Below are 59,575 nucleotides of genomic sequence, written 5' to 3' on the forward strand. Positions count from 1 at the left end.
AAAATACTTAATTTCCTTTAAAAGCATTTTTTTTTTTTAAAATAAGAAAAATGTTTTTTAAATGAAATTTTTTAAATTTTTTAGCAATTTAACCCCACCAAAAAGGTTTTAAAAAGGCCCAAAACATAATGGGAAAAAATAACCCCAAAAAAAATTAAAAACCTCATGACATAAATTTTTAAGCAAAACCCGATTAAAAAAAATCAGCTCCCAAAAAACGATACGCAACAAGTAAACCAAAATTGAAAAATTTATCATTTTAAATTTAAAAATACATTGTAGTCCCAATTTAAAATTTAAATGCTTGCTGCGGTTTTATTAAAAAAACATTACGAAAAAGTAACCACAATTAAAAAAATAATCAATTTGACATCAAGTATTCTTTTAAACACAGTTTAAAAAGTTAGGTTTAGGTTTTCGGGAAAAAATTGTTTTGGGGGTCCCCGGGCAAAGGTTTTAGTGCTATATTTTCCCTTGAATACTTAAGTTGTTCAGATGTGTGTTGAGGAACATCAGTCATTGATAAAATAAGAGAAAAAAGAACCCCTAAAGAACGTCCAAAACCGGCAAAAAATTGAAAATGTTGCAAGTTCCGTTTGATAAAGCCCAAATTAACAACTGGTTCCTGGTAATGGCCACGGTATCGCTACTGTGTCTTAAAGCTGGTGGCCCGAGGTGTTCCGGGGGTGTTTTTCTGAGAAATCAAATTGCGTTTACACATCCCCGACAGAGCCCAGGTGTATTCCCGGTTCAGAACCCGATATAGCACCGGGATATATAACGATAAGCGTCGATGCTAAATCGTGTATTCCGCTTGATTCCGGTGGAAACCCGACTAGACACGGTTTTCATCACGGTCCATCCGACCATCGCCGTTTTTTTGCCAGCGGTAATGCTATTGGTGATCCGGTACTGTGCCGGGGGACGCCCGGTAAGCACCGATGTTCCTGTTCAAGTTTATGAGAATTAAATTGACTGCCCCGTTGACAAACAGTCATTTGGAAAAAAAACGCAAGATGCCATCCGAGGGGAAAGGGGGGAGAAGTTTTGAAAAAAAAAATGCGCTACAACACCTTTAGAGGTTGAAAAGGGACCTGAAACCCGAAAAAAGGGACCAGCTGTAAATTTTTCCTTCTCTCATTTAACAAAATTGGGCCAACTTTTTGGGTTTTTCCTTTAAACAAAAGCCCAAAAACAAATTTTTTACACTTTCTCCCTTTTTGATATAAAATCTATAACTTTTTCAAAAAAATTGGGAAAAAAAATTTTCTTGACAGATTTAGGGAAAAAACCCCAAAAGTCATAAACCGCTTAAAAATTTTTTAACTTTAGAAACCCAGAGTTTTATTTGCACTTTTTCAGCAAAATAAACAATGGAAAAAAATTTCAAAAATTTTTAGCCAAAAAAATTATACTTTTTTTTTAATGAATTTTTAAAAAATATTTTTTCAATTTTTTTGCCGTAAATTTTAAAAACGAAAAAAGACCAGTTTTTTCCCCTAAAAAACAAACATTACATTATCTTTTACCCTTTTAAAAACCCAAATTTTTAAAAAATTTTATTTAACCTTTCTATTTTTTCAGAAAATTTTTAAACCCCCTACTTTACAAAATAAATAGGACAACAAACCTTTAAAAAAATTAAAAAAATTTTTTCCCGGGATTTCCAAGGGTTTTTTTGGGAAAAAAAAAAAACCAGGGTTTTTCTTTTCCGATAAGCCCCTTTTTACATTTTAAATAGCCACCGCAGAAAAATATACAAGTCCAAAAAAGTTAAAATAATTTTCAATTTTAATAGTTTTCTCCATCATACTTAAAACAATAATTAGTGTGTCTGTTGTTTCCACCTTTCTTGAAAATCATAATTTTTGTTTTAGCAATATTAACTTTAAGTTTCCATTTATCACAATAAGTCTTAAAATTATCCAAAGATTTTTGTAAGCCCTCTTCAGTTTCTGAAAAAATCACTGCATCATCTGCAAAAAGTAATAAATAAATTGATAGTTGATCTAGAGAAATACAGGCATTTGGATCTTGTTGTAAATGTAGTTCTACATCGTTTATAAAAAGAGAAAAGAGCAGAGGAGACATTATCTCCCCTTGCAATAATCCTATATCACAATCGTACACATCGGATAACTGATTCAAATGTTTAACACACAATTTAACATCATTATAAAGTGACCGTACAACATTAAATAATCTACCACTAATCCCCATTTTAATAAGTTTAACCCAAAGGCCATTCCTGTATATTGAATCAAAACACTTTTGAAGATCAATAAAACAACAGTACAGTTTAGATCTATTTTTCAATTGTTTTTCGATAAAGGAATTCAATAAAAATATTGCATCTACAGTACTATAATTAGCTTTAAAACCAAACTGTGCATCAGTAACAATATCATTCGCAATATACCATTTCTTTAATCTTTCATTTATAACAATAGTGAATAATTTAGCAAAACAACTAATAAGCGCAATACCTCTATAATTATTTACATTAGCATTATCTCCTTTTTTGAATACAGGTATAATGACACCTTTAGACCATGACTTTGGGAAACATTGTTTATCAAGAATATAATTAAATAAGATCTCTAACGGTTTATCTAAAACATCAATACCTTCTAAAAAATACTCATATGAAATATTATCTAAAGAACATGCTTTATCCCTGCCTAACAATTTAATAGCACTCCTTATTTCATCTAATGTAAACGCTTCATTTAATTCTTCAAACGATGAGTCAGCAGAAACATGAGAATCAAAATCTTTTAAAAAATCTATACAATCTTCATCCTCATCAATTTTTAATTCTGAGGTCAATTCTTTAAAATGTTCATAAAAATCATTTGTGTCAATAGATTCGCTACAGTCAGAATTATTTTTTGATTTAAACATTTTCCAGAATTCTTTTGGTTTTTTATTTTTCATTTCCTCCATTTTTAATGATATACTTTTTAAGTATTTTTGTTTGGTCACTTTACAGCAGTATTTATAATCTTTTTTCTTACTAAACAAAAATTGTTTATTTTCATAACTTCTCTCTTGATTAAATTGTGATAGTGCTTCTTTATAGCTTTCTTTTTTGCTCCTACATATATCATTAAACCATTTATTTTGATTAAGCAAAGAATTACATTCATTAAAATGTGTTTTATTAGGCATTTTACGATGTATTTCAAAATACTTATTTCCTCTGCCAGTTATAAATTCAGATACAAGATTGACCAAAGAATCCGTACTTTGGCCGCTGTCTTTATACGCGTTTAAGTTAAAACATAATTCATCTACATCGCGTGAAATTTCACTCAAAAAGTCATTTTTAAACTCAGGGTTCCATTTGTGAAAAACACGCTCGTTATTTTTCTTATCATGTGATGCGCTATTCGCACGTAGTGAAAATAATACAGGCGCGTGATTGGAATACATCGTAAAATCCTGTACATTGAAATAGGAAATATTACAAAAATTACATTTATCAGTTATCAGTAAATCAACAAGACTTTCACCATTATGTGTATAGCAAGTGCATTGACCCATATTAGCATCTTTACTAATACGGCCATTTACCACACGAAAGTCTAATGCTTTACATAAATCTAACAAAAGATCGCCAAAGCGATTTGATCCTTGATCAGTCGTTGCACGTGGTAAATGCTCGTCCACTGAAAAATCCGTAATATCTCGTAACTGTGAATCATTTTCTATAAAGTCCATTTTTTTACCAATTCGTGAGTTTAGATCGCCAAATACATACACCTGACCTTTATCCTTGAAATAACGAATATCAGCCTCAATTTTTGAGAATATATCAAAATCATAAATAGTGTGTATAGGCGAATTTTCAGGGGCTATATAAGTAGAACAGAGATACATATTGCTATCAATGTTAAAAAATGATGCATCTAATTTGAACCACTGTATACAATCAACGTCATTTTTCACTAATTTAACTCCTTTAATGATTGAGTTTTTAACATATGTCAAAATTCCTCCACTATTTCTTTTCGCTCTTTTATTTTGGAATTTTCTGTATGAGTGAAACAATTTATATCCATTTAAGTTAATTTTAGAATTTTTACTTGTCCATGTTTCGTTTAAAAATATCAAATCATACTTATCAATGAATTTTATAAAATCGGGGCATGCTATTTTCTGTTGGGTTAGTCCCTCGATATTCCAAAATAAACACTTTATATCACTCCCACTATTTTCCTAAATACGAGTAGCTCCACTTTTGTTTTCCCTGTATAATTCAACGTTGATGTAAAGCTTGTCAATACGGATGAACGCTTCATTGCCTTGAGAGCGCGCCTCAAGCATAATCGGGACGAGGTGCCTCCTGGTCTCTACAACTTCTTTCGGATATTGTTGGCTTTAACGTTAACATTGCGACAATTAACGGCAAATGATTTTGCGACATTTAGCGGCAGTTGCGACATTTAGCGGTGTTGGTGCGACATTTAGCGGTAAGTGCGACATTTAGCGGCGTTGCGACATATAACGGCGCCACAATGAGGTCAATGTGATAGATCCAGATGTATGGTTCTAGGAAATAATAATGAGTAAATATTTTTTAACTACTTTTTCTTAAAAATGTCCATGGATCCATGTTATATTAGTGCAAAATATCGTTATCATGAACTATGAGTATTTTACATAGGGATATATATATGTACATCACTTCTGGTTTGAGGTCGCACCGGCATAACAGGTAGTAACTCTTGACACATGTATGGTTCTGGACTTTGTAAGGGTTATACATTGGTAATTACCGATACTTTAAATTTACGCGTACATAATGAAAAATAATCTTACTTAACTTTGTACTACGTACATGATCAAATATTAAAATTGGCAAGACCGTGATTATGTTGGCCACTGACCTTTACCAAGGTTTCTCTTGGTAATATGATATACCTGACAATCTCTTTCACGAAATTCCAACAGTCAATTCTTCTCCCACTTCTGTAAGCCACTAGGGTCTTGCTGCAGGACTCTTGCGCCTTTGTCTGTCTTGATACTACGGTAGAGGGCACACTTGTTTTCAAACATACTGGTGGTGGATTCTGTCAAGACTTATTTATACAGGTCGTTGGCAAAGAGGCGAAACTAGAGAGGATCAGTTTTTTAATCACTTGACGATACTTGTCGTCAATTATAATCAAAATTCACGTGTTGTTTTTATTTTTAAAACATAAATGCACATTAATCAGACATTAATATATATTCTTACTGTTAAATCCAACCAGTTGCAGTTCAAATATTTCGAAATGTTCAATGCATGTATATTGTTATTTCAGAGTTTGTTCTTATCTTTACATTCATTTATCATTAAAACGCAATACATTGCGAAGTTTACTGGAAATGAGAATATTGTACGTATGTTCGGTCAGTTAATATTTGATATTTCACGTCTATGAGGACGGATTAGAAGAAAGCAAGAAACAGATGTGTAAGTTATTCCTGTTTAGTTCGAAATTATATCAAAGATATTTTTTTCTACATGCAAACCAATGAAATTGTACCGCCAGTACTTTAGTATTGTTTTAAAGGCCCATTATGCCCCAGCAAGACTTTTATTAGCGTTTTGTTACAGTTTCCAAAAGATAATTCATTGGCAAATCAGTCGAATCATATTTTGCGTCTGTTGGTTTCTTGCAATTAGTTCAGTTATAGTAATTTATTATTTTGTATGGAAGTCAAAATAGCACTTTGTTTACATTTTGATACTTATATGACAAATAATTTCACATTCATGGCTACTTTCTTTAGGTAAGATGCATCTAATATGCTATATAGCCATTATTCAATCATGTTTTTTTTTCTCTTCTCAAAACTTGTTGTATTTGGTGTACTTTTATAGTTTCCAAAAAAGTTATTCACTGGCCAATTACCTGAATCATTTTTCTTCATCTATTGCCCAGTTCTGATGGTTTCATTCCTTCTCAAAGAGGAAATGGCGAGGCTTATGTCGAATGATTCATTACTTTAGCCGCGTCATGACAAAACCAACATAATGGGTTTGCGACCAGCATGGATCCAGACCAGCCTGCGCATCTGCGCAGTCTGATCAGGATCCATGCTGTTCGCTTACAAACTCTATAACAAGTAGAGAAACTGATAGCGAACAGCATGGATCCTGATCAGACTGCGCGGATGCGCAGGCTGGTCTGGATTCTTGCTGGTCGCAAGCCCATTATGTTGGTTTTGTCGTGACGCGGCTCACTTTGACTTTTTTTAGCATACTTTAAATGTGCGATGTGACAAAAGTGCTAATTGTGTGGAAAATGAACCAGTAAATCATGCTAGTTTTAGGGATCAAATAATCTACATCTGGGAACAGAAACTTTTATATACCAAAATGTTCGCAACGTTTCGCAGAATATGAAACGAAATTTCGTTTTGTATTTTGCGAACCCTTGTGAACATTTTGGTATATAATAGTAACTGTTAAACTAGACATAGGCCGGTAGGGTCCTTCTAACCAGTCTTAGTGTCATACACTATAAATATAAATACAAGGTAAATATTTGTGGCGTTTTTACTCATTTATTTTCTGATATTAATATACAACGTCAAAGCGAAGAAGGTTAATCTCTGATTACACGTCTCATTCTTGTGAAGTGGTTATAAACATTGACAGCAATAAGATCTAGTACTTCAAAAAATGTGAGAACACTTGCCCCAGCAAATAATCCTAGATATCCCCCAAACGACGCTGAAAGATGTACATCAAAGAAATTTATTATTAAAAAGAATATCTAAATAAAACTTTCACAGGTTTAGCTAAATTCGTCCTTTGATGACATTCATACATACATACAGCATGTATGACAAACGTTGTTTACTTAATGCAAGGACACTTGTAACGATATTGGTTTACACGTGTACATGAAACTAAATGATTGCATTTCTGAAAACGTTGAATGAAAATATGATAGAAAAGCCTTTTTTCCATAAGTGAATAATGACTAGTGCCTAGGGAATATCCGTATTAACTAAATATACTCTATCTTATCCAACTAATTAAAAACAAAGATCAATGTGCTCAATATAAAGTCATCCTAAAGTATAAATATTGCCCATATTTCACTGCTGTTATGATTATAATGTATCCAAACGCAATCACGAATGTGTACTCTCAATAGATATATCTTAGAGAATATATTGAAGTGATACATGTTATTTTCTTCATGTCAAACGTACAGAAACACGTGGTTTCATTGACCTGCAGGTCACCTGATTTGGTACTTAATTAATGATTCTAAACCTTATTACCCGGAATCTGAATTTCATATATCACATAAAGATTCACTTACCCCAAATATCTTGAAAAGTAAATTCTAGAATCTGATCAGTAGACGTAACTTCCAAAGTCTCGTAGAATATTTTCAGAATGATTATATTTTCCCTGAAAAAAAAGTATAACTGGTCACTTTTCAAACTCATTGTTCACTTACGCGGACACCTTGTATATCAATGGAAAAGTACAGTAGTGTCTTCCAGGCAAGATTTTTGTACTTTTACACGTACAACTTCTATTTTATATACACGTACAAAATCTCTTTTATTAAAATCAGCTCATATTGAAAGAGTGCCTTTAATATAAGAAAAGATCTCGCCCGTTACACGTGACTTTTTTGTGAACTGCGTGACTAAAGACGGGTTCCCACATTATTTAATAATATTTCATTAATTTTAAGGGATATAGTTTAGAAGCCGTTCTTTCGAGTGAGTAACTTATACATGCACTCTTTCTTAAGGAAAAAATGTGTAAAATGAAACTACGTTGGAAAATTTCTGACTGTTTAAGCACGAAGTTTCAGTATACGAAATAGTTTTAAAAATCCTTATAACTTAGGTAACATTAGTGACTCAATAATACAGGTCGCATCTATAAAATATGTTATTTACAAGATTTCATAAATTCAACAAAAAACGAAAAAAGTGCAATATATGATTGATAAATTTTAGCTATATTCATGAAAATTATAAATTATGATATCAATTATAATTATATAATTATGATTATTTGAATATCTGGTGTCATTTACGTAATTGTAACTTAATTATTAATAATAGCTTACTTTATTGTATCTACAGTTCCGGTCTGTAACTCTTTGTGTAAAGCTGTGTATGCCTTTTGTGGTAAGGGCATGGATGATACTTTTGTCTGGTATTTAGTGATATGGCAAGGTGTAGAGCAGTGACAATTCTCCATCTGAGTCGTGAACAACACTGAAACATATACAGGTTCAGTAGTGTGCTTTTCAAACAAACATGGTTGATTTCATAGAGTTTCATTAAAGTGACATTATGCTCTTTTTTTCTTTGTCAAGTTGTGCTGAATAGACTTTTTATTTCAACAGATTGATTATTATACAACAGTTGATAGTGTAAAATGTTTAGTATACAATATAAATCTGTCTTAAATATAAAAATACTGCCCCACTCCTTTTTTATAGATTGAACAGTACAGGTAAATTCGAAATTAAGATATTTACATGAATTTTATTGGGCCACATGAGTTATTTATCGTTCATGTGACGTAAATTATAAAATTAAAAGGAATTTTGGCAAACTATAGACTTATATTGACATCCAACAGTTCGATCCCTTGTATGGACATAATGTTACTTAAATGCTTTCATTTTTATTTCTCAAAACATTTAACATTCTCTAAACCCATGTTTTAAATGTTATAAAAATCATTTTTGGCCTTCCTAAAGAAAGGAAAAAAAAATCTTTTCTGAGGCATAATTTTTGTGCCTTTTAAGATTACAGATTTTATAAATATTTCCTCCGAATCATCTGTGGGGAACTGTCAATTACTTTACTTAACAGTCTGTTAAGAGATATTAAATTTCAACTTTAATGGTCAATTATATGTTATCAATACAATATGCTTTTTGACAATACATATGAGCCGTGTCACGACAAAACCAACATAGTGGGTTTGCGACCAGCATGGATCCAGACCAGCCTGCGCATCCGCGCAGTCTGATCAGGATCCATGCTGTTCGCTTACCAAACTTTATTACAAGTGAAGAAACTGACAGCGAACAGCATGGATCCTGATCAGACTGCGCAGATGCGCAGGCTGGTCTGGATCCATGCTGGTCGCAAACGCACTATGTTGGTTTTGTCGTGACGCGACTCATATGTCGTTGGTGACATCATCGTTTTTTTTTCTCAATATTATAGTAAATATCAAAATTATTTAGATATCACAACTATCTTAATTACGAATCTAGTTTTATTTAATATTAAGTAATGCGTAAGCTTAGGAACTGTAAAATAACAACAACAACAATAACAAAAACAATAATAATAATAATAAAAACAACAGTAAAAATTACTTACTTAAGGTAGGATGATAACAATCAACAATTTCGTAGGCGTTACAGTCACGGTGATTATCTGAAATATATGAAAACATAAAATAAAACTACACTAACTTGAACTAGAAGTGTGCCAATCAATAAAGACACATTTCTTCGGATTATGTTTCCGGAATTCTTAAAAACTTTCAGTGGCGGTAGAATTAAGATTAACTTATATTTTCCTTACCATTTTATTGAATTATGATTTTATTCTTGTAAAATATTCATGGCATAGGACCATTACAAAATATAAAAATAACATGAAATACAGCTTTTCCTTTTGTATAATACATGTATGTCTTTTCATTCATTTTTAACACCGCCAACGTGAATACTCATTAACAAAGTAGACTGAAGTATTTTAAAACAAAGATCAGACATATCAAACATTTTTTAAAAAAGTAGGGGGAAAAATTAAATTTAAGAATATCAATTTTTTAAAAACACGAAGGGCCAAACTAAAAAAATTAAAACTGCACGTTTTATTATCGAAATAACTAGCAAAAGCCACAACTTTCCCAACTTTAAATTTCCTGCCTACAGTGTCTTACACCCGGGACCCCGGAAAAGGTTTTTCAATCCTCCTTCTTTTTATCTTTACAATCTGTGTCCCAAAACCGCAACGGGTTTTTAGGTAACTTACTAAAAAAAAATTTTAAAAAGTAAAAAAAAAATAAAATACCCGTTTGGGAAAAAAAACATCGATTTTGATTAAAATTTGTTGGTCATAACCCCCCCAAAACCCCAACTAAATTAACATTTAATAATTTAATTTCTACTTTGCACCCCTGTAGAATCAAAATTACTAAAAAGTTTTTTTAAAAGATTTATAACTTTTTTGGGACATTTTTCCAAAACACCGTCTTCATGATAAAGTAGGGCGCCAATAAGATGACATCAAGCCCCCCCCCCCATTATGCGACAATTTCGCATGAAAACGTTCAATTTTAGCATAATAAAAAAAAATCAACGGATCCAAAAAAGCGCACCAAAGATAAGCTTATTGTGCTAATTGAAATGGAATTTTGACAAAAAGGAGTCTACCGAAGTGCTTGACCAATATGCTGGGTACACAAATACCAGGTCCTAATAAATTGGAAGAATCCATTGCCAGTTCAATCTTCATTTTTTACATGCACTGAAAAACCTTTAAAAACATTAAAATATATAATCAGGAAAAGTTAGTTACCAATTTCTATATCAATAAAATCATATTTTGAAAGACAGTTAACAGTTTTTCGTAAGTGATATCTTATTTTTGTATGCATAGAATTAGGAGAATAAAACTTAAAATTTACGATGTTCAACTCTTTTTTGCATGCATGTTTAAGGAAACTTCTCCGAGACTATATTTCCGCGAGCATTTGAAATTACGTTTTTAACATATCTAAAACACAAGGACATTTTTTAGTTTATGATTGTTTTTTTCTTTCTTAAAAATTATCGTACATATAAAACTTTGCAAAGCAATCTTCATTTATGAATATAATAGTATATAATGGTATATAATGGTATATAATGGTAAATCAGTGATCGTTATCACACTAAATTTTAAGTTATAAATCAAACCTTTATCGCATAATTGTCATAACCGGCCCCGAATGAGTTATCCTGGCCGTACCATAGCTTGATCTGTAAACCGAACTTTTCACCTGTCACCGATGTCTGCAACGAGCCTTTCTTTAAACTGAAACATAAGCCACTTTCGAGCAAACTATTTTCAAAATATTCACTGCAATTTAAAAGCATTGCACCCCACAAACACTCTAGGATAAAATCATCCAGCTTGATAACGCGCCCACGAATCAAATTACTAATATTTGTACTTCTCAAAGTATCTTCTCCATAATTTGTTAGTAAGAAAGTTTTGTTTGGTGTCGTCTGCATAAAGGCTTCCAAAATTTTACGTTCTGTATCGTTGATTACAGAATCATTCCGAATAAAGTCACTTTTACAAATGGTCACAGATGGGAAAGGTAGTTTTGCGTGAATCTTAGATGTTTGGAGTGTCAATGCGCTATATTTCAGATATCGATTTCATCTGTGCCTGTCCATATCCAAGCCAAGTTATGACAGAAAAATCTCAGCATTATCACAAACCAGACTGATCTGAAATAAAATTTTTCAAAAGATGAATGAGAGATCCTTAAAGGTGTTTTATGAAAAATCAATGATTTACTCCGATCGGTCTGTAAGTGAAAGAGTGAAAAAAAAAAAAATAAACAACCTAGTGAAAGAAACGTAAAAACACCCCAAAAAAAATGCCTTCATGTGACAACCCTCAGGCGTAAGTTAAATCAATCTAAAAACATTGTTTAATGATTTACAAAAAAAAATAAATCCGAAAATAGTTACAGCTATGGTGTTTAGAGTTGTTTTTCCGCTTAGTTAAATGAAAACATATACATTATGTATAATGTTCAAATCCATTCATTACGTGTGTTTACTTGCAGGTTTTATGTGCTCTATTTTTTATGAATTTACAATTTCAACTTTATAAAATACTAGTATGCAATTGCATTAGAATTTCAGACATAAAATGCAGAGAAGTTAACAGTCTTGACACCGAAATTACAGAACAAAGCTAGCCAAGTTGTTTGGTTTGTTTTTACTAACACTTTAACGGTATACATGAGCCTGAAGTTTAGTCATAGGCTTATATCTCACATAATGCAGAATTTGCAGATATGACCATCGACCTTCTATAAGGCAAACATACAACTGGCATCAACTGATTCAGTGTAAGTAGCATTATCCGTGACCGTAGAGGAAAAAAAGAATCAAATTTGGCAAAAGAAAAATAACACACGCACGCACGCACGTACACACACAAAATAAATGATAAATAATTCACCTTCGAAACACAGTGCTATTACGGTCAAAAACGAATCTGATACCGTGAAAGGTTGTGATATCAGCCCACTCGTGCAATGTGTCCCAGAATTGTTCTAGAGTTTCGTGCTTCTTCGGGATGTTAAAATCTTCCACCTGTTCCTTCGTCGTCTCTGTACGGATATTTTCATTTAAATCTCTGGGATTATCGAGTTCCTTCATCTTATACGTCCCGCTACATTCAATCGGTTGTTCTTTACTTCCAGACGACATTTGTACTTATCTATAAAAAAACAGGTAGGAATAAATGATAAAGTGATACAGAAATTGACAACTGATGGTGGTGTTTGTAGTTTATTCTCCAGAGCATAGTTCAACCTGAGCACCGTTTCATAGCAAGCTGTAAAGCAGTTTACCCTCACCTTCGCAAGAACTGCTAATGCCAGGAAGAGGTACAGTGTATGGAATTCGTAATCAATCAACGAATGTGACCTGCATCCTTACATGTCGCATTAATGTCGCCACAGTAAATATAAGTTCACAGATGTTTAAAATCTGTTACAATAATATATTGAAAATCTTTTATGTATCGTATTTGGTAAAAAGTCACCAAAACAAACAAAAAAGGTCATAAATGTACTTGCCAATAAATAAACTCCAGAATTAAGAATATGAGTGTGTGTTTTTTCCAAAGCTTATCCTCAAACAAATGTTCGAAAATAAGCGCAACGGGTTGACTAATCTATTGTGATGGGTAGTGCACCGTGAATCTATAACGGTAAAAGTTTGTTTGTACTTTCGGATTGGAATCTCACATTTGCCGAGTTCCGGATAACATGATTAACATCTATTCACAGAAGTGAACCACAAAATCAATTTGTCTAGCGACTTACTAACCATAAACACGATCAAACAGGTTTTGACGCCATTTTTATCTCGAGTAATGATACAATTTAAATTTATATACCTACCGACAGGTGACCATACAGTTGTAACAATCCATGCCCTCGAACGGTTAGAAAATATAAAATTTGTGGATGAACTATATTCGAAGTATAGTGAACTACAGCATGTGTTTTACTCGATCTTCTGGCGTCGGCATTGGCGATAGATCGATCAGTAAGGCATATACTTAATGAAAGTATATGGATCCACTGTCATCCTTTTAGCCACTTACAAAAAGTATAACACTAGCATTGCTTTTTACCGAATTAAGAATATATACACTGTTCCAAATGGCTTAAATTTTGCTTTGAGATTGGTATATAAGTTTTTAGCTTTCTAAACAGTGGTTGTCGGCTGTCGAGTGATCAAGAGAACAGAAGGACATTGCCTCTCATTTGTTTTTACTTTTTTGACTGCTGTAAAGATGGGTTCGATTTACTTGTACAGACATCATATCCCTTCTTCTGGATTACAGGATACACGTTTATAAATACGATATGAAGTCACAACACATAAAAAAATGTTCGTGTTACTGTTAGGCATGTACGGCGTTCCATATTTTACGTAGAGCTCTAACATTACAAGATTTTTTTCTATGGCTGTTTTACGGAATTCCATAAACGACAGCCTACTGCTCACTGCCTACTGCTAACTGGACAGCCTGCTGCTCTCCGCCTACTGCTTACTGCTTATTGACAGTCTAAGTCTATGTATGGATCATTTACGAAGTATATTCCGAATGTGTACAAACAAGTACGCCCGCCATTTTGATGGAAAAATCTGCTGTAGAATCAATTGTAAGTATATTAAAAAATGATTAATTTATAATAAAGCCTATTAATTTGTAATTTCGAATTCATTGCAATGAGTTGTTATACGTCCTATCGTCCCACCCTTAAACACACTGCTTTGGTTATGTTATGAAAATGGTTCCACGTGCCTCATTGCGCTGCGTGATTAATTAATTGTCAAATAGAGGACTCATTTTTAGGGTAATCAACTTATTTTTTAATTATTCACAAAAAATCGTGTCCAACATTGACGGGCTTTAGCCCGCTATGCCTTGGTTGGTAGTGACGGCCGACATCTGGACCATTATGTCCCAAGACTCCCTTGATTTTTGTTTTTAAAATTGCATAGTATGTTTAAACTTTCAAACAATAAATACATTTCTAGAAGAGTATCTTAATATACCTGGTGAAATACATTGGTTGAATTTTTTAGGCTAAACAAATTATTTGTTTGTCATAATCACAAGAGTTCTTTTGGGTTTCAGTTTTTCAATGGGCTGTTTTGGTTGTTAGCGTATAAATTCCTTATTAGATGTTATACATTTGCTTAAACTTTGATTGTACACTTAATATTTTTTTTTGCAAAAAGATATGTGCCCTATAGAAAACGTTTTTTATTCCAGTGACAGAGGATGAGGCATGGAGGATGGACGAAGTCTGACAGAATAATAAATCTGTCATATTTTCGGTTCGGTATCGGAATATCCGTCCCGAGGTGACCCCCCATTGGGCGTTTAACGAGGCTTGGCCACGGTTTACCGCCCATGGGCGGGTGACCGAGGGAAACGGATATTCCGATCCGAACTGCAAACATATGTCAGATATTTTTTTTCTTGCATATTCTACCATATTCCATTATATTTTAAATTCTTTATCTTTATTTTCAATGAAAATGTATATCATTACAACCGTAACTACTTTCATTCAACCAGCGTAAGAATTACAAAATCATTCATAACGTTTAAAAATGACGTCATCTTTATCGTGCCATTGTACAGCTAACGCGACTCATCTGGAACCCCCCATGCCAGATGAAATTTCCGCATGCGGTAAAACTAAAACGGAAACGCCAGTCTGATATGCAAGAAACATTTTTATGGAGGAACAGCGTATACAACTCCAATTTGACTTCACAGAGCCCAAGTAACAGAACCCAACACACCTGTGTTTAGAAATAATTGAAATTACAATCATGGAAAATTGAATGAGAGGACTACATAAATGTATTGCGTTCTTTTAGGCGAGTTTAACTCGGCTTCTGAAAGCATAACGAAGATAAACCTGGCTGTATTCAAATTGTTTTCAAAAAGGACAATATTTGATAAAACATAGAGTGCAATATATAAAGTGACAAATTCTAGTTTGAATCAGCTTATTTTACCTTTATGAAAAGCCATCGTTACCATCTTGTTTAAATTCAATTGCACTATTGAAAAACTCTGGGAAGTTATAGAATTTTAATTATATAAATTTACTGAAAAATTTACATTTGTGATAGACAAAATGGTCAGGTTATGTTATATTATAACTCTTTGACGTGTTTGTTTAATTTCTTTATATAATTTTCATGATTATCTTGTCTGCTTTAAAAGTGAACTTTTAGGGTGATTATTTTTTCTATTTCTTTTTACAATTACCGCAAATGAAACCAATGAGAAAAATCTGCTTTCGTATTTGCCAGAATGATCCAGTGAAAGTTATTAATATTTTGTCAGGGTTTGACAACTAAAGTATATAGTTCTAAGACATCGTGATAGTGTAGAGTTTCTATGATGTGATATAAAGCATTTTTGAGTTACCTTTCTTATTTCGTGTATAGCACTTTAATTGCAGAATATATTTACATTGATATGATATTCATAACAATTTATATTATTCATAACAGAACTTTTAATTATAATTCCCCGAAACTTTGCAAATATTTTTAAAGATACGGATTTTGTACAGGCGTCTCCTAATTTTCATTTAAAATAACAGTGTTTACATGAAAAATATCAGCTTTTTACAGGTCTGAGGTCTCATTATTGGAACAAAACATTTTTTTTACTTTCTATGTGGTGTTATAATTTGTTTTTCGTTATTGTAAAATAAAAAAAAAAAGTTTTTTGAAAATTAAATATCATAATTTTCTTGTAATGTTGTTTATGTTTAGCTCCCCGGAAAACATGATATGTCTAAATTTACTGTTAAATGCAACTTAAACACACATGATGCCTATATATATTGTTAACCATTAAAGCAGAGTTTGTTTGCTGAATGTTTGCTGTAACCTGGCCATGTTGGGTAACAATATTCAACATTGTTCACATTTAAAAAAGTGTCTTAGTTAATCAATTTTAATTTCATGTGATCGCGGAAAAGTATGTAATAGGAAGATGAAGATCATATAATAATATTAGTTCCATAAGAAATCTTTGAAAATACATTCTGAAGCCGAAATATCTGGCAAGTTAACCGAATTTATTTCTTCAAAACAACTTTACAAGTCAACCTGAACATTCTTCTCTTAAGACAATGCAAAATAAAACGACGACGACGTTCAGCAATATATTCTCGTTTAATGCCTTCTTCACCAGTTATAAATCACACGCGTTGCATATCCAAGTAACGCAGGAATGTTTAGCCCAAGTAAACGTTTTTAAAAAGTAACACCGAATCTGTGCAACGCTTTTACCAAAAACGGATAACACAGTAAGAAAACGGAACCAAAATATTTATTCTAAATAAAAATTTAAAAAACGAATTAGCGCATACGGCTTCTACGACAGTTTACTTTAACCAGTATTACATTTTTTTCAAGTAATATGTTTACTTCTTTAGATTCATTCGTGAGAAAGACAACCTGATTACCATTTTGAAGGTGACTTTTGAGTTTCGTTTCAAATTTAAATATGTATTACTGTAACACATAAAACATAATTTTTCACATCTGCTATACCTAAGACATTTCACAAAACTACAAAGTGTCGTATAACCAATAGAAGGAAGCTTGTTAAAATAAGAATGAAATAACCGACGTTGCTTCAGTGCATAATTCACGAACTTCGGCATTACCTTTCTTAAAAACAGTCTCAATTACTTTTTATCTGCTCTTAAATTAAATGTAGTATGACACGAGTAGATTGGAAAATGTCTCGGTTCACCAAATAAAAAATCCTAAGTAATATGTACGTTTATTGTAACGAATCTTTTAAAAAATCGACGACGTCAGTACGCTGTCATGTTCGTCATTTTCACGAAAAAAATAACAACATTTTCATGGAAATATTTTTGATGAGATTTAAAGTATAATGTCTAAGCAACCGTATGCGCTGATTCATTTCGGTGTATAATAAAAAAAAAATACTGGTCCATTTACATATCGCGTTTGCCTCGTTTTTATCCACTAAATTGCACATTTCTGCGTTATTTGCACAATCATGCGTTACTGGATATACACGGTTGAATCAGAATGTAACATATGCAATACTGCAAAAGCTAAGACATATATGCGGAAGCATTACATATAATATCCGGTACGATGATATTAACATTACTTTGTATTAATAATGCCCCGTAACTCGACGATTCAAGTGTTTTTCTATGCATCCACTTCCCAAATATAACGCAATAATTGACATGTTAGTCACCATGCTTGCCTGTCAAAGAAGTCTTTTTAACATCTACTATATTAACATTTTCCTGTAAGGCTTTGTAGAAATAAGGTATTAATGTACGGTTTTACCATCACAAGAACAAGTATTAACTTTTTTTAGATATCTAACTAAACGGTTCCATGTATGTTTTCCAATGGTGTATTCTTCTCCCAGTTCGTTTTATTATGTTAATATAAGACGTCATTGGTATATATTATTTTGTCTGAACATCAACGAATATTTAATGCATGAATATCCATTTTTAAAGTCCTAGATATTAAGTTATATGTCTATGTTTTGAACACCATTTTCTTAGATTTATTTTTTTTAACAAAAATTTAAGCATTATTTTCAAAAATGCTAACAAAAAATTGACCGTTGTAATTTGAATGTACAAACAACGACGTTCATGTCATAACAAGGCCCCCGGTCAAAGATACCAGTAAGCTCTATAGTTATAGGTTAGAATCATTATCATTTAAGGAACAAATATTATAATATACATGTTACATGGTAGATATATCTTAAATGACTGTCTTTTTACAAGCGTGTTACTCGTTAACAGAGATTTTTGCCTGTAGGTTCTTAATTAAGAAAGTTTCCCAAAGCCTGCAAAGATATATATACATATCTTTTTGCTTTAGTAACACGCAAGAATTATACATGTATAAATGTAACGAATTCCGAGGTTTTATCAGTCAAAAACTTCATCTATGATACAGAGTAATTCCTTGACCAATACTGTTTCAAAAAGGTCCCCCATGTAACATATAAACAATTGAAGAAGGACATAATAAAAGCCGACATTTACTTTCCCTCATTTAATCGGGTATTTCGGCCGTGTGGCAGTTGGCATTTATCTATTAACAGTAAGCATTAAACAGTCGCTGTAAGCATTAAGCAGTTGACAGTTAAGCAGTTGGCAGAAGGCAGTTAACAGTAAGCAGTTGACAGTAAGCAGTTGACAGTCAACAGACGGCTGTCGTTTATGGAATTCCGTACTGTTTGGATAACGGTCAATTCACGAATTCGAAAACCTAGCTAAACGCCGTTTTCCGGTACTTTCTGTACATAGCTCTGGGGAATTCACCTAATGGAGTGTAATAGCGAACTCGTTGTTTTCGGCCTTTTTTCAATTTAAATTGAAATAAAACAGTTATTTCTTTATAAGAAAATAATTAAATATCATTGTATGAATAATTCCATACAAAAAATAAAGTAAATACATAGAGGATATTCAAGTTTTTTCTATAAATACATGATTTATTTTCATCGAGTGGTATGAAAATAAATATTTCATGAGTGGCAGTAGCCACGAGTGAAATATGGTAATTTTCATGCCACAAGATGAAAATAAATCATGTATTTATAGAAAAAACTTGAATTTTCTGTTTATAATATTAAATACAATTTTTTCTCTTTTTAGATGTCAAAATTTGAAAGACTGTCACTTAAATTTAGTGTATTGGCTGAATTTAGAAGAAAGTAGTCCAGCTAGACACCAGTGAAAATAAGGAAAATATGTTTTACTGCAGTGAAAAATAAATTTTTATACTCAGTGGAAATACGGAAAAGGAGAAAAGGCATTGTATTTCATCAATATTTCTCAATATTTCATTTATAAGTATATAATAAACAAGTTTATGCAGAAAATAACCTTATTTATTATGGAAGATTCCACTACGTCTGTTTGAATTTTATTGATTTTCATTATAAATAATTTATTTTTTTGAATACTTTGCAATAGATATGAAAGGAATATTGATAATTTTCAAAGCCATCAATTTTTTTCACCTTAAACGGTTAAATAATGATAGAAAAATAGAAATATCACGTAACTGTGTTATGTACTTCATTTGGTGTAATTCCCCAGAGCTAAAACGGTATCGTACCGGAAAACGGTGTTTAGCTATGTTTTCGAAAAGGTCAATTCAATTAAAGGCCTCGGAACAAGTATAAAAGGCAGACAAGCAGAAAAATGGCCACTGTTGAAATATGTATGCTGTCTGCTAGCATAATCAGAGAGAGATAGAAAAATGAAATTTCAAAATTTAGAGAGAATTACCTCATATTATTTGCTATAAATTGGCACATCACTTCTTTATCATGTAAGCAACATTCCTTTAAAGTTACAGATCTCTGTGATACTTAGAAGTCCTACTTTAAAAAAATCTTTTTTTTGAAAACAGTTAAAAATTCAAATTTCCCTGTGCATTTGATTGACAGTTGTACAGAGGTTATGACCTTTCTCTCAGCCAACTACATCTCTCTAGGTATAAACGTTCTCACAGTAGAGTTTGACAGATGGCGGGAAATAAATACTAGGGCAATAAATACTACCAGAGAAATACTAACTTGAATTTTATTTATTGATTGTGTTATATTCCATCCCTACAATCATGAATTTATTAACATGAAATTACATTGGTATTGGTCAGTTCTAACACAAAATTGAAATAGTCTATCTAGTGTAATAGGTAAAGTATGTAATCTAAAGAAAAAGTGAAATAAATGCATTATTATTTAGTATATAATTCGACTCTGTTCATGTACACAGTCTAAATTACAATTGAAACACATCTAAGGTATAATACCTTGAATTTTGACAATGCCATAATTTGATTAAAATTAATATATTGCCATCTTCCTCACCCTAGATACAGAAGGACTCCCCGAACTAATTAATTACCTAAGATATATACCAAACATTTTTTCTATATACAAGGCATTTCTAAACAATTAGTATTTACTGTTTGTATATACTGACTATCAACGATTTCATAAATTATACTCTTCATTGTAAAAATATGTATTTGCAATATACATCCTGACAGCACTGCTATTACCTTTTCATCAAATTGCAAAATCATTACCCCCCAATAAATACATAACCTCTTTATCTCTCCTGAATGCTGAACTCTCCTATACTATTGCAGACCACATGTTTATATTTACAAGCATGCTGACCTCAGGTCATGATAATAAAACCCCGCCTCTTGTACCTAATATGCTTAATGCCCATCCGTACGGATATCAGAGTTCACATTCCCCGGCCTTTAACTGTTTTCAAAAAATGATTTTTTTAAAGTAGGACTTCTAAGTATCACAGAGATCTGTAACTTTAAATGAATGTTGCTTACATGATAAAGAAGTGATGTGCCAATTTATAGCAAATAATATGAGGTAATTCTCTCTAAATTTTGAAATTTTCATTTTTTCTATCTCTCTCTGATTATGCTAGCAGACAGCATACATATTTCAACAGTGGCCATTTTTCTGCTTGTCTGCCTTTTATACTTGTTCCGAGGCCTTTAAAAATTCAAATTTCCCTGTGCATTTGATTGACAGTTGTACAGAGGTTATGACCTTTCTCTCAGCCAACTACATCTCTCTAGGTATAAACGTTCTCACAGTAGAGTTTGACAGATGGCGGGGAAATAAATACTAGGGCAATAAATACTACCAGAGAAATACTAACTTGAATTTTTATTTATTGATTGTGTTATATTCCATCCCTACAATCATGAATTTATTAACTTGAAATTACATTGGTATTGGTCAGTTCTAACACAAAATTGAAATAGTCTATCTAGTGTAATAGGTAAAGTATGTAATCTAAAGAAAAAGTGAAATAAATGCATTATTATTTAGTATATAATTCGACTCTGTTCATGTACACAGTCTAAATTACAATTGAAACACATCTAAGGTATAATACCTTGAATTTTGACAATGCCATAATTTGATTAAAATTAATATATTGCCATCTTCCTCACCCTAGATACAGAAGGACTCCCCGAACTAATTAATTACCTAAGATATATACCAAACATTTTTTCTATATACAAGGCATTTCTAAACAATTAGTATTTACTGTTTGTATATACTGACTATCACCGATTTCATAAATTATACTCTTCATTGTAAAAATATGTATTTGCAATATACATCCTGACAGCACTGCTATTACCTTTTCATCAAATTGCAAAATCATTACCCCCCAATAAATACACAACCTCTTTATCTCTCCTGAATGCTGAACTCTCCTATACTATTGCAGACCACATGTTTATATTTACAAGCATGCTGACCTCAGGTCATGATAATAAAACCCCGCCTCTTGTACCTAATATGCTTAATGGCCATCCGTACGGATATCAGAGTTCACATTCCCCGGCCTTTAACTGTTTTCAAAAAAAGATTTTTTTAAAGTAGGACTTCTAAGTATCACAGAGATCTGTAACTTTAAATGAATGTTGCTTACATGATAAAGAAGTGATGTGCCAATTTATAGCAAATAATATGAGGTAATTCTCTCTAAATTTTGAAATTTCATTTTTCTATCTCTCTCTGATTATGCTAGCAGACAGCATACATATTTCAACAGTGGCCATTTTTCTGCTTGTCTGCCTTTTATACTTGTTCCGAGGCCTTTAAAAATTCAAATTTCCCTGTGCATTTGATTGACAGTTGTACAGAGGTTATGACCTTTCTCTCAGCCAACTACATCTCTCTAGGTATAAACGTTCTCACAGTAGAGTTTGACAGATGGCGGGGAAATAAATACTAGGGCAATAAATACTACCAGAGAAATACTAACTTGAATTTTTATTTATTGATTGTGTTATATTCCATCCCTACAATCATGAATTTATTAACTTGAAATTACATTGGTATTGGTCAGTTCTAACACAAAATTGAAATAGTCTATCTAGTGTAATAGGTAAAGTATGTAATCTAAAGAAAAAGTAATATAAATGCATTATTATTTAGTATATAATTCGACTCTGTTCATGTACACAGTCTAAATTACAATTGAAACACATCTAAGGTATAATACCTTGAATTTTGACAATGCCATAATTTGATTAAAATTAATATATTGCCATCTTCCTCACCCTAGATACAGAAGGACTCCCCCAACTAATTAATTACCTAAGATATATACCAAACATTTTTTCTATATACAAGGCATTTCTAAACAATTAGTATTTACTGTTTGTATATACTGACTATCACCGATTTCATAAATTATACTCTTCATTGTAAAAATATGTATTTGCAATATACATCCTGACAGCACTGCTATTACCTTTTCATCAAATTGCAAAATCATTACCCCCCAATAAATACACAACCTCTTTATCTCTCCTGAATGCTGAACTCTCCTATACTATTGCAGACCACATGTTTATATTTACAAGCATGCTGACCTCAGGTCATGATAATAAAACCCCGCCTCTTGTACCTAATATGCTTAATGGCCATCCGTACGGATATCAGAGTTCACATTCCCCGGCCTTTAAGAAAATCGTGAAATGTAAACAGACAAAAGGAGAATTCTACTTATTTAGATCAATACTGCAGTATAGATCTAATAAATCGTTTCTTCTAAATTCAATGACAAAATTATATACAAATGGAAAGAATTGCCTAACAAGAACTCGTGCTTTGAAACCAGCGATGGGATTCTAATAACACTTTTGCATGCGATAACGTCACCAAGTCATCTAGTTAGTAACGAGTACTGAGTAGTTATACTTTACGTTTTGGACTACCATACTCATGCTAGTGAGTATACTACATATGGCATATCGTAGAATCTACAACGGTATCACTATGAATTCATTTAAAAGGTTGAATAAAAACATTACCAAAATGCTTTCATTGCTGTTTGAGACTATCACGGGATATTCATTTTATAGATCCAGAAATTTACAATAAAACCACTCACCTGAATAAAGCAAAACTTGGTTCAAGGTCAGTTTACTTTTTAGAAAATGACGTCATCATTGAAGTCACCAATCGCTTATCTTCGGCCATTGCCGTCATACTTCGGTAAGAATGGAACCTTACAGAGTGTCAAAATATATAGAAAGCGTTTTGTGCTTAATGTAAGTAACTAAGTCACGATAGATGATCTGTAGATCTATTCGTTTAGTTTTTATTTCAATATAAATCTCATGTTAAGTGGCCTTTAGAAGGTGTTCTTGTATTTATTGTTAACTTATCATGTAAGGTGATCAAAAGTCGGTCACGTCGTGGCTCAATCGAAACTTTTCGACCATTTCCGTCAGTCTTCGGATAGTAAATGGATGATAATGGCCGAGATGTTCCGATTGATTGATTTAATCTAATTTTAGAAACATAATGGAATTTCCAGAATAATCTCCAGGAAGTTGGGACCAGGTAAAGGATCCGTTTTTTAAGGTTGAAATTTATTTATATGCATTCAATATAATGATTTTATTTAATATAGATGTATATAAAGTATCAGTTGACACTGTATTATTGTTTCAGAAATATTAGATCTAGGTCTAGTTTCTACTTTAATAATCACATTTCAGGATTTTTTTTTATGTCTAATGATTCTGCAAAATGTATACAATATGGGCTGTATTTATAAATGGAACCCTTCCTTTTAGTTTTCGTATCAGTTATCTTTAAATAGTCACCATCCTTCAGTAAGCTGTGGTTAAAGCTTAGTTTAAGGTTAGGTTTTATCTTACTAAGGTGTGCTTAAAATTACTGGCTGATAATATATTTTATGAATTATTTATAAATAAAATATCTTTAGAAAATCTCTATACAATGTACTTTATGCCTTATTATAACGTAATCAGACACATATCGTATCTCCCATTCCTTATTTGGCTTATTTGTAGTACTTATATTTATAGATCTAGTAAAAGTCTGTAAAATTAAAGACATTGTTTGTCTGATCATTGTTACTTTACCGTACGGTCATTTTTCTCCACCGCTTCTGCGACGAATTCTCCTCCACCGCTGCGATGGACCCACCGCTTCTGCGGAAGCTATGGCCAGTCTGCGTAAGTTTCAATGTGTAAAACAAAATTGTAATTATCATATCTGATCTGACATTTATATGTATATAGATCTATAAACACTGACTTCTGTTGCTTTAAACCTTCGTAGGTCATTGTAATGAAACAGTGCATATAACTGATATAAAAAACATATAATCACAAGAAAAGTTGTACCACTATGTTTTTTACAATATAAACTTTGCGATACTTATCAAATTGATATATATAGCAACGTGTGATTATGTACACCAAAGAGTAAAATTAATATTGAAACTATCAACTCGTATTCATTAGATATCATTTTATTAACCCTGCGGTTCCTTCGGATGTCTAAATCAATCTAAGGCTGGTACAAAGCCCGAAGATTTATCAGAGGATATGGAACTGTTTAAAGATATGATATAATTAAAATACTTTTCTAGTATTTTTATTGAAACATAGGACATTCTTACCTATTAAATATAATTGGATAACAAAATATTCAAACTTTGCATTAATTGCCTATTACATGTCAAGTTAATTTGGTTCTTTTTTATAATTTAAAAAAATTCGGGTTTAAATGGCACTATGTACCCATACGGTAATGAATTGCACACGCACTATTCCTCAGAAAAGAATTTAAATATTTCATTCTTTAGATGCATATCACCTGAGGAAAATAGCGCTAGATGTGGTATTTTAGTCATTCAAGTAGGAAAATTCAAACAAAGTAGTATTTTGACTTCCGTACAAATACTAAATCACTGTAACAGTACTTATTGCCAAAAATGCAACAGAAGCAAGATATTGTTCAGGTAATTGCCTATGCAATGAGTAACATTTTTGACATTGTAACAGGACAATAAAAACAAATAAAATGAAAGAATGGGCCTATAATAAAATATTATGTAGAGTTAAAAACGTAACATATATTCTCTGTGTGTGCTCAAAAGATTTTTGTTTTGCATTAAGAATTTTAAAAGACCTTCATACACATTATATATCAAATATTACAATAATAACACTTACCGTGCAAGAAGCTGACGAGTGGAATCATTTGAGCCGCGTCATGACAAAACCAACATAAAGCATGGCTTCAGACCAGTCTGCGCAGTCTGATCAGGATCCATGCTGTTCGCTTACCAACCCTTTTACAAGTAGAGAAACTGATAGCGAACAGCATGAATCCTGATCAGACTGCGCGGATGCGCAGGCTGGGATTCATGCTGGTCGCAAACGCACTATGTTGGTTTTGTCGTGACGCGGCTCATTTATACCTGACTCTAAATAATTTTATTTAGTCAGTTCAGGAAATATTTCAGTTGACCAGAATTTGTTATAAACAAAGTACGTTGGAATTGGATCTCAAAAACAAAATTTTTTATTGGTCTGAAGTGCGTTTGTGAGTCTGTTCTGTTAAGATTCAGTTCATGTATAGTATATAGACAGTTTGAATAAAGTACTGTATGTACTGACCATTTTAACAATTTTATTGCTTTTGATGGCCATTCTCAAAGCTTGTCTATGTCAATAATCACATGAAATACACGACAGCTCCTATATCTTGTGACGTAATTAACTATAAAGTTGTTGACTTCAATTTTAGTAGGAGCTTATTGGGCGATTGCGAAAACTCTGTTCACTGGACACTATCTGGTGAAGATATCTGTTCTAAATGTTATCTGTACAAAGTGCTGATAGTTTCAAGTATAGTTGATCTAGGTTGGGCCATTCACTTTAAGAGTTACAATCGCAAAAATGTGAAAATTAAAGAAAAAGAATCGAGTTGTTAAGTCAATGATAAATATCAAGGAATTCAATTTTTCGAGAATATATTTTTAAGTTTATAACGGATTTTAAATGAAGAAATCAAGGTTTGTTTGTTTGTTTTACTTTTTATAGAGGATAAAATATTGTACTTCAGATTTAGAAATATATTCATTTTCACAAGTTGTAGTTTGTTGCATTTATATTCACATGGATATCACACGCCGAATATGACACGCGCATAAAATGAATTTTATGATAATAATATGATACAACTCAAAAAGTGGACACATAATTGAATATTATTATTGAAATTTCTAGCTTGGTTTTTCTTTGTTGAATTTTAAATGAACAATAATTAGCAACATGGATAGAAATTTAATTAATGTTAGTCTAAGTTTTTATGGCTGTAATAATGATCAACATGATCCTCCTCCTCATCATCAGTATCATCATCATTCCTATCATCATTAGCACCAGGACAACCCCCACCACCACCATCATCATCATCATCATCATCATAACGACGAACATAGTGATATCATAATAATTCTCAAACTTGCAAAAATCGATGAGATACTATTATACTAGTATATTGTGAACAACAATTTGCAAATGTTTGTTTCTGCATTTTCTTTGATCGTGTAAATAATTGTCATGAAGCTTACTGTACTAGGCATGATGACAAAAAAATTACTGTTGAGTATAATAACAATGATCTTGATGATAGGCGTATTGATAGAGATGTTGCAGCTGATTGTGATGATGATAGTCGTTATGGCCGTGATGACAGTAATGATTGTCGTGATGATATCAAATAAGGATAATGATAATGGCAGTATAGTGGCCATGATAATGACGATGATGACACATCTGATGACTGTCATATTAGATATGATAATCGTGATGATGACGGCGGCGATGATGATGATGATTATTATTATGCTGCCGCTGCTGCTCATGGTGACGATGGTTGTCTTGTTAACTGAAATACGTTGATTGCTATGATGATATTATGCTGATTATGGCCGGTGGTGGTGGTGATGATGATGATGATGATGATGATGATGATGATGATTGTTAGTGTGGTTATGCTCCTGGTGTCATTTACAATCGAATAATTGTTTATTGTGGTGATGATGAGTAAAAGAACGTACTTTGAGTGCGAATATGATGATGTTTCTAATTATGTTATAATTTGTGGTACCATTATTTTATATCACAACATGTGTGACATATACGTTTATGTTTGTGTCAGATTGAGCAGATGAATGTATCTCATACATAAGACATAAGGCATGTGTCATTTCTAGATCACATACTAGTATATCACACACTGCACGTGCTACATGTTATATGGCTCAACATGTTCATTTGACTTGTTCGTAACAAATATTCTTGGGTTCCCTCGTGCATTGTATTATGTTAAAGTGAATTGGACTATACTAGTGTAATAGATGACCAAATTTACTCTACATAAGTACTATATATACCTCAATTTATTTCTGATATCTTAATTTCCATCTTGGTAATACTAATACCACTGTATATACGATCACTTTTGAATCACTATACGATCATTTTCATTGTTAAAAACTAGGCAATTATTTTTCTCTCCTAAACACATAAGTATTTGGATATATTTTGCACTTTTGCCAACGTAAATTCTTCTCATTGCCATTAGCAATTGTTTTGTTAATGTGCACGTTTATGGCGTCAATTTATGACGTCAAACTTGAACGAACACATAGACGTGAATGTTTGACGTCATAAAAGACGAACAGAAGCGCTCTGTCACAATTGCGGTAAGCCGTTGTTATTTTTTCTAGGAAGTTTTTCCGACCTTGTATATTTTATATTTACTGCAGTATGTAAACTAAGATATTGTGATGTCTTAAATATTTAATACAATTGATAAAAGTAACATTAAATTTTGCTTTTATTTCATTTCCTTTGGTATACAGTACAGTGCAGTACAGTAAAGTTACACAAATGATCCAGAATCTCTACCCCCGTTTACAATAGTAATTAAGTCTTTAATATATCATTTAGTGTTACATAGAACAACAAACCACGAACGAATTATACATGGATTTCGTTGGCGAATGTGAGATGCATGATCCGATATAAATATATTAAAATAGATAATAAATTGCTTACTTGCGTCAAACGTACAGTACTGTTTAGCAGACATTCATGAATGACCGGGTCTGGCAGATAGACATTCATGAATGACAGAGTCTGGCAGATAGATATTCATGAATGACCGGGTCTGGCAGATAAACATTCATGAATGACCGGGTCTGGCAGATAGACATTCATGAATGACCGGATCTGGCAGATAGGTCTACATTCATGAATGACCGGGGCTGGCAGATAGACATTCATGAATTACCGGGTCTGGCAGATTGACATTCATAAATGTCCAGGTCTGGTGCAATAAGAATACATATGAGCCGCGTCATGACAAAACCAACATAATGGGTTTGCGACCAGCATGGATCCAGTCCAGCCTGCGCATCCGCGCAGTCTGATCAGGATCCATGCTGTTCGCTATCAGTTTCATTACTTGTTATATGGTTTGTAAGCGAACAGCATATTATCAGCCTGCGCGATCGAGGTTTGGGATATTGGTAAAAACCCATTAGTTTTTTGATACCGGGGTATATTTTAAAAGGATTATTTATTACAAACGAAAAATTTTCAGAAAATTTAAATTCCCCCGGACAAGCAAGAATTTTTTATCAATGCACTTTGTCTATTTTTTTTAATTTTTGAAATTGAAGGAATATGAAAATTAATTAAAAAATTTTCAATGTTAATTTATTTTGATTAATTATAAAATTTTAAAATTTAACCCCTTAGATTTAAAAAAATTGTAGTTTGAAAGAATTTTTATTTTTGGAAGTTCTGTCTATCTTTTTTGTTAAAAATATGAGTAAAAACCACAATCAAATATAACTTAACTTGATCCTTTTATTTCTTTTGGTTATTTTTCAACAAAAAGATAATAAGAAAATAAAATAAGAAAAATTTAAAATGAAACCCCGGGTTTTACATGAAACGGGAATGAATATTAAAATAAGGTTTTAAAATTTTTCAAATTTGAAATTTTTTAAAAAATAATTATTGAGCACTAATAGCAGTAAGTATAAATTTAAAACGCGGAAATTATTAAACCTGAATAATAAATTTTTAACTTTCTTCCAAACAATTTCAGCCGTGCAATTAAAAGAGGGGGCTAGGCCCAAAAAAAAATTTGCTTTGGACATTCGAATTTTTTTGGATGTTTTAAATTTTTTGCGCTTGGTATAAAAAACCATTACCCTGTGATTATACGTTCCCCAATTGTAATTGCGGCTCAAAAATTATTAAAAAACAAAAAGTTGTCATTTGTAACCTTTAAATTTTATAAATTAATCAATCCCTACGTTCTGAGCGATTAAATGTTATTTTTTTAAAATGACAAGAATTAAAAGATTATTTTGATATCACGTAATATATATTATAGCCAAGGAAAAAAATAGTAATATTAACTTACAACGTACTTTAAAACAGGATTAAAATAGAATCCTCTTCTAAGCTTATTTGAAAATGAGAACAATAAAGATTTTATAGTCACTCCTTTCGACTAGAGTATTAAAGCTCGATTTGACATGTACTTTTAAAATGATCAGACAAATCTCGGTCATGCATGTACATATACAATCTGACTTAAGTTCAGATCAACCTATTTCTTACTTGTAGCGTTATTTAGAAGCTGATTTTAATCAAACTTGTAGACTTATACAGTGTATCCAAGTAAAGAGTAAATTTTGAAGGTCTATTCTTTTATATAAACTAAAAGTAACTAGGAAATCACATGTTTTTCTGTGCACATATCTTTTGATAACTCGCTATTATTTGATGTTTATTTTGCTATTGTAAAAAAGATAATTCAAGAACCATTTTTCGGCCGAAGTTCGTCTGATTTCACCTTGACTTCCGCTAAAATTAACAGTAAAGAACTTTCGACTAATTTACAGTTGCAAAATTCTCCATGGAATAAGTGTACAGTATCTACTAAATCTTTGTTTTATTATAAATTCCTATTCAAATCAAATTCCATTTTGATTAAAATCAAATAATGTAAGTAATTTTGTTTAAATCGAAGATGACAATTAATGGGGTAAAATTGAACTGAAATACATGTATAACTATTTAGGACGAATAAAATGTTCTGTTTGCGGTTAGCAAGGTTAGTAGTAGCTTATGCTATGCAAGTTTACAAGTTTGACTTCGATTGAGTATCTTTTTAAAGATACTTTTTGTTTCTTTTCCAGTCGAGAGAAAATTATACTTGTTTGTAAATACGTGTTACGAATTTATAATACTCTTTCAATCTTACACTCATCTGTCCACTGTGGGAAGGGAGGTATGTGGAACCGCAAAAGGGCAATATGGACATCGACCAAACATTTACAACATTAAAAACGTTTAGCTTCTAACATTCGGAATTCTTCTGCACAAAACAAGACCCGAAGCAGCACTGATCTCCACCCTTTTAAGGAAAGTGCACTACCGATAAAATGCAGATGACTGAGTTTATTGAAATTGAAATGTTATATGAAATTAAAGCTTATTGGGTTTTATCTTAATAATAAATTTGGAGTTATCTTTCACAGCTATAGTGCTATCTTTTGTAAAACCCATCAGTTATCAAATAAATTACGTAAAATCTAGGTCTTTCTGCTGATATTGCGTAAACTTGCAGAGAGCACAGTTTTATCCTTTTCAAGTGCTGTGCGCCTTTATTAAAACTATAATTCAAATTTATTATTTTTCAAAGTACCCAATAAACTTTGAATCTATGGAGATGTTTAAGCAGTACTTTAAGGTATATATGTCATAGAGATAAATAGGTTATGTCATGAATTCGTCGAGATAAGAGGACTTTATTGTAAATGTGGGTTTTTGTAGAACTAAATGACATTTTGGAAAGAAAATTGTATTTAGACAAAATATTTCGTGCTAGCTGGATATTAGGATTACACAGTTTTGAGTGTATATCGGAGAATAAGTGTTTATTTGGATACGCATTGTTTCCATAACTTTGTAATTACTTTTTATTTACTTCAAAGTTCATATAAAATGATAAGGGATGAAATGGTCACTCATTAAAGGAAGCGATGACGTGACCAAATGCAATGTCGCTTTCCGTATGTTATAAATTGAGTTTGGGAACCACGTGACCTAAACAATTATTTATTATTTTTTATTCAATAGCTAATTCAAGTCAGAGTAAGTGTGGTTTGTTTGTTTGTTGCTTTCTTTTAGTAATAAATGTTAACAAATTTATATTCGAACAAAAACAGATAATGCTGTAATAACTGAAACAAAAGAGGACAAAATATGTGTGTGATACATTGAAGTATTTGAATCTTAACATGTAGGTAAGGAAACATTTCCTACCTTTAATGGCTTTTCATTACCGCGAGCAGTATCTAAGTATCTTAGAAGTGAAGAACTTGTTGTTTGTTTGGTTGGTTGGTTTTTTTTTTGTTTTTGTTTTTGTAAATCATACAATTGAAAACATCTCATGAATGCATGTATGCATCATATTTGAGCAAATGATTTTTATCTTTATAACATGTTATTATCATGCTGAGCATATTCACCCCATCAGTGAATCAAACAAAAACAAGTGCTTCATACCATTGTACATATCATTACATATCTTTGTCACTGATTTATTTAAAATGCACAAGAACTTTAATACCGAGGTTTAAAATAACAGTATAATCACTACATTTCAGATATTTTGGTTCGACAGCACTGTAACCCTTACCAAGAAGACAATTGAGCTTTGGTGAATGATAAAGAAATTTGTGGTAAAGAAGAATGATTCCGAGGCATCCATTAATATTCAAAATAAGTACAATTTGTGCGACCATCCTTCTCATTGGTTTATTATTCTATAGGAGAGACTCTAGTGTTATAATTAGACGAAATGTTATTGTTACCATCGAGCCGACTAACTTTGACGAACTCGAATATGAAGAGTCAAATACTTCGGATGATCAAACAACGACGACAACGACAGATTTGCCTTCCACGACGAGAAATCAGGTTTATATAAACGGGGGCGGAATAGAATTTAGTATTAACCAAGAAGCGTGTTCAAAAGATCGCTATCTCATGATCTATGTTCACTCTGGTCCAGAGAATACAGAACGCAGACGCGTGATCAGGAAGACGTGGGCATCGCCGGAAAACTTAAAAAGACACAAAGCGAAATTAGTGTTTGTAATGGGAGAAGTCGATGATGATAATGTTCAAACAACGCTTGAAACTGAAAGTGAACTTTATAAAGATATTATACAAGGGAACTTTACGGATACTTACCGAAATTTGACGTATAAGGCAATAACTGGGCTCAAATGGGTTACTGAATATTGTCCCGGTGCAACTTATGTTTTAAAAACTGATGATGACATTATTGTTGATATTCATAGAGTAGTTCGTTTAATGAGGTCTTACATTGAACATAAGTGGGGTACGAGCAAAATTCTTGCTGGTTATATCTGGAAACATATGAATGTTGATAGAAATAAGACCAGTAAGTGGTATACATCAGATAAAAGATTTCCCCGGGAAAAAAATTCTTTTTTTAAAAATACTGTTCGGTTTTCGGCATATCTCATAAAGAAATGAGTTGCCCAAAAATTTTTTATCTAAGTCCACAAAAATCCCTTTTTTTGGGGTAATGATTTTTACGCAGGGGGATGTTACTAACGCGACAAATGTGACGCCAACGTCACTAAATGATAGGTACATTGTCGAGAATACTGCTGATATCTTAGGAGCTTTGAAAAACGATACAAAAACAAGATATGTATTCATCCATTCGCCAGACACGGAAATGTCACTACAAGTTTGGAAGAAATATCTCGATAGATGGTGAAAGTTTACAAACGTTTTACCATAACTTTGTAAAGATTTGTTCGATGTATCATTGTCCGATTATTATAAAGATATTCTATTTTGGGAATTTGATGATGAGAGTAAAAAACGTTACACCACTGTTTGTACAAAACATACTCTTTGTTAACGCTTGAAGTCATTGAAACTGAAGGATTCATTCATGGTTCCATTCTGCCAATGTTAAAAAATGTATCATATATCATCTTTGTCATGCACGAAATGTTTCAAACCAAGTATTAATAAAGCAATCACGTACAGAATTTTATTCAAGTTCATTTGCCTTGATATGAAAAAAACGATGCATAAATTCTAGAAGCAAGCTAGCTATTGCGTCTACAGTATTTATTGTATTGTGTCTAATTTCTATAAAACTTAAAGATCCTGTAACTTTTATATCATAAACATGATGCTCAAATGAAGATTTATCAATATTGTTTATATAAGTTTCAAAAAGCATTATTTGTAAAGATATTACCGAATTTACATTTCCATATTAATAATGGGAGGTAATTAGAAAATTATTTTTTTTTATAAAAGAATGCACATATTTTCATGATTACATAAACTATTACACTAACGATGAAACTGCCGAAGCTGTGCACGATCTGGTCATGTGCGACAGAAGTCGAGATCTGAGAAGCATTGCTAGGGAAGTGGGTATAAGCTTTGGTTCAGTTCAGGCAATTCTAACTGATGTCTATGGCATGTAAAAGGTTTCCGCTAGATGTGTCCCCAGACAGTTGACTGATAAGGCTAGACATTTCAAGATATCTTTTGTCTCGCTACGAGGATGAACCTGATTTTATCTGCTGGATCGTAACTCGGGATGAAACATGGGTCCTTCACTTCGATCCAGAATCCAAAAAAACAGAGCATGCAGTGGACGCACCCTGGCTCACCCTTTCTAACGACAATGCGCCAGCTCACACATTCAAAGTTGCGATGGCTGCTGGAACTGACTGCGCTTTGAAATTCTTTCCCATCCCCCCCCCCCCCCCGCAACCATATATCCGGACTTGCCCCCCTCTGAATTCTACCTGTTTCCAAAACTGAAAACAAGGCTTCATGGAAGACGTTTTGGAAGCAATGAAGGTGTCATGGAGGCGGTCAATGAGTTTTTTGACGACCAAAATAGAGGGTTCTTTCTTGAAGTGTTAAACAAGAGCACAGATGGGCTAAGTTCATTGATGTTGAGGGCGATTATATTGAAAATTAAGATCATTATTTGGGTTCTTTGACTACCGGAAGTACATCGGGCCAAGAACTTTTTGATCAAATCGTAAAATTTCACTTAAGTGTGGTTACAACCTTAATTACAACATATATATACAGGATCTTTAAAAAAAACTGTATTGAGGTTAAAAATAATTCGTCTATCTTAAATTCGTGTAAATTCGGCATCGTTGATGTAAATGACCAACCGGAATGTCCTCGTCTATTATTCATTATCCGAAGACTGACGGAAATGACCGAATGACCAGATGCAACCAATCAAAGCACTCCATGCCACGTACGAAACGTCTATGCGCGAGAAAGACTATTTAAAGGAACTCCACTCAGGTCCAAAAGCCTATAAAAACTTTATTTTTTTATTTTTTTACATAGATCAACTTGAACGCCTAAAAAGAAAGATGTGCAAAACATAATTGAGAAATATACTCAAAATAAAATGAAAATCGTATATTAGAGTTACTTTACCTTAATTTGATTGAAAAGCGTTATGTACAACGTATATCAGTATAATACTTAATATATATGCTGTGTTGAAAAACAACAACATATTTTAATGTCTATACAAAATACTAACTCATTATAACTGTACTACAAATGGCAACAGATTAAACGTTATTGGTGAATGAGTAACTTTAAGGAAACTAGGACAACAAAATTAAAAAACTTTCCAGAGATGAAAATAAAAGCATTTTTTGGGCATAATGGGCCTTTGACTGCTGTCATTTTTTCAGGTTTGTGAAGAAACAACATCAGGTATGATTTATGGTGTGTCCGTCACAATTTAGTCAGAAAGAGATGATGTTCTAAGCCACTGATAAGTGCTTATCTAATTTCATCATGACTATCTTATGTATTAAATTTATTTTAGTTTTGAGATGTGGGGCTTATCATTTCATTATTTTTGCACATTTAATTAGTACATTTTACCTATGCAATTGTTTGTGAAGAACTTTATCATATTTGCGCTTTAGATGGTCGCTATTATCTTCCGGACTACGGGTACATTATACATATTTCATCATTTGCGGGGCTGGATTGAAATTCAAACAAATCCCGAACCTAACAACAAAAAAAAACTCAACATCTCCAAACACCTACACCACACAAGAAAAAAAAACGAATATCTGTCGATGGGTTTTTAATTGTGCACCGACTTACACAATTGTAACAATGAACATTATTTTACATGTGACCACCATAACTCCTGTCGAAAAAGTTTTTTTAACTCTGCCATATGAACATTTTCCTGGGTCTAATCTTAGGTTTTGTAGACTTTTAAGCAACCTTTAAAAGGTGTGAACAATCTCATGATGTTCGTACAGACATCGAATGCCAAAATTTAATTTTTCAAACACATTTTGTTGCACATGTGTTATTTGAAGCCAATGATAAAAGTAACTTTAAAACAGCCATAAAACATTAGAAGCTTTACATGTATTCTTAACTGCTGAATAACATACATTGCACATTATGTGATATTTTCATACATTGTATAATGTATATTAATGTAAATTGCAACTAAACTAGTTTAGTATGATCAGCAAATTGAACTTTTATCATTATTCATTGACTTTGGTACTAAATTAGATCTTTTTTCTTCTTTTTTTTCTTGTTAATTGGCGCTGAAAATCGACACTATGTCATTCAATCATTTTCAAGCATATTTGCAGCAAATTTAAGCACTTTTTAAGCACTTTTCAGTGCAGTAATCATATTCAACAACGTTTAAGCACTTTTTTTATTTTTAAGCACTTATTAAGAAAAGGGCTCATATTTAAGCACTTTTTAAAACTGTGCGAACCCTGTCATCTCCTAAGCTGTTATGATTCGCAATAGACCTCTGACATAACAAGGTGACCTATTGGAACTACTTTCAGACACGGTTGAAATTGTAAAATATTAATTTATTGACTTTATTGCCTTACATATAGGCATTTCAATCATGATCAAAATAGAAATAATGCGGGAACGAACAGTATAGATCAAATTGCACGGATGTTTTGGCCGGCCTCCTGGCTATATAATGGCGGGTTACCACTGTCAGTTCTAGCAGCTTATGGGCTTAAAACTCCAAAACACTTCTGGAATATAACCCACGTGAAATAATTGATTTGGTCTCTTAATAACCATAAAACAATGAACAACAAACAATGAACTTGGTTTGGCCTATCGTTTGTATAAATAAGACCAGAAGAGTTGTTTCCCTCTTGAAAATTAAGAAATTAAAAAAGTTTTGCAAGAGTTCTCTCCCTTGTATGTGAGCCTTATATAAAAAACTAAATATCCATCTCCTGGTGGAAACACTAGACACGATTTTTTTTTCGTAAACACAACGTGCATGAAGTCAACTTAATTGTTACTTTCATCGCGTCACATATGCACATGTATAATTATTTCCACGGTATGTGTTCCTTCTAGAAAATTTGTGTCATAATCAGTTGAAATGATTTAAAATAAACAGTACAAAACTTTGATAATGTCTGACAGAGCCAGACCAGTTTATAATCTAAGAATCAATTTTGATATAATCAAATGATTAACGCGATTTCATGTAGAAAACAGTTGTTACAAACGTTATAACAGATCACAAAAAGTTGGACAACAAGAACCACCAATTAAACTGTCCAACCATTTTAATGATTGAAAGAGTTTTGCGCAGATTCATTGCAACGTACCATCTCCGTTCCCAAATGAAAGCAGAAAATGTAAATTCAAGACATGTGAAACAGGTTAATTAACATTACAATATAAGCTAGTACATATCAAATAGATAAAAATGACGATTACTAATAACATGGACGAATTTATATGGTATTAACGGACATTTATTTATGGCTTCATAGAGGAAGTAATCCAGTTTGGGTGCGATCTAAATGGTCCAAGGATTGTCCCCCTTTACAGTATCGAGAGAAAAAAAACAACGCTAAATCATAAACTAAACCAGTGCCTTCCATCTCATTTTTACACCTGTCGTAAAAACTGCCTTTACTAAGCCCCCTACATTGTTCAACACTTACATTTTGTCTCTCTTAAAACCGTGCTGTTCGTGCCTCAACTGCCAGTCATTGGTGTGACATAAATAAGCAGTCTGGCGACTTACGTACCAAATCTACTCTACAGTAGCCTTCTAGATACTCAGCAAGCTCCTTCCAGAGTCACTATACAAGATTTGTTACACCATTCATCATAATAGTACTATTGTTTGTAGCCAAATAAACAAGTTGAAGTTCATGGAGTTGAGGCGTAGAACCACTTAATGAGCTTAAACCGTATTGTGCGATACAGTTAAAACCCATTGAGGAAATATGATGTCTGAAATTTACTGTATGACATACAGGTGAACTGCGAAAGCTGTGAATGTATCTAGACTGAATGAAAGGAGATACATTGATCAATTGAGGAACTGAGTTATTGGACCATAGCAGTGAGTACTTGTACTAGAATGTTAGAAAGCTGTGTAAAATCATACAAGAGTATGAATCAATGACCAACTCAATTGCCAAGTCCAAGCAATGTACACCTGGCAACCTTGAATAAAGATTCATACCTTGACAAACATTAACTTAATTTCAAAGAGAATACAGTTTGTTAATCATGCCAGGTTGGATAGAAGTAGGTAAGGGATGCCTTACCTATTTAAATATAATGAAATTTGTTTTTCAACTTAGTCATTTACACCAGACTGATGCAACAAATGTCTCAGAAATGGCTACTTTCTGTGTCTCAAAGCAATATACCAAGGAATGTCAAGTTATTTATGAATGACACTGTATATACAAGGCAAAGTAAGACGTCTTGTAAATGGATTTCAGGCATTACTCGAAGACCAAAGGACTTCAAGGAGAAATGTGAAACAACTGCTTGTGGTTCAACAAGGTACAATTTAATATGCCTTTCTATATATACCAGCTGTCAAATCTTACTAAACGCAGTATGTATCTTGCTTTTAACTGTAAATCAAGACTTTTCTTTTAGATATACATGTAATCATTTGAAGATAACATCTGATTTATACTCTTTCTCTGGTTCTTATTTATGCCAACAAGCGCATTTTTGATCATAATTTGGCTGTCAAACCACCCAACAAGTTTTCCTGGATAACTAACCAGTTATTGCCAATTTCAGCAACACTTTTAGATTACTAATTTGATGCTTACACTATTGAGCTAAGTAGGTGAACATACTCTTATATAATGCAGAGTTTCAATATAAATACCAAAAACAGAATCTGCTGTAAAACTACTTTTATTTCACAGAATATTACTGACATTGTTTCTCTACATACACAGATATGTACAAACATTCGCTTTGAGCACTTTCATACAATTAAAACAACATTAACATTTTACTGAGTATCTTATTTTCATACACAAATATATTTTTCTTTTCCTTTTAAAATGTTAGCAGATCATATTAGACAAGTATCTGTAACTTTATACATTTATAAATCATGAATGAGTATGATAATAAGATGCTGATAAAAAACGCTAAAATATAAACAAATAACATTAAATGAGAAATGGGTATTTACAACATAGGAATGAATGAAAAACATGAAAACAAAAATATGAAATGTGCCTACAGTATATGTATTATGCTTGAACTTTACAATGATACTGTTCCAACAAGTAAATGCATATGAGAATCTGCTTGAATGCAGTATTTTTTAAGGTATAAATGATCAAAATATCTTGTATTTTCCAATAGTTAGATGTGCATGATGTGTTAGTATAATATTGTGACAGAAGATCAAACAAAACTGTAGTTGGATATCGAATGAAAAAGGCTGGGATGTACAAGTGTATATGGCTAATGTAAATAGATAAAGCAAGTGATAGTAACCAACAATCAGCATCCATTCTTCCACGTACATTAACAGATAATATGTGTACAACAAAGTACAAATTTATATGAACAATTCTTCTTACATTGTCTGCCATTTTTATAATGCTATGTGTACAACAAAAAATAAATATTTGCACTATATTCAGATTTTCAATTTTAAACAACATAAAACTTTTATAACAGACCAGTTAATATTTTCCATCTTTTAAATTCAAAATTACCTTTTCAATCTTTATTATATTTATCTTTTTCACATTTATATATTCGACATTTCTTAAATTACTAATTCACCAAGTGAAAAAATAAAATATGGGACTCATTTGTTCATGATTGATGTAGACTTATAGTGTGTTTTCGACAGTTTACTCATCATCGTCCTCATCTTCTTCCTCCTCCTCATCACTATCTTCTTCTTCTTCACTCTCTTGAACCTTCTGCTTCTTCTGTGGTGATCTACCTGCAGCTTTCTTTGGGCTTGCACCACCTGATCTGTAAACTTCCATCTCCTGAAATCAACAATTTGCCTACACTGCAATCAATGGTTTCATTTTTGCATTCACATCATTATGGAGTGCAATCAATGGTTTTTATTTTTACATTCACATCATTCATTATATGGAATAAATTTCTCTCCTTATCAACTACTATACATATTTAATTTTATTTATCATACTTTTTCGTAATTTTTTTAATTCATAATCAATGAAACCTGTTACATCCTTTTAAAAGAAGCTGTTAGACAAAATCTGTCATTATAAAATTAAAAGTAACATCACATAAAAGCAGCATGATATTTTAGAAAATATAAGTCACAGCACATAAAAGTAGTATGTTTCAATCTAAATCAATTTAAAATATTTTTTTTATGATCGATTGTTTTTAAGTTGTACGTAGATTTTTCAGTGGTAAATAAAGACATAATATCAATTGGCATGATCTCAATAAACAGCCGTGAGCGACAACTGGTTCAAGGTCAGGAACAGCAACCCAGTGGTCAGAGGCTGAGAATTAACTCCTGCACTTCTGAAGGACGTTTTCCGGAGTTTTAATATAGACATATAGGCAAAATTAAAACTGTTCAATAGAATTTCTTTAAAATTGGCATGTTATTAGAATATGATAACAGAAACATTTTAAACGAAAAAAAATTTGGGGTCACAATTCTTATTTTCGAGTTATCTGCCCTTGAATTGAACTTTTTGGTTAAATTCAAGAGCAGATAATTTACAATGAAGCAAAGCAATACATTTTTTTTCTTTCTTATTTTCATTAAACTTACATACGTCTTAAGTTAATATGCAAAATTTCAAGAAGTGCATTTTTTCTTGAAAATTGGCCTATTTTTTATGAATTTAAAGTACATTTACTTTCATTGAAAAAAATAAAAGAAACGATATAAGGAATTGCATGTAATTATGTAAATGTATTCAACAATAAAAGAAAAACATTATCCAGAAGTAAAAACAAGAATTCATTTACGTATGTATAAGTTATCTACCCTTTTAAATGACCTCAAATAAGTAGAAAATTCTGATTCAGGGGCAGATAACTCAAAAACGAGAACGGTAACCCCAATTTTTTTTCGCTTCAAATTTTTCTGTTACATTCTAACAACATGCCAAGTTTAAAGAAATTCTATAGAACAGTTTTAATTTTGCCAATATGTCTATAATTATGAAAACTCCCGAAATTGTCCTTAAAAGTACCCATTATGTTACAAACTGGACAAAACAATAATTATAAACTGATAAGAACTATGTAGTACAATCTCATTTATGCCAACTTTCCAAGAACTGTTTAAATATTCTAAAGACATGCCTTCAGATACAACATTTCTACACTTCTATAAAGTATCTAAAACATAAAAGAAAATAGATCTATGTAGTACAATCTCATTTATGCCAACTTTCCAAGAACTGTTTAAATATTCTAAAGACATGCCTTCAGATACAACATTTCTACACTTCTATAAAGTATCTAAAACATAAAAGAAAATAAAGTAGAGCTTACAGCTTCGTATCTTTTCTTGTCTTCTGCAGCTAACTTTTCAAATTTTGACCGGTCACTGACAGCCTCCCAACGTTTTCCTAGTTCCTTCGCAACATCTCCTACAGTATATCCAGGGTGGATTGCACGCACTTTTGGCCTCTCCTCATTACAGAACACAAAGAAGGCTGACCTGTAAAGAATTAGGTAATCTGAATCAGCAATATGGCAATAACAAACAGGGCTCTCACAAGCATTTTGAGATGATTTAGAGGACCATAGAGGGGAACTTTGCATGATTTTAAATATTTTTCTTCTTCTTAGACTGAAATTGACAAAACAAAACAAGTACAAAGAACTAGGAAATATTTCTTAATCATTAATAAAATCTGTTTTAAACATTAAGTTTTCTAATGAATTGATGATTATTTAAAGTCTTAAATAAGTTAAAATGACATGTTTCTTTACAGTATATGGGACATATAATATTGAATATACTCAACCATAGTCTATGCCTGCTGATTATGATTTTCATCGAAAATTCTGTTTAGAATTTGGTGGAAAAATACTTCTTTTACAGGGATGTGGGGCTTATTTTATGCCCAATATTTTGCCATACAAGAGCCCTTACACAAAATGTATACAAACCTTTTACATGACTTTATTTCTTTTTTAACTCGTCTGATTCATTTTTAACCGACAAGTTACTATGCAACTGTAAATGATTCCAACAATCTAGGTAAAATACAAAATCTACTCAATGACAGTATGAACTATAAATAAGCACTTACAGAGCCCTTTTGGGGGCATTTGGGTCCTTGGTCCTTTTCTTTCCTTTCACAGGTCCACCTGCTGGTGGAACATAAGTTGACATTTCTTTTTCATATCTGGCCTTGTCCTTCTCTGCCATCTCCTCAAAACGTTTCTTCTCTTTTGGTGTCATTTCCTGTAACATTAAAACAGGTGTGATACTATCTGAAGTCTGATTGGTGCAAAGTGATCATCCTTAGAAGACCAGACAAGGTGTACAATATAAATCATCACTGATCAATTTTGATAAATAATTGAAAGTAATTAAGGGCACAACTCTAACATTATTGCTTTCAGAATAACTGTGCATGGGCATGATAAATAAGTATTCAAAGTTTCATGTTGATACCAATCATAGTTTTAAAAGCATGCAACTTAATAAGTTAATAGTCAATTTTGACAAAAATTTCAAGTTATAAAGGGCCATAACTCCTAAAAATTTTGTTTTCAAAATAATGCCCCATATTAAACAACTGTGCATTGTAATGACAAACTAGTATTCCAAGTTTGATTTTGATTCATTATATAGTAATTAATTGGCAATTTGACAAAAAAAATTTTAAGTTAAAAGTTAGTATCTAATATTGTTCAGAAGGTATCAAAGAAAAACTATCAGGATGGGATGGGAGTGACTCATGACTACATATCCATTATGTGAAGTGGGGCTTTCATTATGTGAAATAATGTGAAATTCATTATAACCTTCCATTTAGAAGCACACTTTTTGGTAAATTCTGCAAAAACAACATTCTCTCCTGGATGTTTCTTCTTGTGCTCCTCACGACAACACTGTACAAAGTAAGCATAAGAGGACATACGTCCCTTTGGCTTGTCAGTTTTGGCTTTAGGCATGATTATTTGGAAGGTTGATGTGTAGAGCAGAAAGTCTGGAAAGATAGGAAATAACAAAGCTATTACAATATGTAGAAATTCATAACATCTGAACTTAATTTGAAGATCTTTCTTCAAAAATGAGAAAAAATTTACTATACAATTTCTAACTTATTCATTTGCTAATGAACAATTCTTCTAAAAGAAAAACCCTATATTTTTCTGTTACAACATGTAGTCTTTACAGCAGTATGCAGAGTTATTGCCCTTTACCGAACTGTTTATCTAAAAGTGGGTGTCTTGATTGTTTGTTTGTTATGGCCTATGTCTAACATAAACAAAGTATCTTTTAAAATATTAGTACAAAAAATGTTACACAAGATAAAATGATTATAATGCGATTGATAGTATACTGATCGAAAAAAATACATTTTGACTGCTCACTTAACTTATTTTTTGTAAATGAATATAGGATTACCATCATCAATGTCATAAAATAATTTGTATTAAATGATCAATTATAACCTTATCTCATAACATTTTGTGTAAAAGAAAACAAAATTAGATCTATTAATAAAGAAAATATGAATAAGATTTCTGTTAAATTTTTTAGATAAAACCCAGTACTTGAAGAATAAATATTTAGGTTCCAATTAGATATCAATAAGATTTATTCTTTAAAGTCTTATTTTTACTCTCTTGTAAATCAAACTTTAACATACTAGAACTTAGTATACAGTACAGTACTGTCAGTACACCTATAAAATTATATACAGTATTATAATAATACATGTACATGTATACTGCAATCTATATAAATTTGGATTTTGTACTCATACTTAACAAAATTATTTCAAGCCAAAACACAGATCTAAATAAATCATTAGCTTTGCTAGCAATAGACTTGAAAAAAACAACACATTAAATGATCTGTAAACATATTTCTTTGAAATTATTGTTAAATACAGTACAGACATAATATTAATCCTTAAATAACATGTATTTGTGTATAATAACATTTTATTTTTAAACAGCCCTTCATTTCTGGCCATTTTACCCATTTTGAAATTGATCAAAACAGTTCAGTTCTGTTGATCACCTAATTTGCATAATATTTCCTCATGTATAGAAGAACCGCCATTTTTACACACTGTCGATATCAAAAAGACAAAGAAAATTCCTTTTCAGTCGTTTAATTCAACAACAAAACAGTTTCAAATGCTATAAAACTAACCAGTGTCATGTCCGTTTCACATGCCACTATATAGTATACTGTTTATATAGCCTCCTATACAAAAGCAACAGGGAATAGGGAAAATCCGCCATGAAAATTCAGCAAGAAAGAACGACCTCAAAGTTCACTTCAAGATGTCTGATTTACGAGTCATGAATGAAAGTCCCATTAAAAATCATCTGTGCACGATCTTATTGCAAAATATATTCATGATTTTCATATTTGAGGTAGATTTTTTGAAGTTGTCGCAACCACTATATTATCAGTATGATACATAGGGTTTGTATAGAGACTATTGCTTCTACATTGAAACACATAGCCAGGCGTTTCACTATGGCGGTCTATGGGAGATCGACGACAAAGAAGACAACTTTTCAGTGCTCGCGATTTCGGTCTAAAAATGTGTGATTTACTTTTTTAAATACATAAATTATTTGAAAATGAATGTAAGTTTATCAATATGGTAAAAAATAACTTACACTCTGTTTTAATAACGAATAAATCACAGACGCTCACAACGCAATTTTTCATAAAATTTATAAGCATAAATGGCCGCCCGGCTATCAAAATCTATGCAGCTACCGGCTTGAGAAAAATTAATATTGCATTATGAAAAACATTATAATCAATAAAAGAAAGTCAACAAAGATGAAGAAAAATGATTTTTCTAATGCTCAACGATAACTTATGAACTAACATTTCTTTTTCAAACAAGAAAACAATAATTTTCTTACCTCGGTTAACAGCTAAACTTGATAAGCTTTGCAATGAAGGCCCACGCTACGTTACGAGCTGTATTGCAGAATATGGGGAAATAAGCCATTCTGATTGGTCAGAAGTGTAAATTTTACCGGTGCGCGATCCAATGAAGTTTGAGAATAATAAATGACGTCAATGCATAATAATTAGGAATGCTCACGCAGCTTGCACTCACATGTGATGAAGTCAATAGAGCGCGAAATATCAATTACATGATTTTTTTCAAACTTTTCAGAAATTGCTCAGTTCAATAATGTTTTAAATCCAATAATAAGTTTAATATTAAACATGTTGAATATTTTTAAAATTTTGAATTAATGTGTTTGTAACCTATTCAGATTTTTTAAGAAGGCGGAGCGTATTTGATTATACGCAAACTTGACCTTTGACCCTTTTCGCCATTTTGATTTCCATCCAACGAGAAAAGGAAAGTGAGAAAACTTTAAATCGGAAAACAAGCTCTGATTTTAAGTCCGGCCATCGTGAGGACATCCTGGTATCTAGATCTAATGTGTGAGTATCAAGTAAGCTCTACATCGTAACGTATTTATAGGTTTAATTCCTTCTTGCGCGAGAAAACTATTCATTGTTTTGGTTACCTCCATTTTGAGAAATGTGGGTGGGGAGTAGTCTTGTGAGTAAAATATTTAGCAACAAAATGTATAATAAAAGTAGGCTTGAATGTCGTGCATTCTTGAAGAATATGTTTTGTACTTTTACAATAATGATTACTAGTAATTGTCACTTTCTTCTGAACGTATATGATGCATTTATGCTGTTTAAGGCTAGATGGTATTTTTTTATTTTCACAGAGTATCTGTGTCTCATTTGTTCCTCCCCCGTCTGTTTTATCCCCTATTTTGGGGGTGAACTGTGTGCGTTGATGCAGACTGTCACTGTACCTCAAAATTTTATACTGATGATCAATAGATTTATAGTGTAACTTTAAGATTCATTTATAATTGATTATTTAGAAAAAACAAATAACTGCATGATACAAGTTTAAGTCCTGAGTATATCAGACATTATGGGCTTGTTATAGTTTGTGATGCTTGGCAAGAAGTTGAAATAACTCAAAGCACCATCATATTTATAGGATTAGATACAATTTAATTTTTTAGCTCAACCAGAACTGAAGGTTCAGGGGGAGCTTTTACTTTTAGTATCAAAGGGGATACTCTGGCGTCCGTCATATGTCGTCATGCGTCAACAATCATCTCTGAAAGTGATAGGCAGATTTACCTCAAATTTGGTCTGTAGCATCCTTGTGACAGTCACACTTAAATTTGCTCATGCAATTTCAATTGGCCCCTTTTAGGGGTCAACATAGCTAAAATTAGAAAAAACCTTTGAACATCATCTTCTTTATCAAGTTTGATAAAACATTTAATTTAATTAATATTATGGGTTTTTTTATGTGTAAATTATTGCATATATCTCTGATATTTATATTTGTACCTAAACAGTTTTGTGACAAACTAGAACATATTTTAAAGCACTTTATTCTCTGTTTAAACAAATGAATGGAGTTGATTAATTTACCTTTATGATAATTACAGGTGTTATTCAAATGATCACAACAACGTAACTTCAGTCTCTTGCAATGAAGGTGTTGATTGGATTAAAATACCTGAAAAAAGTATAGAAACCTTTCTTGACAGAAAAACACATCAACTTTATTTTTAAAGAACAATTTTTATTCAGCATCAAATAAATACACATTCATAGTTAGAGGTCCTGGTTTAACCGGTATACCGGTAAACCACGGTCTGAGACATCTGCGGTACGTTCCGCGGTACAGACCTGAAAAACCAGTATTTTAAGCTCTAATTTAAAGCAATTACAGATCCATAAAATGTACTAAATGAAATCATTTTCTGTTGTACATGTCAATATTTCTTTGAATTAAAATTTTTGCAAACAACTTTCGCCGACTGTTATCATTCCCCAATAGTTCTTAGCGAAAATTGAATGCTTTATCGATTACCGCATTTAAGCCAGAATTGTCGACTTGCATGATCTCAGTGGAAGAAGCAAAAGAAATGTTGACTTAATTTTACTTGTCCAAATATCGGTTATTTGATACAAAAACTAATCGTAAAAATTGATCATTCATTAGGGCATTCCATGCATAAAGTTAGGGTGTTACTATTTTTAGTATTTATATAAATAGCGACCAACCAGGCTAGGGATTTTCCTTACGTCAAAGGTAAATTAATCAAAAGAGTTAAACATCTTCTTTTAAATAACCCATAGAGCTAAAGCTTAGGTATTTAGCATGAAACATCTTCTAGTGAGTGTCTACCAAATTTCTTCGAATAAATGATTTTCCTTATATGTCTATAGTAAAAACTTAATAAATCTTCTTTTAAAAACCCCCAAAGAGCTAGAGCTTAGATATGTACATGTTGAATGTATCATGAAACATCTTCTAATGGGTTTCTACGAAGTTGGTAAAAAAAAAGCCCCTGGGTTAAAATTGGCCCCGCTCGGGGGGCCTATATACAGGTGAGCGTTTTAAGGGCCATTATGGTCCTCTTGTTTAATGACTAAGCCAATTAAAGATTGTCTTATGAGTAAGTCAATGTGTAAGGACAAGTTAAATCAGAGTACTGTTCTGTATATTTTCTAGGTTTGCTATGAATGGGTTCAGTACAGAGGAAGAAACAAGAGGTACTGGACATAACCAAATCTGTTGTTTAATAGACGGGGCTCATCGCTGTTCAAGACCTGCTGGCAACGCAAGCTATAGCAAACGTATCCAAAAGACTGTTCAACAGCGCCGATTACGTCTCATTCGAGACGATAGTGTAGGTTAAATTATGTCAAAAAAGGATTTTCTTTATATTGTTAAAAATTATAGGCATGGCAGGGTTCTCACTAGGACTTTCAAAATAGGAGTCCAGGGGCTCCCAAGCCAGAACTAGAACTCCGCGAGTCGGATGTGTCGCCTTGTGAACAATGTAGTTTAGAGGAAATGGCCAGGACAAAAATGAAAAATGAAAAATAACAAAGGGCAATAACTAAAAAAATAATAAGTGCAGAGCAGCAGTTTCTGTACACTGCACTTCTTATCAATAAGATCTATCATTCTATGATGTTTCAAGTCCATAGCTTTCATACTTGAGGAGAAATGACCAGGACAAAAATAAAGTAAGAAAATCAACAAAGGGCATTAACTCAAAAATAAGAAATGCAGGGTATCAGTTCTTATGCACTGCACTTCTTTTTAATGAGATCTATCATCCTATGAAGTTTCAAGTCCATAACTTTTATACTTTCAGAGAGAAATGGCCTGGACAAAAATCAAGTATGAAAATTAACAATGGGCCATAACTCAAAAAATAAAAAAATGCAGAGTACCAGTTCTTGTGCACTGCACTTCTTCTTAATGAGACCTATCATCCTATGAAGTTTCAAGTCCATGGCTTTTATACATTAGGAGAAATGGCCCGGACAAAAATAAAGTATGAAATTAACAAAGGGCAATAACTCAAAAAATTAGGAAGTGCAGAGTACTGGTTCTTGTGCACTGCACTTCTTAATAATGAGATCTATCATCCTATGAAGTTTCAAGTCCATAGCTTTTTTAGTTGAAGAGAAATGGCCCGGACAAAATTAAAGTATGAAAAATAACAAAGGGCAATAACTCAAAAAATAAGAACTGCAGAGTACCGGTCCTTGTGCACTGCACTTCGGGTTATTGAAAGAAGCATGCATACCAAGTTTGAAGTCAATCAGACTTATAGTGACTGAGTTATGCTCCGGACAAGCTTTAGGGGACGCCGACACAGACGCCGACAACGACACAGACACCGCCGACAAAAGTAACCCCTATATGTCACCTTTTCAAGGCGACACAAAAAGTAGGAGTCCCATATCACATAGAAAATATGATGGTGTCAGTCTGTCTGATTGTTACTGACCATTGACCATTATGAGATGATGTTCAGTGTGCAGCAACAAGCTTGTTAATCAAAATCACCTTTAAAGGTTAAATGTTTGAAATACTACATTTTGTGTCCACTCTGTAACTTAATGTCTATGAATAACTTTGTACAAATTATCATAACTATGTTTTAATGTGTGGAGTGCAACATCCAGTTTGCTACCCACTATGTCAAGGTCACACATACAGGTTAAATGTTAAAAAATTCACATCATGTCTGCTCCATAAATTTTCACTTTTTGGAAGAATTATTAATTACTTGGCATATATGATCCCCACAAACTTGAACCAAGACATGATGTTTGAAAAACATCCAGGTTGCTACCCTCAAGGTCAAGGTGACATATAAGGTCAGATGTTCTAGTGCATGTTTCTGTTACTACTATATAAATTTTTTAAGATAACTTGGCACAACAGGCGACTATCCCCAAGGTCAAGGTCACACTCACAGATAAGATGTATAAAGGTCCTTATTTCATGTCCACTCTATACTAGTAAAGTTTTAAAGTAACTTTGATCAAATGACCACCACCATGACACCATATGCAGAGGACAAAATCCAAGGTCCAAGGACAAATATAGAGGTCAAGTGCTCTGACATGATACAATAATCTTAAAATGTACAAAGCACACAGCCAGTGGTAACTCCCTAATGCAAGGTTAGTCAAAGGTTAAAAAATCCACATTCATGTCCACTAATGCAGGGAATATACTGTATTACATGTAGCTGTACTTCAGCTTTCCTTGTTTTAATTTTTAATGGAAATTGATAAGAAAACTGTACCTGTTAAAAATTTGGAAATTGATAAGAAAACTGTTACTGAAATTGTGTGGTTTATAAGAAAATTAACAATTGCACGAAGTAAAGGTTTGATAAAAGGTGATAATATATTTTCTATAATAGCTCACATTGTAATAATCATAGCTTTTTCTTACCGTCTTTTAAGGTTAATTATACACAGCAGTGTTGAAATTTAGGTACAACTTCTGGCTCTTGGTACAAAATTTTAAACTTTTATTCCATACTGGCTGTAATTATAAAAAGGTTCCATCTTGAAAGATTTTTAAAGAGGTCACTGTGTTGACATTTGTTTTTGTGTAGAGCCCTTCATCAGGCTGTCATCATATTTATAAAGTTTGAAGTTTATATGTTACTAGAGATGCTTGCCTTTCAATTGTTAATTTTCCATAATATTGATATACATGAACATTGTATACCAAATTAATGTAACAGGCAAAAGTATTTAATATAATTTTAATTTATAAAAATGTGTCCTCGGCACAATGTTTGGAAACATGTCTAGTTTACACTGTGACTCGCCTAACCTCTATTTAATACTCAATTTTCCTATTTCAGGTAAATCACATTTATATTTGTGATTTTCATAAAAACATGATACAAAATGCGAGAATGAAGCGGAAGAGACGTGACAGTGACGATGGCGATGGATCTCTCGATGCTGATGAAGACATTCCTGAAGTAAGTAGCATGAAACTCTGTATTATCAACTTACTTAATGTTTCCTATATGTCTGCATTCAATTTCATTTATGAATTTATTAATTATACCCCCAAAAACGAAGTTTGGGGGGGTATATAGGAATCACCCGGTGGTCGGTCGGTCGGTCCAGCGGTCTGTTGCATTTTCCTTGTCCGGAGCATAACTTGAAGACTAATGGTTGGAATTCAATATAACTTCATACAATGGTCAAGCACATTGAGAGGAAGTGCAGTGCACAAGAACCATAACTCCATCTTGACTAATTACAGAGTTATTGCCCTTTGTTACTTTTCCTTGTCCGGAGCATAACTTGAAAACTACTGGTTGAAACTCGAAACAACTTCATACAATTGTCAAGCACAATAAGGGGAAGTGCAGTGCACAAGAACCATAACTCTATCTAAAGTAATTACAGAGTTATTGCCCTTTGTTATTTTTCCATTGCTTTCTTTTGTCCGGACTATAACTTGAAGACTAATAGTTGGAATTCAATATAACTTCATACAATGGTCAAGCACATTGAGAGGAAGTGCAGTGTACAAGAACCATAACTCCATCTTGACTAATTACAGAGTTATTGCCCTTTGTTACTTTTCCTTGTCCGGAGCATAACTTGAAAACTACTGGTTGAAACTCGAAACAACTTCATACAATTGTCAAGCACAATAAGGGGAAGTGCAGTGCACAAGAACCATAACTCTATCTAAAGTAATTACAGAGTTATTGCCCTTTGTTATTTTTCCATTGCTTTCTTTTGTCCGGACTCAAACTTGAAGACTAATTGTTGGAATTCAATATAACTTCATACAATGGTCAAGCACATTGAGAGGAAGTGCAGTGCACAAGAACCATAACTCCATTTTGACTTATTACAGAGTTACTGCCCTTTGTTACTTTTCTTTTTGTCCGGAGCATAACTTGAAAACTACTGGTTGGATTTCAAAACAACTTCATACAATGGCTAAGCACAATAAGGAGAAGTGCCATGCACAAGAACCATAACTCCATTTTGACTAATTACAGAGTTATTGCCCTTTGTTACTTTTCGATTGCTTTTTTTTGTCCGGAGCATAACTTGAAGACTACTAGTTGGAATTCAAGCACATTGAGAGGAAGTGCAGTGCATGAGAACCATAACTCCATCTTGACTAATGACAGAGTTATTGCCCTTTGTTACTTTTCCTTGTCTGGAGCATAACTTTAAAAATACCGGTTGGAATTCAATACAACTTCATGCAGTTGTCGAGCACATTAAGAGGAAATGCAGTGCACAAGAATTATAACTCCATTTTGACAAATTACAGAGTTATTGCCCTTTGATACTTTTCCTTGTCTGGAGCATAACTTAAAATATACGGGTTGGAAATTAAAACAACTACATACAATGGTCAAGCACAATAAGAGGAAGTGCAGTGCACAAGAACCATAACTCCATTTTGACTAATTACAGAGTTACTGCCCTTTGTTACTTTTCCTTGTCCAGAGCATAACTTGAAAACTACTGGTTGGAATTCAAAATAACTTCATACAATGGTCAAGCACAAGAACTATAACTCTGTTCAGAGTAATTATAGAGTAATTGCCCTTTGTTACTTTTCCATTGCTTTTTTCTTGTCCAGAGCATAACTTGAAAACTACTAGTTGGAATTCAAAACTATTTCATACTATGGTCAAGTATATTGAGAGGAAGTGCAGTGCACAGAAAGCATAACTCTTTTTTAACTAATTTAAAAGTTTTTGCCCTTTGTTACTTTTTATTGTCCAGTGCATAACTTGAAAATTAATGGTTGGAATTCAATGAAACTTTATACAATGGTCAAGGGCAGTGAGATGAAGTGCAGTGCACAAGAACAATAACTCTATTTGGACTAATTACAGTTATTGCTTTTGTTTCTTTTTTGTCCAGTGCATAACTTGAAAACTAGTAGTTGGAATTCAATACAACTTCATACAATGGTCAAGCGCAATGAAAGGAAGTGCAGTGTACAATAGCCATAACTCAATCTTCAGTATTTATAGAGTTATTGCCCTTTGTTCCTTTTCCTTGTCTTTCTGGACTTCTTACAGAGTAATCCAATAAAACTTCATCAATGGCCAACCACATTGAAAGGAAATGCAACATACAAGAACCACAACCATAACTCTGTTTTAATTCTTTACAAGGTATTCTGTTACTAGTAACATCCTCATTTCCGAAGCAGTCTTGCGGGGGGTATTAATCACATTTAGTGATAGTTCTAGTTTAATATGTTGTGCAAAGCAAAACAATCTGGACTAATCATGATTTTTTTTTAATTAAATGAGGTCAAAGATTTTTAACTTCAACATTTGCATGACCGCACATGACAAATTTCTGAGAGTATGACGGTTGTAGAGTTGCATCGATAATACAGAGTTAAGAGTGTACAAAATATGAAAAAAAATTGAAGGAAGCTCGGGGTTATTCAACACATATTCTTCACAAGAGGTTACTGTTATGGTTCAATCATGGGTAATGTAAATCTCATATGAACATTTGAAAGACCAAGACTACTATTATGGTAGCTATACTATAAGCGTCATTATCAGCTTTGACTGACAAAAAGACTAAATTTCTCAGCAAATCCACAAGGAACTTTCTTCACCTAGTAGAAATTTTAAAGTAGTATTCAGCTGTAAGGATTTGTAATAAATTGTGCGAAGTGAGTTTATATAAAATATTTGGTTCGACAAAACATACAGTACCATGTAAATCTAATACTTATCTTCTATTTCATGTTTCAGATTGACTTTTTCCAAATGCCTGTGAACACATTACGACGTTATAAGAGACACTATAAATTGCCTGCTAGACCAGGCATGAATAAAGCACAACTCTCAGATGTAGGTATTATTTATGATAACTGTGTCTAAATGACTTGAGCCGCGTCATGACAAAACCAACATTATGGGTTTGCGACCAGCATGGATCCAGACCAACCTGTGCATCCGCGCAGTCTGATCAGGATCCATGCTGTTCCCTTACAAACAGCAAGTAGAGAAACTGATAGCGAACAGCATGGAACCTGATCAGACCCCGCGGATGCGCAGGCTGGTCTGGATCCATGCTGGTCGCAAACGCACTATGTTGGTTTTGTCGTGACGCGGCTCATTTACCTATACTGATATCATATAACAAAAATTTAGGAACAATGGCCAAGTGGTTGCAATGTCACACTGACACTAAAATTTAATATTGTTGTATATATCAGACTGGTGTTTCTGTTAGTTTTACCCATGCCGGAAATTTAATCTGGCATGGGGATGCCAGATTAGTTGCGTGCTATACAACAGCATGCATAGGATGATGTAATTTCGCCATTCTGAATGACACTGTAATTCCATATGCTCTTGTAAAAAAATAGCTCCGGGTGTAATGACATCAATTTCATGAAAATTGTCCCTATTAAGGTAAAGAATTAAAAATTTGATGGTATATGGTAGAATATGCAAAAAAAAATATCTTACATATGTTTGTGGTTCGGATCTGAATATCAGTCCCTCGGGACCCGCCCCCTCGGAACGGACATTCTGATCTGAAACGCAACATATTGATATATGACAGATATTATTATTCTGCCTTTCAATCTGTATGACTGTAAAGCAAGAAAGTCTGTGTCTTGGTTACAGAGATCATCGTTAATTAAGACTGACCCGTTCTGTTGAAGTTTGTTTCAATATGAAATTTTATTTATCTGTTTTTCAGACAGTTGCCAGACATTTTAAATCCATCCCTGTTGTTGAAAAGGAGGCGTTAACCTATTTCATTTATATGGCTAAAAACTTTAAAAGCAGATTTGATCAAAAACATAACATGGATGTATCAAACTGAAAACCCAACATAGTGAATCAAACTTTTATACTAGGATTAAAATGGAAAACAAGGTCAAAAGTATACATGGACTTTAAGAAACAAGTGGAAGAGACAACTGATGTGTTGGAATGCATTGTTACAATTTTCAATAATGATAATGATTCATAGAAAGTGCATTGTTACATAGACAGGTCATTTACATTTAAGACATGGAAGTTAATGAAGAAAATGAAAAGCTATTGTACCTGGATGCCAGCGGGAAAAATAAAGTTACTATGATATCTTTATGGAGATGTAGATTATACTAATGTAAAAAAACAAAACAAGAGAAATTGAAGATAGTCATTCACATCAATTATAACTTGATCATAGATCAGAATTTGATAATCAATAAGTGACACAAAAAGACCTGTCATGACAGTTTTCTAGCGACTTGGTGCTGTTCTATAATGAATAATAATGACATATTTTCTCCTACATTTACTGTGTCTCATGCAATCATGTACCTAGGTATAATAATGAGTGGTATGAATGTTGAGAAAAGAATAATTTAGTTGAATATTCATAAACAGCTATTATTAGAATAAGGATTAGATATTATATAAAGGTCTTTACATTGTGTTGTGCTGTATTTTTAAAATATGAAAACTTTAATATGGAAATTAATTTCATTAGTATGGAGGTAAAAACTGTAAAAGTTTTATTATGAAAATTAATATTTATGATTTTTCAAAATACACCAATAGGATATTAATTGTTATAATAATTAATATAAAAGAAACTTATGTGAATTTAAGAAATTATAATACATTCAAGAGTTTTTTGATAATGGTTGGAGAATAGAGGCTTGGGTCCTGAAGTTTTGTTTTTAGAACATCAAGTTACCATTATGGTATATCTTTGAAGTTTTGTTAATTCAAATAAGATTTTATTAGGGAAATGACTGTAGACACAAACACAAATTGTTAAAGTTTTAAAAGATAAAATTGTATAGTGGATACATAAGAAAATGTGTAGTTTATCAACTTGTAGAACATTTTTTTATACGTAATACAGTAGAACTTCGGTAAGTCGAAGTTGAAGGGACTTGCGTAAAAACTTCGACACATCGGGACTTCGACTCATGAATCACACTCAATTCCATGACAAAATTTCGACCCGTGACTAGTCTATAACAAAACCTATTTCATGTTTTTTCCATCATTGATCTGATATTCACATTTTACAATGATATATATAGCATGTTAAATAACGTTTTTCACGGCTAATTATTTGGACTACCCGTTGACGTATACAAAAGAGTTACAAAAGGCGTAACAATACGACAGGGCGATAACTTAACCAACTTATAGTATATATTTCGCGTGTTATTATCACGCGACACCGGGTCAAGGATGAAAGTAGTTCTTACTGTTTACTTTCAAATACCAAGTAGACTGGTGCTACGGCAATTAAAATAGTAACGATTAAAGCATTTTATCACACATTTTATCGCAAACAAAGGCTGTTTGAACACACGGCTGTGTAATTAACACCCGACACACAAGTTGATTGGAAATCGTCTTCGAAGCCAGATAAGGTGTGAAAAATGTCTCGAGATCGACGGTGTCAAAAAAATCGAACAACTTCGACTTATTTGTGGTAAATTGCACTAGATTTACTTAACACGGACCACGAAAAAACTTCGACACATCGAAAAATTCGACACATAAAATCTCGACTCATAAATAGGTTTTTATAAGGAATATATAGGTGGAAAAGTCGGGACCTTAATTTTTCTTCGACACATCGAGAAAATCGACTAATCGAAGTTCGACTCATAGAAGTTCTACTGTATTTAGTTAAGGTAAGGTAATCAAATAACATTTAATTCCTTTTCCAAGGATTTAATCTATACAATCTTGGGATGTTTCATATTTGTGACCACAGATGTGTATAGCTGCACATGAAAGAGGTCAATAATTATGCCCCCATTTCGAAGAAAAGGGGGTATATTGCTTTGCACTTGTCGGTCCGTCGGTCCGTCGGTCTGTCGGTCCGTCGGTCCGTAGACCAAATGGTTTCCGAGTGATAACTAAAGAACCCTTAGGCCTAGGAACTTCAAACTTGGTATGGTGATTGGTCATGACCAGTAGATGACCCCTATTGATTTTGGGGTCAAGGAGTCAAAGGTCAAGGTCACATTGACCTTGAAAGCAAAAACGGTTTCCGATCAATAACTAAAGAACCTTAAGGCCTAGGAACTTCAAACTTGGTATGGTGATTGGTCATGACCAGTAGATGACCCCTATTGATTGTGGGGTCAAGGGGTCAAAGGTCAAGGTCACATTGACCTTGAAAGCAAAAACGGTTTCCGATCAATAACTAAAGAACCTTAAGGCCTAGGGACTTCAAACTTGGTATGGTGATTGGTCATGATCAGTAGATGACCCCTATTGATTTTGGGGTCAAGGGGTCAAAGGTCAAGGTCACATTGACCTTGTAGGTAAAAACGGTTTCCGATCAATAACTAAAGAACCATAAGGCCTAGGAACTTCAAACTTGGTATGGTGATTAGTCATGATCAGTAAATGACCCCTATTGATTATGGGGTCAAGGGGTCAAAGGTCAAGGTCACATTGACCTTGTAGGTAAAAACGGTTTCTGATCAATAACAAAAGAACCCTTAGGCCTAGGAACTTCAAACTTGGTATGGTGATTGGTCATGATCAGTAGATGACACTTATTGATTTTGGGGTCAATGGGTCAAAGGTCAAGGTCACATTGACCTTGTAAGTAAAAACGGTTTCTGATCAAAAACAAAAGAACCCTTAGGCCTAGGAACTTCAAACTTGGTATGGTGATTTGTTATGACCAATCAGATGACCCCTATTGATTTTGGTGTTAAGGGGTCAAAGGTCAAGGTCACATTGACCTTGTAGGTAAAACGGTTTCCGATCAATAATGAAAGAACCCTTAGGCCTAGGGACTTCAAACTTAAGATGGTGATTGGTCATGAAATCAGTAGATGACCCTATTGATTTGGGGTCAAGGGGTCAAAGGTTCAAGGTCACATTGACCTCTTAGGTAAAAACGGTTTCCGATCAATAACTAAAGAACCCTTAGGCCTAGGAACTTCAAACTTGGTATGGTGATTGGTCATGACAGCAGATGACCCCTATTGATTTTGGGGTTAAGAGGTTAAAGGCAAGGTCACATTGACCTTGTAGGTAAAAATGCTTTCCGATCAATAACTTAAGAACTCTTATGCCTAGGAACTTCAAACTTGGTATGGTGATTGGTCATGACCAGCAGATGACCCCTATTGAGTTTTAGGTGAAGGGGTTAAAGGTCAAGGTCACATTGACCTTGTAAGTAAAAACGGTTTCTGATCAATAACTCAAGAACGCTTTAGGCCTAGGAACTTCAAACTTGTATGGTGATTTGTCATGACCAGCAAATTACTCCTATTGATTTTGGGAATCAAGGGGTCAAAGGTCAAGGTGCACAATGACCTTGTAAGTAAAAAACGGTTTCTGATCAATAACTAAAGAACGCTTCGGCCTAGGAAACTTCAAACTTGGCATTTGGTGATTGGTCATGACCAGCAGATGGACCCCTATTGATTTTGTCAAAGGTCAAGGTCATATTGACCTGTATGTTAAAACGCGTTTCCCGATCAATAAATAAGAGAACCCTTAGGCCTAGAACTTCAAACTTGCATGGTAATTGGTCATGACCAGCAGATTGATTTTTGGGTCAAGGGGTCAAAGGTCAAGGTCACATTGACCTTGTAGGTAAAAACGTTTCTGGTCAATTTACTAAAAAACGCCTAGGCCTAGGAACTTCAAACTTTGTATGATGATGGTCGTGACCAGCAGATGATCCCTATTGAGTTTTGGGTCAAGGGGTCAAAGGTCAAGGTCATGACCAGTAGATACTTTATAACCCTTATTAATTGTTTGATCACTGGGTCAGAAGTCATGCATAATAACCTTATCACATGACTAATTGGCTGCTGATAGGGGGCATACATGTTTTACAAACATATCTTGTTATTGTAGTAATAGACCTTTAAGGTCTTTAAAAATACATTACACAGAAAAAAATTTTGTAGTAAAAATGGGATGATTATCAATGTGCATTTGCTTTACATTTAAGGTTGATGCATGAGTGTGTTTTAGAATTAACTGCAAGTCAGTTTATTCTTTGTGTGATTATTGTTTTAGACTTTCATTTTATACATTTTTATCTATCTAAAAATATTTGTAATTAAATTCAATATAAGGGTCTTCCACTGTGTTTTTCTTTCAACATGCAGCACTGGATATAATTTTTTTTTCGAGATTTTTATACGATCTTACCATTTGATGTAGGTCTTTACCAATAACTTGTGTGCCAAAATTTTGTATCTTTCCATTTCCCAAAGTATTCACTTTTTTGTACAAAATGACCTATTTAAATGAACAAGAGGGCCATGATGGCCCTGACGGTCGCTCACCTGTATTATAGGCCGCCCAACCCCCAGGGCTTTTATTTGCACAAACTTGGTAGACACCCATAAGAAAATGTTTTCATGCTAAACATCTAAGCTCTAGCTCATTGGGCTATTTAAAAAGAAGATTTTTTTAAAGTTTTTACTATACACATATAGTTAAAAACAATGACACGCCTGGGGCCGGGCCAGTTATGACCCCAGGGATTTTTATTTGAACAAACTTTGTAGACACTTACTAGAATATGTTTCATGCTTAATATCTAAACTCTAGCTATTTGGGTTTTTTCAAAGAAGATTTTAAGTTTTTGCTATACACATATAAGGAAAATCAATACCCCCTGGGGCAGGGCCAATTTTGACCCCAGGTCTTTTATTTGAACAAACTTTGTAGACACTCTCACTAAAAAGATGTTTCATGCTTAATATCTTAACTCTAGCTATTTGGGTTTTTTCAAAAAAGATTTTTTTAAGTTTTTGCTATACACATATAAGGAAAATCAATGACCCCCGGGGCGGGGCCAATTTTGACCCCAGGGCTTTTTATTTGAACAAACTTGGTAGACACCTATTAGAACATGTTTGATGCTAAATATCTTAACCATAGCTCTTTGAGTTCTTTAAAAGAAGATTTTTTAAGTTTTTACTATATGCATATAAAGGGAAAAATCAATGACCCCCCCGGGCGGGGTCAATTTTGACCCCAGGGCTTTTATTTGAACAAACTTGGTAGACACTTATTTAGAACATGTTTCATGCTAAATATCTTAGCTCTAACTCTTTTGGTTCTTTAAAAGAAGATTTTTTAAGTTTTTACTATATGCATATAGGGAAAATCAATGACCCCCTGCCGGGCGGGGCCAATTTTGACCCCAGGGCTTTCTTTGAACAAACTTGATAGACACCTATTAGAACATGTTTGATGCTCAATATCTTAGCCATAGCTCTTTGAGTTCTTTAAAGAAGATTTTTTTGTTTTTTTAAGTTTTT

General features: G+C 32.9%; 5 protein-coding genes across 5 annotated transcripts; 2 read left to right on the plus strand and 3 right to left on the minus strand.

The window, feature by feature from the left end:
* Positions 1-6,514: 6,514 nt before the first annotated feature.
* Positions 6,515-10,518, minus strand: LOC132713425 (acid-sensing ion channel 1A-like). The gene is made up of 5 exons (XM_060696021.1): positions 10,473-10,518; positions 9,373-9,429; positions 8,097-8,247; positions 7,329-7,420; positions 6,515-6,727 (listed from the first exon to the last, which is right to left on the minus strand). The coding sequence occupies exons 1-5, from the start codon at positions 10,516-10,518 to the stop codon at positions 6,600-6,602; spliced, it is 474 nt and encodes a 157-aa protein (XP_060552004.1). The 3' UTR covers positions 6,515-6,599.
* Positions 10,519-11,416: 898 nt separating this feature from the next.
* Positions 11,417-12,610, minus strand: LOC132713426 (uncharacterized). Its single transcript, XM_060696022.1, has 2 exons — positions 12,247-12,610; positions 11,417-11,501 (listed from the first exon to the last, which is right to left on the minus strand). Exons 1-2 carry the CDS (start codon positions 12,495-12,497, stop codon positions 11,417-11,419), a joined length of 336 nt encoding a protein of 111 aa, XP_060552005.1. The 5' UTR covers positions 12,498-12,610.
* An 18,490-nt stretch (positions 12,611-31,100) lies between these two features.
* Positions 31,101-32,861, plus strand: LOC132713427 (beta-1,3-galactosyltransferase 5-like). Its single transcript, XM_060696023.1, has 2 exons — positions 31,101-31,262; positions 31,964-32,861. Exon 2 carries the CDS (start codon positions 32,049-32,051, stop codon positions 32,859-32,861), a length of 813 nt encoding a protein of 270 aa, XP_060552006.1. The 5' UTR covers positions 31,101-31,262; positions 31,964-32,048.
* Positions 32,862-38,591: 5,730 nt separating this feature from the next.
* Positions 38,592-44,955, minus strand: LOC132713423 (high mobility group protein B1-like). The gene is made up of 5 exons (XM_060696019.1): positions 44,805-44,955; positions 42,708-42,892; positions 41,987-42,141; positions 41,220-41,388; positions 38,592-39,715 (listed from the first exon to the last, which is right to left on the minus strand). The coding sequence occupies exons 2-5, from the start codon at positions 42,855-42,857 to the stop codon at positions 39,572-39,574; spliced, it is 618 nt and encodes a 205-aa protein (XP_060552002.1). The 5' UTR covers positions 42,858-42,892; positions 44,805-44,955; the 3' UTR covers positions 38,592-39,571.
* Positions 44,956-45,185: 230 nt separating this feature from the next.
* LOC132713424 (histone deacetylase complex subunit SAP30L-like) lies at positions 45,186-55,181 on the plus strand. The gene is made up of 5 exons (XM_060696020.1): positions 45,186-45,342; positions 47,462-47,639; positions 50,136-50,258; positions 53,043-53,141; positions 54,004-55,181. The coding sequence occupies exons 2-5, from the start codon at positions 47,469-47,471 to the stop codon at positions 54,127-54,129; spliced, it is 519 nt and encodes a 172-aa protein (XP_060552003.1). The 5' UTR covers positions 45,186-45,342; positions 47,462-47,468; the 3' UTR covers positions 54,130-55,181.
* Positions 55,182-59,575: the final 4,394 nt, after the last annotated feature.

Source organism: Ruditapes philippinarum, unplaced genomic scaffold (genome assembly GCF_026571515.1).
Source record: "Ruditapes philippinarum isolate M1 unplaced genomic scaffold, ASM2657151v2 ctg10274_1_1_1_1, whole genome shotgun sequence".
Classification (NCBI taxonomy): domain Eukaryota; kingdom Metazoa; phylum Mollusca; class Bivalvia; order Venerida; family Veneridae; genus Ruditapes; species Ruditapes philippinarum.

Excerpts from the sequence above, each read along its gene's own strand:
- LOC132713426 (XM_060696022.1), bottom strand. The coding sequence starts at position 12,497 with ATGTCGTCTGGAAGTAAAGAACAACCGATTGAATGTAGCGGGACGTAT. Across the intron at positions 11,502-12,246 it reads AATAGCACTGTGTTTCGAAG|ATCAGTCTGGTTTGTGATAA; the intron begins GTGAATTATTTA and ends ATTTTATTTCAG.
- LOC132713425 (XM_060696021.1), bottom strand. The coding sequence starts at position 10,518 with ATGAAGATTGAACTGGCAATGGATTCTTCCAATTTATTAGGACCTG. Across the intron at positions 7,421-8,096 it reads GGAACTGTAGATACAATAAA|GGAAAATATAATCATTCTGA; the intron begins GTAAGCTATTAT and ends CTTTTTTTTCAG. Across the intron at positions 6,728-7,328 it reads TACTTTTCAAGATATTTGGG|CGTCGTTTGGGGGATATCTA; the intron begins GTAAGTGAATCT and ends TACATCTTTCAG.
- LOC132713427 (XM_060696023.1), top strand. The coding sequence starts at position 32,049 with ATGATTCCGAGGCATCCATTAATATTCAAAATAAGTACAATTTGTGCG.
- LOC132713423 (XM_060696019.1), bottom strand. The coding sequence starts at position 42,857 with ATGCCTAAAGCCAAAACTGACAAGCCAAAGGGACGTATGTCCTCTTAT. Across the intron at positions 42,142-42,707 it reads AGTGTGCTTCTAAATGGAAG|GAAATGACACCAAAAGAGAA; the intron begins GTTATAATGAAT and ends TTAATGTTACAG. Across the intron at positions 39,716-41,219 it reads ACAAGAAAAGATACGAAGCT|GAGATGGAAGTTTACAGATC; the intron begins GTAAGCTCTACT and ends TGTTGATTTCAG.
- LOC132713424 (XM_060696020.1), top strand. The coding sequence starts at position 47,469 with ATGAATGGGTTCAGTACAGAGGAAGAAACAAGAGGTACTGGACATAAC. Across the intron at positions 47,640-50,135 it reads GTCTCATTCGAGACGATAGT|GTAAATCACATTTATATTTG; the intron begins GTAGGTTAAATT and ends TTCCTATTTCAG. Across the intron at positions 53,142-54,003 it reads ATAAAGCACAACTCTCAGAT|ACAGTTGCCAGACATTTTAA; the intron begins GTAGGTATTATT and ends TCTGTTTTTCAG.